Genomic DNA, 71015 nt, shown 5'->3' on the forward strand with positions numbered 1-71015 from the left:
GTGGGGAGCAATCAGGCAGACTGGGCCACAGGAAACTTTTGGGGATGCTCTCTGGGCTGGGCCCACCGGGTGCTCTCGTCTCCCTGGGTGGATATGTGTGGGGTAACCGTGGCTGGGGCCTCCACTCTGGGGTCGCCCAGGAGACAGGGGCAGCGTGTGAAAAGGCGGGCTTGATGGCAGGGGAAGATGGGGTGGGGGGGAATGTGAGTCCCCAGTCCAGGCCCCAGGCCTGCTACCAATGCTTGATTGCTACCAATGCCGCCTCACCCCCAAAAAGCGAACAAACGTGAAAGAGAGAAACAAAAATTTATTCTTAAATGAACACGTCTCTCATTCCAGGCCGGCTCCTGGAGCTCGGGCAGCGTGTGTGACGGTGGGCACGCATGTGGGCTTGGGCTCCCCGACAGGGGGAGAAGAAGGGGGAGGGGAAGCGGGGGGTCTCGGGGCGGGTGGGGAGGGGAGGCGCAGTGGGGGGAGGGTGCTGGCTTCATGCTGCTGCTGGTTTGATTTATCCCTAATGAGTTCTCAGCACATGGCTGCTCCCGGCTCACTCCTGGGGCCGGCACGGCCTCCCGCGGGCCCCAGCCCGCCCGACTCCAGAGCAGCCGCCGCGCGCTCAGAAAAGAGCCAATTTCCACACTGCACAGTCCGCTTCACCCAAGGGGAAATCACATTTTCCCGGGAGAGCCGCAGGCAGCGCTTCACTCCACAGCCTGGCCGGCTGCCACGGGGCACAGATGCGAGGAGCTGGGCCCCCACCGCCCCCTACCCAAAGCCCCACTTCCCGCCGCCCTGCCCCAAATCTCTCCGCAGCTGGGTCTTAACCTTTGCTGCCTCGAAAGAGTAGGAGAAAGGATGTTGTCCAGGGGAGGAGGCTGACCGGGAGGGGACTCGCCAGGGACGGCCTTGCCTGCCTCCTCCAGCTTCGTTCAGGACGCCAGGCACCTGGTTCTGTTTGAGGGGCTTAGAGATGTGGAGGTGTGTGTGTCGTGCGAGCAGGGAGCGGTGGGGATGGGTGTCTGCCAGCAGGAGATGACGACCTCCAGCATCGGTGTCCCCCAAAGAGCCAGAGGAAGAGAAGAAAATAATGAGAAGAGCAAGAAGCCAAAAGGGAAGGGGATGGAGAGAGGAAGGACAGGTGTTTCTGGGCTTTTCCTGAGCACAATGCAGGACCTCTAGGCCCTTCCTGAACATTCACGTCCCCCTTCACGGGCCCACCCCCTGGAGACAGCAAGGTCTCTCAAACGGTGGCGCGAGGAATAATTGCTTTGGACTCAGCAGAGGAGGGACTGGAATGAAAAACTAAAAGAGGTGGAAAAGGAAGGAGAAACAGGTGAGAAGGAGAGGGAAGAGGCGGCCTTTGTGGGACGGTGCTCTCCCCAGAAACACCTCAGCTCAGCCTGGTGAGTGGGTGGCACACAAACTGGGGGGGGGGGCGTGGGGGGGTACAGAGGAACAATCAGACCCCTTCAGATGGAAATGCTTTATGACTCTAAAGGTTGGAGAGGGGCTGCTAAGGGGTTGCCCTAGGGGAGGGGAGGCTTAGGGCTCAGGACCAACCCAGCACTCCTCGGCCCAGCCCCAGTGCTCCTTCTCTACCTACAGGCTGACCTCTGGGCCTTTCATCCAGGACTATTCGCCAAGTTGGGAGTGTGTGGCAGTGACCCAGTGGCCACGTGACTCTGTCCCCCACCAAAGTGGTGATGGGCGATTGAGGTCTCTGCAGAAGCCTGGCCACCTCCAGATATTCGAGGCCTTAGATCAGGGGTCAGGCTGTGGTCCCATCTCCTCTGAATGACCTTGAAAAAGTCAGCTCTTGCTCTCGGTTTCCCCAAGTGCAACACGGGGCCAATGTTCCGAATCAGAGAGAAAAACGGATGCCACTGAGCTTGATAAACCAAGAAACGAAGCCGATGTGAAGGGTTATTATAACTTCTGAGGAGGAGGGAGGGCAGGGAGGACAGTTAAGTAGGGAGTGAAGGAGGGCCGGGGAGGGAGCCCCAATCCCCAATGGCCCCCCTACTCCTGAAGCTCAGGCCCACAGACCAGGGGCCTCGAGGTCTCCAGCCCCCTCCTTCTGCATCCACCCCCAGAGACAAGGACATCAGGAGTCGCCGAAGGAAGACTTAGGTCGATAGACGTGGGGAAAGTGTGTATTTCGGAGAGGGCGGCAGGAGGAGGATGAGGGCAGGTGGGAGAGAAGAAACCTCAGCAAGCTTCTCAACTTCTCTGGCCTCCCACTGCCCCATCTGTGGACTGTGGCCAGTATCGCCTCTCGCCTGAGGTTGTTGCGCGGGTTGCGTGTGTGCCTGGCACATGAAGGGCAGAAAACACATGTTCTTTAGTAACAAGTCATGGCAAGGATATTGGAGAAGTGAGCAGCTGGGAGGGAACCACCCTGGGGGCTGGCCTTGGGGACAGGGCTCCCAGCTGCCCCCTGTCCCCACCCCTGCAGGCCCTGGGGTAGGGGCCAGAGGGTCACAGCAGCTCCAGCCCACCCTAGACAGACGGGTTCTGCCCCACTTGGTGGGCCTGGGGGGGTTGGAGCTGCTCTGTGTCCCAGCAGGAGACCGCCGCTCTGCAGGGGCTGCCTGGTCCAAGCGGACCTCTGTGAGCTCCAGGTCCCCTGGGCCGGCCTGGTCGGTGCTAGGAGGGCGGGGGGACTGGAGGAGGAAGGGTGAGCGGACTGGAACGCTGAGGAGGCCTCTCCACGCAGGCAGTGAAAGGGACTGTTCCAGTGCCCAATGGGGGGGAGTGGGTGAGGCTAGGCCTTTGCCACTTTGTGAATGCCTCAGGCCCAGGCCTCACCCCAAATTTTCCTGCCAACACACACTACTCCCACACGCCCTCAGAGAAACCAGGCCCCTGACGCTGCACCACAGTAAACCAGCCCTGCTTCACACGCAGCCACCCCTGGATGCCTCCCACACTCCCATGTGCCCCCCTCACGTGCCGCCCGGACTTCTCCCAGCACCACCCCCAATGCTGGGGCACCTCAGGTCATCTCTCTCCCCCATACATAGATGACTATTTTCCGAGCTGCTCTGGGCAGTGTCCTGTGATGCTCAGCTCACCTCAGAGAAAGGGAGCTCTGAACCATGGTTGCCTGCATCAAAAGCATGGCCTGAGGCCCTTTGTCATTCAGAGGTTGGAGAGGGCCTGCCAGGAGCACCCAGTGTTTCCAGAGAGGGTTTTGGCTGTGAATACAAAGGTGTGCTCTGCAGGCTCAAAGTGATTCTTGGGTGGTGGATTCATTGTAGCCCCAGCACCAGGTGGGGCTTGTCTCGGGGCATTCAGGAACCCAGAGTTCTGAGACCATGAGGAGACTCGGATTCATTCCTGGTGCCATGCTTGTAGCTAGAGGGAAGTCCTGTTATTGAAAAACGAGCCCCATCTCAGATCCCCTCAGAAGAGATGGGGATCGGTTTTCTCTGTGGAAGGCTCCCCCCATGGCTCCACTCTTCTCAGCCATCCTCAGCGAGCATCCCTGGTCTCTCCTTTGGGAGGACCGGCGAAGTAAGAATACCGTCTCCCAGCCTCTGTCCACTCAGCCTTGAAGTCCCTGGGTGGGGTGAGGAATCCTCTCTTCCATCTGACTCAACCCCAGCTGTTGTCTGCCCAGCAGTCGACATCCACCTGGGCATCCAGCTACAGAGCCCTGCCCCTCGATCCAGTGGGGTCTTACATGGAGCGGGTCCACGCAGACACCAGACAGCCCCTGGTGGGCCAAGAACCCTAATGGGGGCAGAGCCCCTGCAGTCACTATTGTATTTCCCCCCTTGTTCGCTAAACTTTCTTAGCAGGGGGTTGTCCTAAGTCCCTGCAGGCTCCTCACCCCTTCCTGGCCCTGCCACCCCAGGGCCTATTGCTCAGTCTCGCCAAATCTTTAGAACCAAACCAAAGGAAATTAGACCTGCAGTGGCAGCCCCAGAACCTCCCTTGGGTCTAGAACCCTCTGGCATCCTTGACGAGGGCTCTGTGGTATTGGGTGAAAGTGCTGGACTTAAGGTAAGAGGACTTGACTGAATGTACCACTTCCTACCTTGGGCAAGTTACCTCATTTTTGCTGAACCTCAGTTTCCCCATATGTAAAATGGGGCTAATCACAACTTAATTTGTGTGAGGCCCTCCACGCGGCACCCGGCACACAGCAGAGCCCAGTCAATGTCTTCTCCCTTCACACCATGGGGGGAGCTGTGCAGGTGGGCTCCAGTTTGTAGCTCTTCCTGGATCTTTCACCAACCCTCCCGGCTGATTCTCTGGCTTCCTGTTAATAACAACGGCAACGACTGGTGGGGAGTCTACGATTGGCCTGCACCGTGCCACGTACTGATTTTCTCCTCACATTTACTCAGAGTTGGAGAAATCTAAGCTTGGGATAAGTGGTTTGCCCGGCGTCAAACATCTGTTAAGGGCAGAGGGCGAATCTAGGTCGGGCTCCTGGGCAGTAGATGGTCCTTTCAACTCCTGGCCCCAAAGTAAGCTCATTGGCCACTAGGCTCGGAGGTTCTCTGGAGAAAGCCCCACCCCGGGGTGCTTCCTTCCCCAGCCAACCCCAAAGCCTGAAATGAAGAGTAATGGTTTATTGAGTCATGTGGCAATGGTGGGTTGTCTTTAAAAAAAAAGAAAGAAACATCAGGAGAGAAGCCCACATGGCAGGGAGACAATTCACTGAGAAGCCAAAGTCTGGGGGTGGAGAGAGGGAAGCTTGACCCAAACAGAGCTTCATTTACAGTATTTACAGACAGGCCTTGGGGGCAGGAGCTGCAGGGGGCCAGAGAGGGAACCTCCGATGCTGGCTTCAGGGGGCTGCCTCAGGGTCTCTTCGGTTGCTGTGGTCTTGGGCTGCAGGAAGCACACTTGGCTTGGCAGGGGCTGCGGGGAGAGGGAAGCGGGTCTCCAGCAATTCTGCCTTGTTCTGCCTTGGGCAGGGCTGCACTTCACCCCCCAGGAGCCAGGGACCCTTCGGAATGTCTGTCTCAAGCTGTAATAGGCTGGGCTGGCTGACGGCAGCTGCCAAAGGGGTGATCCATGGCAGGAGAACCGGAGGTGTGCTCCTACATGCACAGCAGCAGGCAAAAGGAAGGGCCGTCGACCACTAGGTGGAGCTTCTGGTTGACTCGACCCAGCCCTCAGCCCATGGCCAAGAGGGAGATGCAGAAAGAGCCAAGGAAGCTTGAGTCCAGAAGGTGGCCAACCAGAGCCTCAGCTCTGGGGCAGGTGGGAGGTGACTCTCAGGGTGGCTGTGGGGTGGAGGCTCCGCACCCGGCTGTGGCTCATGAGCTGGACGGAAGTGCGTACAGCCATGACTGCTAGAGTGTGTTGATGACAGAGCCACAAAGGCGCCTTGGTGCGTCCCTAAGCCCATCGAGGGACCCATGTGTCGTCCCTCTCAAGCTCCTCGGCTGTTCCTTCTTCTCGCCACATTTCTCCTCCAATTTTGTCTCTTTCGGAATGGGACGGTTCCCTCTCCCTGGGACTCCTGCCCCTCATTAAGGAGTCTTGGAGGACAGTTTGGCCTTCTCCAAAGTCATCCTGTCTTTCACGGTTCATTAAATCAACCACACAGGGAGTGAGCCGCAATGCTGGACTTGTGGTTATTTTTCACGTAATAAATAAAGATTCCTTTGTGTGACTCTCTGGGGCCTGTCCCAGGCCGAGTCCTCCTGTTGCTCAGTGGCTCCCACTGTCCCCATGGCAACTACAGATGGTCAAAGGCCGTGGCAGTGGTGGGCGGTGCACTTGGCCTTGATGTGGAACTGTAATAATACGGGGAACCTGAACAAGTTAAAAAAAATAACAACAACACTGCTGGTCAGAAGGGGAAATTGCACCATAGCTTTCCCCTGCATCGGCTAACCTTTAAGACAGCACAAGTTAATCATTTATCCCTCTGGCCTATCTGATCATCAAAGATTAACTCCTCTCCGGCCCTATTTCCTCCTTCTCTGGCCTTACCTTTGAGTTTCGGGCCAGAATGAGAACGATTGCTTCTTGCCCCTCCCCCCATCATTGCTTTGACCTTCAACACCCTCGTTTCACGGAGAGGGTAACAGACAGCAGTTACGTCTCGAACCCTGAAGAACCAAGCACATTGGGGGATCACTTCCCCAGTCTTGCCCAAACAGCCCGAGGTCAGAGAATCTTCCTCTTAGGAACTAGGTGCATTAGAATCCTGACTGGTCAAGGAGAACGTGCATTTGAGGGCCTCCACGGGAGGTTCTGTACACCTGCAGGATGGGCAGCCTGGGGAGGCTCCACAGGGAGATGGCCACCGGCACATCTCAGAGCCCTCACCCTTCCTGGCTAAACTGAACAGAAGGGTGTCTTGGAGTTGAACCCATCTGGCAAACAGAGCCCAGGTCAGCTACACTCCCGGTCATTTCTGGAATGCCAGAAGGTCATGGGAGGAGAGGAGGATCTTTGGGAACAGATGGTCCTGCCAGGCCTGCGATGGTGCCCGTGGGGCCAGCCACACTTGCACTACTGCTTCTCTCTGGCTCAGGTTTGCTCTGAGACCCTCAAGTTCATCACTCAAGGAGACTCTGGGAGATTCCTCAAGTTCCCCATTTATGGGGCTTGGTTTCCTGAAAAGCTCCTCTACCCAGCCCAGGCCCCAGGGGGAGAGAGGGTGAAGAGCAGCCCACAGCTCACTCTCTGGACCTCAACCCTGAATCTGTCCACATCACAAGCCAAATATCAGGAACGTGGTAGGACAAAGGATTCCTGTGTAAGGGCTTTGGTGCTGAATCACACGTAGTTGTGAGCCACTTAGAGGTGAATGTGGGCAATAGGACAGCATTCTTTGCAATCAGCAGGCTCCCAGGCAGGAGGGCGGCTGCGTCAGTGTCTGCTGCTGTGGGACTGTAAGCCCCTGAAGGCAGGGAGTCCACTCTAAGACTTTTCTGGAGTCCACTCTTGCCCTCCCAAGGCAAAACAAAGATTTCATAGCCATGGCCTTGGGGAGTAGGAGGAGAATGGTGCAGGGAAGTCTCTCGCTTCTGCCCTCTTCCCCTAAACAACCCGGCACACGGCCTTCCCTCGACCTGGTGGATTGCGAATGACACGTGTCTCCCCAGGCCCTCCGTCTCTCAGACAACTCTTGGCCCAACCTAGGCCCTTACCCCGCCCCACCCAGCAAGGGCCTAGGCTGCCCCACAGCGACTTACTCAGCAAGCTGGAGTTGGGGAAGCGCCAGGCCTCGCTGTAGGAGGAGTAGGGGGTGTGGCTGTAGGCGTTGCCAGAGTATTCACTTCCTGTTGGAGGCAAACAGGTGAGAGGCTGTGAGATGGAGGGCACCAGTGTACAGCTGAGGGTGGAAGAGAAGGTCTGGGGTAGGGGGGAGCCAGGGCAGGGACAGTGGGAGCTCACAACGCCCCTCCATCAACCTTTGGGGGCCCCTCGGCCTGCATCATTTCGGACAGTGCCTTTTTCGCCAGGTACTGGAGGCACTGCCCTGACAAGCTCAGCCCTCACAGGAACCCCAGGAGGTGGATGGCATCATTACGCCCATTTTCCAGATGAAGAAACTGAGGCTTGGGGATCTGCAGAAGCTCACAGAGCCAGAGGGTTTCGTGGGGTTTGGAAGCTGTGCTGTGACTCCAGGGCCCAGCTTCTAACCGCTTCTCCTGCTGCCTGGACCTTCTGCAAAGGGGTCTTTCCAGGAGGGGCCAACAGCCTTTCTGGAAGGGCTATGAGGGAGGTTAGCTGTCATAGAAGGAATCAGGATGTATAAACCTGTTAGCCTCCCCAGGTCTGAGTTTGTAGGGCAGGGTGTGTGTGGTGGGGGGGGAGTGCTGCAGATTAAGGGGAGGAGAGGAGGAAGAGGCCCTGGAGGACACGGACCTCTCGTAGAATCTGTGTCCTGGGACTTGCTCTGAGGAGATTGTTACCCCATCCCAAGTCTGCCACTTCAAGGAAACTCAGTGCGTGAATTTACACAAAATAAATCAAATCACCTCTTCCTGTGAGTGGATTCTTGGCTTTACCAGAGGAATTATTTACCAAAGAATTACTTCAGCATTCCCTTAAATAACAACAAGAAAGCCAAGCCGACCACCACCATTACCACTGGTACTCGGTAGGGAGCTTAGAGTTGGCAGAGCGCCTTCCCACCCACTGAGCCACCTTCTTCTCACAGCCCTCCTACCAACACTCGTCAACACTCGTCAACACCACCAGTTCGCCAGTTCGTAGAAGGGGCAGCTGGAGAGCAGCACGACTGAGCAGTTTGCATCACATCACACTACTGGTGAAGGGCAGAGCAGAACCCGACCTTGAGGCTCTTAACCCTAAATTCCAGATAATGCCTTTATGCACTTATGAGACAATTCTCTCTACAAAGCCAGGTTGCCGCTAACCCTGAGATCCGAAGAATGTCCACACCGCCTTTCAGAAACTCATTTGCCATTGTGAGCTAAGTGCCTTCTGTGGCTCCTGGTCTCCTTCCCAGACTCAGAAAGGGAGGCTTGAAACCGCCTGGCCTTGGAGCTGGCCTGCCTGGAGTCAAATCCCGGCTCCCCACTTCCTAGCTGTGTAACCTTGGACCAGTCACTAAACCTCTCTGAGCATTGGTTTTCTCATCTGTAAAATAGGGCAAATTATTGTCCCTATCTCATGGGGTTTTAGTGAGGATTAAATACACGTTACATGCTTAGCACCATGCTTGGTATATAAAAAGCACTCAAGAAATGCTAGCTTTTATTATTTTCCCATGAAGCAGGTGCTAAAATAAAGCACAATGGAAGCTCAAATCAGTCATTCAACTAGTTTTAAAGGCTGGACTGGGGTCAGTGGGGGCTGCTATCTTGCCAGAGGAGTAGGCATTTGTGCAGGAGGGATGGAAACGAGGAGAAGTAGAAGCTGCAAGTAGACGAAGGCCACTGAATGCGTTCCCTGTGTCGGGAGTCAGCGACTGGCAGCGAGACAGTGAGTTCCTTAGGGCAGGGACCAAGTCTAACACAGATCAGGCACACAAGAAATACATGTTAGGAAAGGAGGGAGGGAGGAAAACAGCAAAGGAAAAAAAAAGAAAGAAAACTAAGAAATGAACTCAGCCAACCATTATTTCACAAATGAAGAAACTGCTCCCCAGAGAAGGAAAGACATTTGCCCAAGGCCACGCGTGCAATCAGTGCCGGCACTAGACCCCCGGCCCCCTAGCTCCTACTCCAGTGCTCTTTCTTATACCCCACAGGGCGAAGTGCCCCTCTTACTGCTGGTGTACCCCACATCTCCCTGGTTTCAGTGCACCCTTGGAGGAGGCCGATTCTATACTGGCTACACAGCAAGGGCCCCTGTGTCTTTATCCCGCCCCACCCAACGCCAACCACTGCCGGCTCTGAAGGACGAAGAAGAGAGGGGGAAACACAATGTGTCTGCCCTCTCATTGTGTCACTTGTTCATGTACTCACTCACTCGTACACTTATTTACTAAACACACACTCACCGAGTACCTATCTGCTTCAGTCACATGGAAGTTGGGGTAGGGGATGGGCTCAGGATGTGGCATACCCCTGGGGGTGGCATCTTCTCACCACCAGATCTGTCAACCCACTGCAGCCATGGCAGACAAAATGTCCCTGCACCCATGAAAGACCAACCCATCCTCTGCTCTGCATCCCTCCCCACTCACCTTTCCAAGGACTTGGCCCTACAATTTATCCCCTCTCTTTTCCGCTTCATCAATCTCTCCCCTTCTAATTCATCACTCCCTTCAGCTGGTGAACATGCTCTGCTATCTTCTCTTTTAAAAATCCTCTTCCTACCCCACATCCCTCTCCAGCTACCAGCCCCTTTCTCTGCTCCATGGTCTCTGCCTTCACCTCCTCATCCCCCTCCAATCAGGCCAATGCTGATCCCCTCAAACCCCCACAACCTCTATCCCGATCATTCCAGTGGTCACTTCTATGTCCTCCACCCCCTCAACCTCTTAGCCCACTTTGATTCAGCTCATCACTCCCTCTATGCCTTTGGGGTCGCCTGATGCCTACTCTCACGGTTTGCTTCCCAACCCACTGGCCTTTCCTACTCACTCTCCTTGCTGGTTCCTTCTCTGCTAGACCTCTAAATGTTGAAGAACCTCAGAACTTGGTTTGTGAGCCTTCTGTGATTTTCCATCACATTCTTGTCTAGTGATCTTGTCTAATCCCTTGGCATTAAATAACAGCTCTGTACAATGGCTGAAATTTATGCCTTAGTCAGGAATCTTTCCTGACTTCAGACATATATCATGTGCCTACTGACTTACTAAACTGGGCATCTAGGAGGCATTTCAGTCCTAATGTGGCCCAACAAGACTCTTGATTCCCGTCTTACCAAGCACTCCACCTCTTCCTCTCCTGGTATCCCACCAATATACTTGCCACCACCATTGTGCAGCTTCCCAAGCCCCAAACCTAGGAGTCATCCTTGTTTCCTCTGTTTTTGAATCTCTACACCTAATTCACCAGCAAGTTTTGTTGGCTCTACCACCACCACCACACACACACACACAAAAATATATATATATACACATACATATATATATATATATATAATATATATATAAAATATATCCTGTGTCTCTTTTCTCCTCTTTCACTGCCACCTCAGCCCAAGCCACTGTCATCTCTTGTGTGAATTACTACTACTCCCTAACTGGTCTCTGTGCTTCCTCTCTCACTGTCTATAACCATTTCCCAGCAGCCTAAGTAGTCTTAAAATTTGACCCAGCCACTACCAACATCTCCTCATTTTGTAGTGCTTTCCCTGCTCACCCAGTATTTTTGGATATACTCACCTTCTTTGTGTGTGCCATCATGCTAAATTAGTTCCTGCCTTGGGGCCTTTGCACTTGCTGTTCTTTTGGGCTGGGGATGGTCTGCTCCAGTTTATCACTTGGCTGACCACTTTGAACATCTTCTTAGAGAGGCCTCCCCTGATCATTCAATCTAAAGTAGTTATCTCCTCTCCCTGTGGCTCTTTATTACATCATCCCATTTTATTGTCTTCCTAGCACTTATCACTGTCTGAAATTACCCCGTTGATTCATTTGTTGACGTATTTACTGTACTTTTTTTCCACCGTTAGGTTTTTTTTTTTTTCTTTGTGAGGAACATCAGCTCTGAGCTAACATCCATGCCAATCCTCCTCTTTTTGCTGAGGAAGACTGGCTCTGCGCTAACATCTATTGCCAATCCTCCTCCTTTTTTCCCCCAACGTCCCAGTAGATAGTTGTATGTCATAGTTGCACAACCTTCTAGTTGCTGTATGTGGGCCGCTGCCTCAGCATGGCCGGAGAAGCGGTGCGTCAGTGCGCACCCGGGATCCGAACCCCAGGCCGCCAGTAGCGGAGCGCGCGCACTTAACCGCTAAGCCACGGGGCCGGCCCTCCACTGTTAGGTTTTAAGCTCCATGAATAGAGGCACCTGTCTTGTTCATTGCTGGATCTCCAGCATCCCACAGAGTAGATTTTCAACCAATATTTTGTTACATGAAAAAGTAGTGAATGGATGGAAAGATGCAAGGATGGATGAAAGGGTGAATGTTGGAAGGATGGATGTATGGAAGGATGGATGGATGAATAGATGGATAGATAGAAGGATGGATGGATGGCTGATGGATGATGAAAGGAAGAAAGGATGGATGGAAGGAGGGATGGATGGAAGGATGAACAACGGAAGAATGGAAGGATGGAAGGATGGGTGAGAAGATGCATGGATGTATTGAAAAATGTATGTAAAGATGAATGAATGGAAAGATGGATAGACGGATGGATGGATCCATCTATCTGGAGCTGTCAGTTCAGCTCCAGAACTGGTGCTAGGGTCATTAACTGTGTTAACGGGACAGGAACAACAACAAAGATTAGAAGGCAAAACAGAAGATGAATGGACAAGAGAAATCTGTGTCCTGCTCCTGCTCCTCTGTCGCTCTCCCATAGCTTGTGTCTATTTCTGGTACAGTGGGAGGCAGTGTGGAGTAGTAGAAAGAGGCCTAGATTTGAAATCCAAAGACCTGTGTTTGAACAATTTGGCCGGTTGGTATGGTTATGACCCTGAGAACACCACTATGCTTTTCTATGCTTGTTTCCTTATCTATGTGAAACCAGCATAAAACCAGCCTCCCAGTCTTATGGTGAGGATTAAATGAGAAATAAAGTTATATCTATGAATGGCCAGGTACACAGAAGTACATAATAACTGATTGCTTTCTTCCTTCCACAGTTGACTAAAGAATGTTATTGGCATGCCTTGCTTTAAGCATTTACCATGTGCCTAGTACACAGTAGTTTCTCAATGAAGGTATATTGATTTTAATGGAAGGAGTCCTCATTCAGTCAACTGGGAGATTGAGGACACTGGTAAGAGATGGACAAATAATTTTTCTACAAAACAAATTCCTTAAGAATTCAGTTGCGCCATTGAGTTCCTAGGAACCAGCTGACACATTTAAATAGGACTGCATTTTCTGAAAACTGATTTGCATGTAACTTATTGGGAGCTGATCTTCCTTGCAAGGCAAGGCCCCTCCCTTTTGCAATTCACTTGCAGTGGATACTGTAGTTATGCTATTTTTTTCTTTTTTCCACAACATCCATTCAGGATGAGGTCTTGCTGGAAATAACCTGGGGGCCTTTGATGAGAGGCCCAAGCCTTCCAGCTACCTCACAGGCCAGACTCTGGGCCCCAGGAACCCGTTGCCCTGGGCCTGCCCCCGGGGAATGATTCATAATTAAGAGAAAAGCCCTGTGCTTTACACTTCTTCCTCCTCCTCTAAGCAGGCGGCAGGGGAAGGTGGAGAGGTTGGAAGGGGGATGGGGGGAGCCAACTGGAGCCTGGGATTTTGATTGAGAGGCCCCATTATCCACACTCTTAAAAAAATAACCGAATCTTTTCCTTTTTTATCTTGACCAATCTCATTTCACGCTCCAGAAGAGGAAGGGAGGGAGGGAGGGAGTTTGGGGCCAGGAGGGAGAGAGGAGTCAGTATTCTGTATTTTCAACGCTGCATTAAGCACATCGCCACGGTAACCAGGCAGCAACAAGTGCCAGCTCAGCAGGTTCCCAGGAAGCACAGAGCCTCCTCACCCCCCTCTCTTCACCCTCCCTTCCTTCTGCCCAGGAAAGCCCAGCCCACCTGCCTCAGCACAGGACACCCAGAATGGGTGGCTGGCAGAGAACAACCTCTGCCAGGGAGGGAAGGAAGGAGGCCTGGGTGAATGCGCTAAGTCCCTGGGGTCAGAGCCAGGGAGGCTGACCCAGGGCTGGCATGGGGGTTACAGATGCCCTGATTCAGAGGCTCTTCCAGAAGCTCCAGGTCCTCAGGCCTCCCTGGGCAGTGGAAATAGCTCAATTCTACCCTATCCATCCTTGAGTCCTTCCTAGAGGAAAAAAGTGAGACTTGCCCAAAGAAATTCTCATCGTCCTCCTCACTTGTCCAGACCTAGACACTCCGGGTCACCACTGGGTGAAGATCACGTTGGTAGAAAAAGAAACCCAAACGACTGGCAGTCAGAATTCCAGGACGGTCCAAATGATGATGGAGAAATACTCCCAGAGCCATCTCACACTCTAAAGTACCTTTGGAGTACCTAGAACATTGGTCTTGGCCACACAGGGTCGACTGAGTGTGGGGTGCGAAGGAGGATCTATTTCAACCATCTTCATCATCCTCATCACCAACACCACTCATATTCAGATTTCACGGAAAGGTTAAACGAAGATTCACCAGAGTTAAATAACTGGGAGACCACAGGTTGCTAAAGGGCCAGGCTTATGTTGAACTCACAGTGTTCTGCTTGCCCCTAGCATGCTCTCCATCAAGCCTCTCCAAATCAGTGGAAGAAGTGGTAAAGCTTGGATTTGAACACCGGTGTGTCTCAGCCCCTCCCTTATCATCATGGTGGGTAATGTGGGAGCATCTGGGAAGAAGGAGGCTGAGCTGGGGCGAGCTAAGGAGCCAGGACCGCACTGAAGTCTTTTCTCCAGGCATTTACAAGAAGACGCATCCTTCAATGCCCTTTGGGAAGTCTATGCATGGGACACACCCTACCTCTTGTCCCCTCCTGCTGCACCTTTGGCCAACACTTCCTCTTTGCAATGCTCCCCCTCCTGCCCAACCCCTCCCCTTACCTGCCACCATGCCTGCGATGGCAGAAGAGGCATAACTGCCCTGTCCACTGGTGGGGATGTGGGGTGGGTATCCGGGCAGCGTGGGCCCCACCATCTCTCGCCCTGGAAAAATACAGCAAGCAGTCATCACTTGGGCCATAGTGGGCTCCCGTACTTACTGTCTTGCTCCCCTGAGGCTCAGCAAGTCTTCCCTCATGCCATGCCCACTCTTTCCAAAGCCATTCTCCAAACCCACTTCCTCCCTCCTCTGTGCCCAAATTCTTCTCTCTGTCTGGCCTTCTACAGGACACAGGCTCCCCCATGCAGGGAGCACTTGTTATTGCAGTCCTGTATTGTTCTTCAATGATTTTATTTACATGAATCTTATTAATCCATAAGTATGTCATAATACTGGAGGGAGGCTGGGGGCTATGTCTTCTGAGTCTTCCTTATGCCCCAGGGCATCCAGCATAGCAGTGGGCACAGCTGGCCTAAATAAATACATTAGAAGCCACTGGATCCAAAGCTCACATCCCTTTCAGCCCCAGGTCTGAGGAGAACCATGAACAAGGCTCTACAAAGGGACAGCATAAGTGTGGCCTGTTGGCCCATCACTATTCTTTTTTGGACCTGTGGCAGACATTGCTAATCAATCACTGCACTCTTTTCCACTGAGCCAGAGAAGGGGTACCCACTCCTCAACCTGGCCTTCCAGGTGGATACAACCTATCAGAGCTGGACAGGACACGAAACTTACTGGCTATCTCTGACCTAGAAAGGAGACGTGGGCGGAGAGATACTTAGCATTTACACAGGACCATGAACCACACATCTGTCAATTCCATCCCCGAAAAGAACCATTTTCAGCAAAATAGACACCCATCTCTCTTTGTTTATCTACAATTTGTGGGTAATACTCTTGCCTTGGTAACACTGAGGCAGCTCAGTGAAGTCCCAATTTCCCTGGCTCCACCTCTTCTCTACATCAGTAAGTTAAACCTTCCCATTTTGGAGACCCCGCCTAACCTGGCGAGTTTCTCTCCATCTACACCACGTGCCAACAACCACATCTTTCACCCAGGCCCCATCTTCCACTGCCCCTGGGTCCCGCAGGCCCAGATCAGACTCTCCCTCACCCAAGGATTCTTGGCAAGGTGATAATACATCCTAATTTGCCCAGGTCTGCCCCAGTTATGACCACCGGGGCAGATCTAGTGTATTTATTAACAATGCCTACTTCACTCTCAAAATGGCCCCGTTCGAATGATGAATTATTTGGTCGTCATAGTTCTTGGTGAGGTTTACAGGGTTTCTATTGGCATTTGGGGTGGATGATTCTTTGGGAGGGGCTGTCTTGTGTATCACAGGATATTCAGCAGCATCCCTGGCCTCTACCCACGAGATACCGGTAGCAGTTCCCACTCAGTGTGACAAACCAAGAATGTCTCCAGATGTTGCCAGATGTTCCCAGTGGGCAGAATCACCCCTGGCTGAGAAACACTGCGTTAGATCATGACGACTCTATGCAAATGCCTCTGCCTCTTCCACACTGGAGGCTGCTTTTCCTCCCAGAACTTAAGTGGCCCCCTGTGAGCCCCTGGCAACCAACTTACCAAGTCCATGCCCTCTACATCACTGCTTGTCCAACTTTCCTCCCATCAGTCCCCCTGAGGTCCTTCATAATTCAGGGCGTGCCTAGTAATGATGGAAGGGAAGATATGTCCCATGGAACCCTATAAGTTGTCAATACCACAGTGACTAACTCCTTCCTACTTCTCTTTCTGGAGATTCTCTGAAGACAATTCATTCATTCAACAAACACTTATTGAGTAACCACGATGTTCTAGGCACTTTTCTGAGCACATGGGGAACAGCAGCAAGCAAGAATGCTAAATTTGCAAGGCAAGGCACTAAGTCAAGACGGGGCATGGGCTGGGACGGGCATTTGGAGCCAAGCCTAAGGGGTCAACAAACAAGAGCAAGCCTCCTGGACGTGTGCCCTTCCTCTGGAGGGAAGGGTCTAGGAATCAGAGGACCTGGGTCCTTATCCTGCTGCTATTGCTAATTTTCTGAGTGCCCTTAGAACAGCCGCCCATGTGCCCCAAGCCTCAGTTTATTCACATGCAAAACGGGAAAAAAAAAAGAAGAGCAGCCTTATGTACCTAATTACTATCACTATGATGTTATCAACGTAATTCAAAGCCAGAGTTTCATGCTACAGGTGTACATTGATTAGTGCAATGGACACATTCTATAAAGTTACATGTCGAGGGAATCCTTATAGAATAAATCCTATTTGAAGTGGGCGATCAGTGTTCGTTATTTAAAACTGTGAAGGTTTCGGTAAAAATGAACACACCTCCTAATTTGTTTTAGTACAATGTCCAGCTGTGGTTGGTGCTGGACCAGAGTGGAACCCACTGGAATTCTACAGGTGGGTTCAGTTCACTTAACCCAGGGTCTGAACAAATGAGGGGTTAGAAATGCAGGTGAGAAAGGGCATTTTAGTATATTTAGAAGTAGAGGGAGAAGGATGCAGAGGATATACCAAGGTCAAATCAGATCTTTCTTCGAAGAAGAAGACGGCCATAGGATCGGCTTTCAGACTCAGCCCCCTTGGCCCTTGGATGAAGCACCTGGTCAGGTACCGGAGCCCATGAGAGGGCAGGAGGAGTATAGAGGGTGGGCAGGTGGCACGTGTAGGAGAGAGATGGAAGAAGGTGGTGGCTCATTCAGGCCTGATGCCTTCCCCCTTTCCTCTTCCCTGCCTATTTCCTCTTCCCTGAGAGAGAGAGGGAGAGGGAGAGGGAGAGGGAGGGAGGGAGAGAGAGAGAGTGTGTGGGAGAGATAGGGAGGGACAGGGAGAGAGGGAGAGGGGGGAGGGAGGGAGAGAGAGAGAGAGAGGGACGGGGAGAGAGGCAGAGAGGAAGAGAGGGGGAGAGGGAAGAGGGAGACAGGGGGAGAGGGGAAGAGGGGGAGGGAGAGAGGGACAGAGAGAGAGGGAGGGGGAGAGAGGGGGAGAGGGAGAGAGGGGGACAGGGGGAGAGGGGGACAGGGGGAGAGGGGGACAGGGGGAGAGGGGCAGATGGGGAGGGAGAGAGGGACAGAGAGAGAGAGAGGGATGGGGAGAGAGGGGGAGAGGGAGAGAGGGGGAGGGAGGGAGGGAGAGAGAGAGAGAATGGGGGAGGGAGAGGGACAGGAGGGACAGAGAGAGAAGGAAAGAGAGAGAGGGATGGGGAGAGAGGGAGAGAGGGCAAGAGGGGGAGGGAGAGAGAGAGAGAGAGGGAGGAGGAGAGTGGGGGGGGAGAGAGAGAGGGAGGGGGAGAGGGGTAGAGGGGGAGGGAGAGAGGGAGGGGGAGAGGGGTAGAGGGTGAGGGAGAGGGAGAGAGAGAGAGGAATGGGGAGAGAGGGGGAGAGGGAGAGAGGGGGAGGGAGGGAGGGAGAGAGAGGGAAGGAGAGAGAGAGAGAGAGAGAGAGGGACGGTGGGGGGGAGGGGGAGGGGGGAGGGAGGGAGGGAGAGAGAGAGAGGAGAGCTACTACTTGACTGATTGGTAGGGACTTCCTGGTGCACCGTGTTAGAAGGATTCTGAGGCTGCATCTATGTCTACCATGATTGGGGTTGGGGGTGGGGGGGTAAGTTTCGGCTCTTGGCCACCAGGGCTGGCCTAGGTACGCTCCAGGGCTCCTTCCGGCCCTGGAGCCCTGTGGTCCCACACTCCCCTTCCTCCTGCTCTCATCCTGTCCCTTTACATCACCTGACCCAACTGCTTCCTGAGCTTTGCAGCTCCGTGGGCAGAGCACCAGGGCACGTGCTCCTCTTACGCCACGATTTAACTAGCCCCCAAACTGCTCTTAGAAACAGAATTCATCAGCCTCACTCCCCTGTATTCTGAGATTTTAATCTTTGTCTCCCCTTAGCCACCTTATTTTCTCCCAGTGGGGCAGAGGTTTCTGAATCAAATTCTTCAGAACAGCCCTCACCCAGACTAGGGTACCTTCAACTCTCCTATCAGTCTCACAAACTCTTTGCTTCAATTCCTATGTGGTTTCTTCCAAAAAGCCAAGAACTTGTAAATCTTCTTAGAAATGAAACCACAGAAGCCATGAGGTGGAGGCACTCCATCAGGGTCTAACCATGCTCTTTTATTGACTTATTTTTTTTCTTTCTTTATATTTTTTATATTATTTTTTTTGTGTGAGGAAGATCAGCTCTGAGCTAACATCTGATGCCACTCCTCCTCTTTTTGCCAAGGAAGATTGGCCCTGGGCTAACATCCGTGCCCATCTTACTCTACTATATATGGGATGCCGCCACAGCATGGCTTGACAAGCGGTGCGTCGGTGTGTGCCCAGGATCCGAACCTGCGAACCCCGGGACGCCACAGCGGGGCATACGCACTTAACCGCTATGCCACCAGGCTGGCCCCTTGACTTACTTATTTTTAAGGCTCTTCACCATAAGTTTATCTTTGGTTTGTAATTCCGTCTCCTCTGCATTCAAATATTCTTCCAAAATAGCCCTAATTTTAAAAAGTTGACATAGGCGTGGGTCCACGTTAACTGGCTGTGAAGTGGGGTTCTATAAGAAAACAGTAGCACCCCATAAATATTGGTAAATATTCTAAGTATTGGTAGAGACCAGGATCAGAACACCATGACTTGGAGGAATTCAGAGGGTAGAGGTGATTTCAGACAATTTTATTTGTCCCTTTGATGTCTGCCCTCTATGCGACCCCTTTTCAATTCCTTATCTTGTTCCGATAGCAAGGAGAATTTATGGCAATCCAGAAATCTCTTTGGCAGGACTAAATATAATTTTGCACAAAAGGATGGAGGCGGGTAACAGACCCTTTGATGATAAGCTCCCAACTCGAAGCTTTCTCATCAGCTGAGCTGGAGTCAGCCCTGGAACAGCCAGGACAAGGGCAGCCTGGATATTGCTCTTGGCCAGTGTGTTGGGACCCCAGACTGGGGCATCTGAAGGGAACTGGGAGGAATATTAGGGGCAATCCCACTGCTCCTCAAACCCTGAGGTTCTTCTTTCTTGGCGGATTAAGGGGAAGCTGAGACCCAGGACAGTCACCCTGGAACTTGCTCTGTCAGAGGGGCTGGGCTGGGAGACTCAGTGAAGCAGACAAAGACGATGCAGGAAATGGCAGGGAGGGTCCTTAGGAAGCCACTCAGAGGAGGAGAGCCAGGGGGTTGCTGTAGGTGAGGGCTGAGCTGATTATGGAATGACAACTCACCTGGTCCTCCCTCCTCTCCTCTGTCTGTGGCATGACCTGGCAGTAATTTAGTCTTGGCTTCCTTTCCTTTCCTTCAAACTCACCTCTTCCTCCCTTGAATAGGTTTCCAGCCTCCCATACTCTTGAGATTGCTCCCCTCCTCACCTTCCTTCTCCCTGCTGTGTCCTCCCAGCCCGCTCACCATCACTCAGCCACACGGTAGGTATTTAGGTCCAGAGGCTCGACCAGAGGCTAAAGGTGGACAGTCTTTAAGGAGCTCAGGCCAGCACCCTGGGCTCAGCATGGACACCAGCCATCACAGGCCTGAGCCACAGGGCTGGCCCAGCTCTGTGAACCGCAGCCCTGACTTATTTCCTGCTCTTAGCACCCTGCCTGCCCCCAGCCCCTCCAAGCCTGGGTACTGCTTGCTCTTCCCAGAGCTCCTGCCTCTGTGCTGCATCTCCAACCCCCTGGCTGGGCCCTGTGGTCAGCCATCGGCCTTCACGGGGGTCACACCCTGCACTTCAGCATCAGCTGGACCTGGCTCAGGGGCCACCTGCCTGAAGGACATGCTGATGCTGCGTATTTGCTGCCTGCTGCCTGCATAACCACTGGGTATCTGCTGCCGCTGCTTTGCCCCACGGGGTGGATGACCTCCCGCTTCCGCACCTGGTCTGGAGGGTGGGTAGGTCCGCTAAACTAAGAGCTGATAGAAGTTGGAAGTGTCACCCATGATTTGATTGCACGTTGACAGGGGCGCTTGAAGCCCTACAAGGGCGACGGGGAGGGGAGAAAGTGTGGGGACTTTGGGGCAGGGAGTTTGCCCTGGGCTGTTCCACCTACACTTCATGACACCAGCCAGGGCTGTGCTCTGACACTTCTGCTTCCCACTGCCATCTGTCCTTCCCTCTCCACTCAGCTGGCCCTGTCAAGCCTCTCCGTGGCTCACACAGAAAGTGAAGAGTTCCCCATCATCACACGTTTCACACACACCCTCATCCCTTACCTGCCTAGTGCCACCCTCCTGGCCCTGCCTGCCTTCACATGAGACAGGCAGGCCTGCCCAATGACTGGGCCAGGCCTCCCCCAGTGGAGGTGGGCCTCTTCTGCTCTCCCTCCCCTCCCCTCTCCCATGCCATTGTCTCTGGCTGACATCACTCCACTCAGCTCACAGATTTTTCTCCTTTAATCATTTTGGTCAAAACAAATGACCCATCTCCACTGACTTCACCCTCTTTTGAAATTCCGAACTCTTGAGTCAACATTTTCTTCTTTGCTTCAGACCCTTAAACACTGCCTCTCTGCCCACACACTAGGCTTCCTTTATTAACCCTTTACCCCTGCAGTCACCCCTTCCAAGATGACCTCCCACAGTAGATGCAGGGATGCACAGAGAAAAAAAATCCTAGGTGCCCGACAGACAGAAAACGTAGAGTCAGTTATAAGAAAGGTTTGATAAACTTGAATAAGATGACCTTGTGGTCCCTCTGGGCAGGTAGAGGTCTTCTTCTGGTGCAGTGGTTTTCAAGTCAAAGGGCTTTCGTGGGCAGAGGCCCTACTTCAAACAGAGCAGCTCTTCATTTTTCTGGTTTGGATACCTGGTTTCCGTAAAGCTTTCATTTCAAGTCAGTGTTGCGATGCCCAACAAGCTTGAAAACCAGTGGTCCAGAAGGGCTGGCCCAATCTGGCTTCCTCCATGGGTCCTGGCTTAATGCCTTGGGCCCACATGTAAAATAGTCTCATCTCTGCGGAAGCCCTTCTGACATGGGAAGACTGTTATGGGTCTCTGCCCCACCCCCCCTCACTCCACCTCAGGCCTTCTCCTGCCCAAGCCAGACACCCTCAACTCTTTCAGCTGCTGCTCAGGGGGCTGAAATGTCTTTCTGCCAAACAGCCCCAGCTCTGCCAAGATCTGACCCACAGTGTGCACACAGGCGGAGCCAGGAAGTACACCCTGCCAAGAACCATAGGCCTGTGCAGACCTTGGCCAGGCCCTTCTCCAGGGGCCTCTTTCCCATCAGTAAGGAATCATAAGGTGAGATTTAGTCTAGATGCCCCCAAGGCACTTCCAGCTTTAAATGTCTTGAGGCCGATGAGGTTCCTGATGGAGGTCCCCCTGGTCCCCCATCTCTCAGGTTGGTGAGTCACTCTGCTTGAGTGTCCTCCAAGGGTGATGCTGTTAAGCTGCTACAAGGAGAGCTACACTATGGAGACCCAACTGGGACTGACCCTCTGTCTTCTTTAGAACTTGGCTCAAAAAGCCAAGGCCTCTCTCTCTCCAAAGTTTTCTTTTTTCCCTTCTTTTTTATTTTTTACCCAGACCAAGGGTTCACTGCTTTACAGGGCCTGGCTCCTGGCCTTAGGGTTCCTGTTTTCCATGGGGCCTTGGGGCCAGGTGCTGGAAGTCTGCTAGGCACCCCACTTCTGGGCACCCCTAGAGTGCCTGCCGCTCCCACGACCTGACTTGCCTGCATGGAGAATCGCATCTTGGCACCTCCCAAAGCTGCCAGAGGAATAAGGGAATAGGGTGATGGTGAACAGGGCTGGGGACCAGAGAGTGGGCTGGATCCAAACCAGGGGACTGGCGGCCGGCCCTGAGGAACCCCCCTCCCGCCCCCGCGATAGCTGCAGGGCCCGGGACCTCCCTGTCGTACCTGAGAGGAGGGCCTGGCCCGTGAACTGCCCGTACACGGAGGCAGCATGGGGAAAGGCATTGAAGGGCGGGACCGAGGCACCGGCTGGGACCCCGGAGCCGACTTGCTGCAGATCCAAAAAGGCGGAGCTAGATAAAGAGGAAGGGGTGGAGCTAGAACTGGACACCTCGGGGGTTTCCTGCTTTATGGCGAAGGGTGAATGAGGATCTGCCGGAGGGAGGGAGACAACAAGGAGAGAGGGGTGTGAGATGATGGGGTGGGAACATGCACAAACCAAGCCATGAGATGCGGGGAGGGTGCGGGCAGGGCGCTGGGGCAGGCAGGCCAGGCTCCTCTCTGAGTCTGGGGCGGGGGGCGGTACGCGGGGGCCCTCAGGTTGAGTGAGGAGGGGAGAGAGAAGCTCGACCTCCCTGCCGTGCCTCTACTAGTGTGGATGGAGGGCTGTGTGTGCCGCGGGGGTGCGGGAGCAGGCGGAGGAGGGCTGAGCATAGAAGGAAGGACCCTCTTGACCCACCTTGAGGCCCAGCCAGCAGAGCCCACCTCTCCTCTCCAGGCCCAGGGCCCTAACATCTTCCTCCTCATGGCCAGCCACACTCTGCCCTCCAGCCCACCCTCCAGCTGGGCCACTTGGCCCAGGAGATTCTGGGCATCGTACCTGCCACCACGGGGTAGGTCTGGTGAGTAGAGAGGTTGCGCCCCAAGGGTGTATTGGAAGGAGTCAGGGTGGCTTTCCCGTCGTCCAGGGCGCTGTTGAGCAAGGGCAGCGGGTACAGGCCCTGGAGAACAAAGAGAAGTCAGTGCACAGAGAGGCCCCGTGGCCCATCGTAGGACTTCGCAGCCCAGTCTTCCCAGGAAACATTCCCTTCCTTTTTGTCCCCTTCTTCCTGCTCATTCTTGACTCCGCCTAGCGTGTTTAATTGGTTCTTATTCTCCAACTCACAGCCCTACTGTTCTTCTCCCAATCTCCAGACTCAGAGCTTCCCCTTCTGCAGCCCTGGAATGCAATGCTGGCTGGTGGTGTGCGAGCCAGCCACCGGATGGAGCGTCTCCTTCCAAGGACCACACCCTGGCTGGACGGCTGTTCTCCTCACACCGTTTGGGCCCACAGAGAACAGGATGCAAGGCTGGAGCAGTCAGCCCTCAGGACTGATCAGAGTGCTTCACTCCATTCCAGAAACTTCGCACACTCCCATGTGGGGCAGAGCCAGGATTCAAACCCCAGGGTCTGGCTCCAGTGCCCATGCTCTCAACCACTGCCCTAACTGGATAACATCGTGACCACTTCGTACATTTGCAAAGAGTGCCCATTAGCGCTTTGCCTGTGTCATCCTGATCCATTGCCCCCAACAGCCCTGTGACGTGGGTGAGCAATATTATGTCTGTTTTACCTTTGGAGAGCCTGTAGCCCAGAGAGATATATGTGCCAGGTGTGTATAAAGCAGGGCCTAAACCCAGGGCATCTGATCCTGACCCAGGTGTTCTCTCCTTCAATAAAATGGCAGACATGGTACCTCATCAGAACAGGTGGGTTTCTTCCCGCTCTTGCTCATATCCAGACAAATATAAATGTGCAGGCTCAGCTTGAAGATGATAGTTGGAGTTAATTTTGTTTGAAAAACTATCACGTATCTGGGAGTCTTCTTCGTTAAGACCCCATTTAGACTCCACCCTGCCTCCCCTGACATGAGCACAGCTGTCTCCTAAGGTGCTCCCTTCAAAAAGACCTTGTTCAGTTAAAGGCTAGCGTACACTTCCCCTCACCATGACTCCCTTCCACCAGGGGATGGGACAGCACACACGAGCACACACCTGTTCCCCACACGTGGGTCACAATGCACTATGTGAAACAGTGTGCAAAACTGAACTCAAGGAATGCTCCGTGGTAACATAACAGCTCTGCTAAAGGCAATCTTTTTTCAATGATTTCCACTGAGCCGGCTTCTCCAAGGAGCCACGGCACTTTCCAGTTGCATGCCGGGCACTTTTGGAAGCTGCAGTCAATTCTGGAGGCCACCAGGGCACCATTACTGTGCAGCAGCAATTACTGACTAAATGGTGCTCTGGTTCCATGCCTTCTGGGGGGCCCGATTCGAGGTAGGGTGGAGTGGCTTGGAGCCTGGCTTAATGAAATTGAACAAAATACCTAATTTCTAGAAAGAGTAAGAAAAGTTTAAGATGCCTTATGGATGTGTTGATTTAATACCAAATATCTACTCAAAATCTTACGGCTTTCTCAAATCCAGGCAAATCAGTGAACAAAAACCCCCACACCTATATAGTCAGACATTTTGGTGATGTTGCACTGAATGGCTTAAACCTCCCAGTGACGATTGGATTTTTTACTGGGATTGAACTTGAATTGGAGTGTAGAGTGGCAAAATGCTTTAGAACTTGAGTGAGTTTGAACCCTGGTTCTGCAATGACCAACCAAGTGGCTTTAGTCTCCGTGACCTCTCTGCGCCTTGATTTGCTCACCTGTGTAACAGGGGTAATAGAACCTGCTTCACAAGGCTGATGTAAGGATTAAGTGAGATTTTATATATGTGTATTAAGTGCTTAGCACAGAATGCCTGGTGACAACACATGCTCAGTAAATAGTTATCATGGGTATTATTATTTTAGAATTATATGAAGGATCACAAGCTGCCAAGTTCTTGGTCTCTGTCATCATAATATTCACATTCTGTTGAGCTGCTTCGTGGTACACTTGTAAAACAGAGGGACAGGACCTGCTCAGACCCCTCACTACGGCTGGCAGTGAAATAGCAGCCAGAAACGAGGCCATGTGACGTTTCTGTTGCACGCTTTTCCCCATGTTGATTTTAAGGATAGATGGGCTATGTCTTCTCTGCGTCCTGACGTCAGGCGTGAGGACCTGTGCTTCTCTCTCGGCTCTGAAGGCCAGAGGGGCTTCCCGTGCCCATGTGAGAGAACACAGAGTGTTCCTTTGGCAGCACTGTCAGAGTCACCAAGGGCGGGCACAGACATGAGGAGCTCCCACACAGGCTGGGTTCTCCCTGCCCCTCACCACCAAGCCAGGGAGGCAGTGACAGACTGAGGGAGGGAATGAATCTCCATGGGCACTGCTGAGCCTCAGTCTCCTCGTCTGAGGAGGGGTTGGAGCAGTTCCATAGTTGTCCACTCTTTGAATGAGAGCTCACAAAACTCCATATCTAAGACAGGTAACACTGGGCCAGTCTGAATGAAGCCAGGGCCGGCAGGCCTGAGCTCAACTGTTTGCTTCCCCAAGCCCTCTTCACCCTCCCTGACCTTGGGTCGTCTTCACACAAAGGGAAAGACTGGCCTCGGTGGTCCCCGCGGTCCCTCTAGCTCTAAGGCCTTCTCCTTCCACGGTTTCCCATGTACGTATTCCAGCTTGCCACAGGGTCTCAGGATCTCCTTGTAATCAAGCAGGGTCCCTTGGGGGGCTCAGGAATAGAGCCAGGAAACGGCGCTACGACCCAGCCGGTGCCCAGGGTCTCAGTGGCAGGCTTTCTTTGCTCTACCAGGACTCTTTGCACACTGGGTTGTGCAGGCTCCTCACACAGTGGGCTCCCTGCAGGCCCACTGCTGCGGCCTCATTTCCCTCCCGGAGCCATGTGCTGACTCTCGGATGAGCACCCAGGTCCTCTCCCCAAGTCTGCTGACGGCCAGCTTTCTCTGCACCCCTCGTGGTTGCCACAGCCCAGGCTGATAAAATCGCTGACGCAGGTTGCCTGCCCAGCTGCGGTGCTGGCACGGGCCCAGCAGCCCAGCCGGTCACTGGCAACAGTTCAGCTGATTATTGGCATCGTCATCGTTGTCCTACCCAGATCTTAAAGGTGTACAGGCTTGCCTCAGTCCTGGATCAAATGACAGCGTGAGCAAAGAGGGACAAGCAGACACCACCCTAAAGAAGCTCCTCAGCTGGTTGACCCAGTGGGGTGAAGGGGAGGAAGACTCTGTGACTGTTGACAGATAAAAATGACCCAGGTCAGCAGTCCTGGTAGTTCTGTGAGGGTCGTGGAGTCTTTGTTGGGAGACCCCTGACATCTCTGCCAGCTTTTCACAGAAGCCAACCCAATATAAACCATTGCACCTGTCCTGAGCACTGGAAATAAAAATTCTCTTGTAGCTTGCAATTTATTATTCTGGATTTCTCAACTCATTCACTCAATATACCTTTATTGAGTACCTATTCTAAGAGGTGCACAATGTTAGGTACTGGAGATAAGAAAGATGCTGCCCTGTCCTTAAGAAATCCGCTGTGTCTTTACGTCTCTGTCCACTAGATGATTACGATACATCGTAAGAAGTTATCAGGAGCGGCATGTTGGACATGCAGAAGCACAGAAGAGAGAGAGATGAAGCATGTCTGAGGGCTGGGGAAGGATTCAGGGACAAGGCGATGCTTGAGCTGAGTCATGATGGCTGAGTGGTATTTTTCCAGGCAGAGTAGTGGGAGGAAAGGCATTCTTCGAGGAGGGCACACAGTGTGCCAGGGCAGAGAGGTGTGAGCGAGGGTGGCATGCTCGGGAGTGTGAGTAATGCGGGTTCGTGGAGTGCACAGGCGTGAATGGCTGGAGGTGGGGCTAGAGGTGCTGGTTGAGGTCATGGTGTACAGGCCTCGAGCTGCAGCTTTCGAGTTGGGTGACCTGACCCCGTGATCTGGGGGAGCCACTGACAGCAGGAGGATGGCACGACCTGATTGTGTTGCTCTCCCTGAAAGAGCTAAGCACAGAGGTTGTGGGTGAGTCAAGGCAAGCGGGCTGAGAAGAGAAGGAGGAAGACGCCAGCATCTGGGGAAGTAAAGCGTGTGTTGGGCTGCATGAAGCCCGTGCCCTGAGCCCACCGAAGCAATTTCTAGTAGCTTTGGTGGCAGGACTGCAGGCTGATTAGGCCCCTTCCAGAGACCATGCCTTGCTCAGGCCCCTGCTAGCCCACAGCCCTCTTCTCACCTGCTCGCCTTTGGTGTGGCTGGGGGAGGTGTAGGCCTCCGGGTAGTGCTGCCTCTCGAATGGGCACTCGAGTGGCTCGAGGTGGTGCTGGCTGAAGGCGTCGGTGCGAAGGTGCTTGCGGGGCCCGCTGCTGCTGCTCTGGGAGTCGATGCTCAGCCGGCAGCTGTCCTGGTCACCTGGTGTCCCCAGGCAGGGAGAAAGCTTTCAGGGGACCCAACCCCCATCACCATCCCCCAGGCCAGAGTAGAGGAGCTGCGGAGGGAGGGAAAGGACCAGCCTCCGGGCCTTGGGCAGTGGCCAATTTAGAGACAGGCTATGTGCTGCAGGCGAGGAGTTGCCGAGCGCTTGTAAAGTCCTGGGCCATAAAGGGGCCTTCTGTTCTCATCAGAGTCGGAGCAAACTGCCCTCCTGTACCCCCCAACCTACCCTCTGGTGCCCCCAACACTCACTGTCATCCATTTTCCTCTTGCTGTCGCTGCCAGGCTGAGCAATCCCCAGGAGCCCATTGATGGAGTAGGTGGAGCCCAGAGAATCCGACTGGGGTGACTCTGGGGGTGTTACGGCTGAGCTGGGGACTGCAGTTGGGGTGAGAGGGAGAGGGTCAGGAGGTGGGAGTGACACCCCCTCAGAGCCTCTGCTGCCACCACGCAGGAGTCAGGGGGCCCGCTGGTGGGAGGGCTTCTTGGAATCAAGGCTGCCTGACGTGTTTCCACCCCTAAGTATTTCAGTGAATCTTCCCTGGGAACCCAGCAAGGCTTTGTCCCAGTGGAAGTCCACACGTACGGTTGTGTCTGTGTGGGTGTGTTTGCGTGTGACTCTGTATGTGCAGATGAGAATGTGTGTGCAAGGGGTGAGTGTGCCTGCAGGTCCCTCAGCACTCACTCAGCGTGTGTCCCGGGCTCAGGGACTTGGTGGCCACACAGCTGTCCATGGGGAGGTTGAATGGTTGCTGCACTTTGGTCCGGATGATTCTGTAAGGAAGACAAGAAAGGCCGTTGGAGAGAAGGAAACAGGGCTCGTGGTTCCTCCAGATCCAGTTGCCTTTTTGAGATCCCACTTGGGTGTCTAAAAGGAACTCAAACTCCACCTGTCCACCATCAACCCGTGATCTTCCTCCTAACACCTGGTCCTTCCCAGTGTGCCCATTTCATGGCTGGTACTATTGGGCACTCGAGGCAGAAATGCAGGTGGGGCTTAACACCTGCCTCCCTCCCTGCTCTATCAAACACATCATCAGGTTCGTGGATTTGACCTTGTGAACCTCTCGAGCACGGATCCCTCTCTGCATCTCACTGCCAGCATCTTAGTACGTGCCACCACCAACTGTCCCTCCAGGGTCACTCACTGGCCCTATCTGCTCTTGACCCTTTCTAATCTATTCTCCCAATTGCAGCCAGAATGGACTTTCTGAAATGCAAGTCAGCCTCCTGCTTAAAATCTGCCAAGGGCTTCCCAATGCTCAAAGGTCAGAGGCAAGAATATGTAACATGGCAGCTGGCCCCTGAAGGGCAGCCTTTGCTGACATCTCCACCTCAGCCTATCTCATGCTCCCCTTCTGTCTATCTACTGGCTTCCTTTTAGCTTTTTGTATAATTCCAGTTAGCCACAGGGCCTTTGCATGTGCTGTCTCAGAGGTCTTTTTGCTCCCCTTTTCATCTAGTTAACTCTCATTCATTGTTTCTTACTCAGGGGCACCTTTTCGTAACCTCCCTAAACCAAGTCACCCTATGCTAGCTCACATACCCTCATGTTCCTCTCCTTAGCAGGACTTAGAGCTGCATTTTTACAATTGTTGGTGTGGCCACTTGGTTAGTACTTGATAAATGTCTGTCTTCCCACTAGACTGTAGGCTCCACAAGGACAAGGACTGCGTGTCTCCAGGGCCTACCACGTAATGAGTGAATTAGGTATGTACGAATGAATGAATGAGTGAATGAGTAATTGATTGATTGAGGTAGTGAGTGAATCATTGAATGACTAAACCAATGTGTGAACGCTTGAATGAGGGCCAGGTTAGCGTTATGGCTCAGGAAAGGATCAATTCAAGAAGCAGCTCCTTTTATCGAATGAAAGAGGATGTGGTGAGTGAGGAAGGAAACTGCAGAAAGTGCAACCGTGTTGGGGGTGGGGATGCCTCATAGCAGTGAGGAGGTGGGAGGTGTGACGTCTGCCTGTGCCCAGGGTGCTTCCTGCCCGATTCTTCAGCATGAGGCCCCTTCCTGAGCTCTGCTCCACCAGGCCACGCCCTTCTTCAGGTCTCTGTCTTGATTTCCCCAAAGCCCAGGTGCCCCAGCCCCCCGCTGCTGTCTCTCTCACCTGTTGATGGAGCTGACGCTGGGCACCGTGTCATTGTCACAGACGCCCTCAGCCAGGAGCCGGTCTCGGATCTCCCAGGCAAACATGGTAGGGTTCTGTCTCTTGTAGTCTCCAATCTTCTCCACCACCTTGGGGGTGGCCACCTTGGGCTTGGAGCCCCCTATCACTCCAGGTCGGATGCTGCCAGTCTCGTAGTACCTACTCCAATAGAGAACCCCAAAGAATTACCCAGTAAGCAGGTGGGATCTCTGCGCAGGGACTTAGCCAGACACTCTCGTTCCCCTCTGGGGCTTCTGGGGAGTGGCCTGGAGCTAGAACCTGCCCCCAAGGCTGACCTCAAAGTCTTGCTGTTCCCAGCACTGCCTGTTTCCCTTGCATGGGTAGGTTTATGCTGCTGCCAAACCAGAATCCTCTGCTAAAGACCTTGCCCCAGGATGCCTGGCTTTTCTCTTTCTGGTCCCTCTGGCCAGTCTCCTGTGTCTGAGCACCTGCAGGAGCCATCTTCTGGGACACGAAAGATTTCTCTCCTAAGAAAGGAAATTTTCACGTGTGTGCATTGTGTGAATTACAGAATCACAGTTGCCACTCTGTACAGCTTTTTCTCCGTCCAGCTTCTCTTGGCGAAAGCATGACTCACTGTTCTCCTTGGCTATCCTGGTTTTACCCCTTCCCAGGAAGCCAGCTGGGATCATTGGGCCCTCTGCCCTGCCTTGCTGGTTCATCTTTGCTCCCCATACCCCACCCAAAACCCCAGCCACTGGTATTCTACCAGGTTACATGGTTCAGGTTGAAGCTGCTCCTCATGGACTCTGGAATCCCAGCCCAGTCTGCTCCCTGGCCATGACCAGCCCCTTAAGCTGAGCCTACTCTCCCGGGGTCTCCGGTCCTCCTCTCCCTCTACCCCTAAGTAGCAGCTTTGGCAGATCAGTGAACTAGGTCAGGACAGCCTCCCCTCCTTGTGGTGGAAACTCTCTGGTCTCTTCTGCCGTGAAATAAAATCTGACTCTTTAAAGCTCCGTTTGTCTGTCACAACCCTCCAGGGCTGGTCTTCTCTCTGGGACACAGCCCATCTCGGGAACCCCTCTCCTGACCCCAGCCAGGACCACACTGTTCCCTGACAACTTCATCAGGAAGCTAGGGCTTTCCATGTTCGGTTACATTCAGGGCCCTTTGCCTCTTTGGACCACAACTCTTGAATCCACTTACGGGTTGGGCAAAGGAGACGGGCACACAGAGCTGATGCAAAGCCCAGAATCTCCCGGCACAGGGACATTTATGATGGGAGTGGCTCTTCAGACTAGATTATGTGGCTCCATCAGCCTAGAAACAGGGCTTTGCCGCTCCTGGTCCCTCCTGAACCTTTGGGTCAGTGGTTCTCAACTCTGGCTGCAGAAAATTAGAATCACTTGAGGGGGCCTGAACACTATCCCCAAACTTGGGCCCATTCCCCTAAAGTTATGCGTTAATTGGTGTGGGCTGGGGCCTAGACATCGATTTTTTTTTAATTAAGTTTCCCCAGGTGACCCTAATGTACAGCCAGGGCCATGAACCTCTGCTTTGGGGTTAGTGTTCATAAGTGTCGCCTGGTCATCCCATAAAAATCATAGCATCCAGGCCTGGCTCCCAGAGAGGCTGATGCTGTAGGTCTGGACTGGGGCCTAGGGATCTGCATTTCATCAACAACCCCTGCTTCTGTTGTGGGTGGTCTGGGAGTTACGGTTTGAGAAGCACAAACTCAGACATCCTAGTGCAGGGATTAGACCTCGGGAGCCACTTCTGATCACATGTCCCCTCCTGAGTGGCTCCATTTCCCTTGGTCTCAGCAGGGGGAGGACTGTCGAGGAGGTTTCTTGTGCTTTAGGAGCAGAGAAGGCTGTAGAAAATGAGAGATGGGGTGAAGGAGAAAAAGACGAGGGGAGAAATGAAAGGAAAAAGAAATGGACAAGGAAGGAAGAAAGGAAGGAAGGAAGGGTTGGAAAACCGCAGGAGAGCAGCAGATGGGGAGGCCTAGAAGCACCACCGCCCTGTTCTGGTCCTGAGACCAAAGGTAGACATAGGGAGTGGACTGAGTCCCTGGCAGGGAGGGTGGCTGCGAGGTGGGCCACAGAAGGCAAGGCCTGCGGGGCTGGTGGTGTGTGGTGAATTTCGTGCTTACCTGCCGAGGATCTTGCTGACACAGCCATGGCTGACTCGGAGCTGGCGGGAGATGTCGCAGGGCCTCACACCCTGGTGGGCCAGGTCCACGATGCGTTGACGCACCACTTCCGGCAGCGGTCTGCCGTTCACAAAGGCCCCGCCCAGCTGGTTCAGCCCTCCGTGGCCTAAGAAGACAGTGGGCCCAGGGACAGTTGTCAGGTCGGTCCAGGTGGGGCAGTCGGGGGGGAATTAGCCCATGGGTGTGGGTGCTGTATGTGTGAGAGATCGTGAACTCCCGCGGTCAAGCCCTCTGGAGCTCCCTGCACCCACCCTTGCTTCCCGCCTCCCAGGAAGGCTAGCTCCAATCAGGGAGGGTGATGCCACAGAGGGGCACAGCATGATCTGGGGGCCTTCTGGGCCTGCTCGGTCTCCTCTCAGACCCTCAGCCCTTCGCTCCAACCGACAACCCCACCGTTTTCTTCCCTCTCTCTGAAAAGTGTACACAGAGTTGAAGATTCAGGGTCTTCCTACTCTAATACTGAGCTGTGCGGCCTTGGGGAGAATCCCCTCTCCTCTCTGGGTCTTCTTGCCTCATCTATAAAATGAGGGCAGAGGACTAAATCAGTGATCTTTAAGTGTCTTTTTCTCCTTCTTTTTAACCTCAGAACCAGATTTTTAAGCACAGTCACACTGAGAAACACAAACACAAAAGAATAAAAGCAGAGCTTCTCTGGTTAAGCTGGGGCAGAGGGGTCCGAGCCCTGCCTGTGGGCTCCCAGCCTGAGTGACCACCGCGGTTACTTTTCTCTAATGGCCAGAGCACCATCAGGAGCCCTACGAGCCCTGGCGGAGACCTCACCAGCACCTGTTCCCAGGGGTTCCGGGACTGACACGTCAGCTGCAGGCAGCTGTGCAGAACGTGGACATGCCGTGGACGTGTGCCATGTTTCCTTAGCTGCCCTCCTGACTTGGCCTTGTGCACTGGCCCAGCCTGGGTTTCATTCTGAGCCCATCCACTTCTTTAAACACACGTTTATTGAGTGCCTACCATGTGCCAGGCACTGTACCAGGCCCCTCGAATGCCGAGGGGAAAAAGGCAGATGTGATCCCTGCTCTTGCCTCACGGGGTTTGTCAGAGTGAGGACCCAGACCAGCCAACAGCCAATGACCGTACCATGTGACCACTGCTGTGACTGAGGACATGCAGGGGGCAATGGGAACCACTGGAGGGGACCACACCCGGGCTCAGGACAGCAGAAGGGTCCCTGGAGAAGTCTAAGCTGAGACTGAAGATAAAGAGGTGTTAGCTGAATGAAGGAGAGAAGGGAGAAAACTGTTCTAGGCAGTGTAAGAGCACGTGCAAAGGCTCAGAGGTGAGAAGGTGCTTGTCTGTTAGATTTACCAACATACTCAACCTGCTAAAATCCCTAGATCCAGGCGGGCTAATTTCAGGACTGAGAGTCCCATTTTGCCAAGGAGAAGGCTGGGGCTTGGAGCGTTTTAGTGGCTTGACGTATATGACTTTAATGACTCAGCTGATATGAGGAGGACCCAGGATCTAACCAAGGATTAGGCTCCCAGCAGTGCTGCTTCCCGAGGTGAGCCCTAATCTACGGCCAGAACCGACCCTGGAAGCTTGGCATCAGCCCTGCACTCCTGCGCTGAAGGTGCCATGTTCGGGCCTGAAGGACATCGTTTCGCAGCAGGGTCATAACTTGGTGGTCTGGCTGGGATGGTAGAGCCCTGGGGATGTAGAGTCAGGGGGTGCGGGAAGGCGAGGAGGAAAAGCCAATGCCAGCCCTCTGTGTGCGCCCGTTAAGGACTATTTACGGCCGAGGGTGGAAAGTGCCTCTGCCCGGCACGCAGTGCCCATTACCGCCCACTGACTTGGCACATTCAGAACCGCCTTGCTATGTCTCCTCAAGGGCCCCAGCTGTCTTCAGCAGAACAGTCAATTTCTCTTAAAAAAAAAAAAAAAAAAAGAGGCTATAAGCCTCTGGCCAGGGCACTAAATCAGGAGGAAAAACCCTCTGGCCAAACACCCAGCAGGAGGGATGCAATGATCCATCTTCCTGGTGGAGGCAATTGGGTGAACTTGGGCACAACTTCCACCCGTCCTGTTCTAGGCAACTTGTCCTAGCGCATGATTTTCCACCAAGGCTGGAAAGACATCCCAGATGGCCAGCGAAGGGCCCGTGCCCACTCCTGAGCCCATTCTGCTGGCTTCTCACTGGCCACAGGCCTTCCCTGGAGAATGGCCTTAGCTGCTTGACCCTCCCTCCTTCCTTGTTGCCTCTCAGCTCTTTTGGGTCCAGACACTGAACACGAGGGGGCGCCAGGCAGCCACCCAAACACAGACAAGACCCGGAGCAGTTCAGCTTTGTCCCCATTTTCTAGAACTTAAGCTGCCACGTCAACCACCGAGACTTAGGTGTTTGTGCTAGGACCTCTATGTCCAGACATTAGGTTTCTTACAGGTGGGGTTCTCCACCCTTGAAAAGGAGGATTGAAAAAACCAAACATCATTTTTGGGTGGCATGAATTGGGTATTGTGCCTTAAAAAAAAAATCTACCCTCTTTCTCCATTGTAGCTGTGTGGGCTATTGTCCTAAATCTTCCTGAAGGGCTGATCAGGATCCTTAGAAACCCAAACCCTTGGGAACCCTCCTGAAAGGTTATTTACTAGACCCGCCAGCATTGGTGTGAAAGAAAAGATGTCTTTGTACCTCTGGCCCCTAAACCGTGAATTCTCCTGTGCATTATTTTATTTTACTGTCTTCTTAGTGACTTTGTGTTACTGTGCAAAGAGCATTGGGCCAGATTCCTGCCTTGACTCTGCCTGTTTTTAATTTTCTCATTTGAGAAAGTTGGTTTTTTTTTTCCCAACCTGTGTTGTCATCCGTTGAATGCAGCTAGACAAAACTTCTCGCTGCATCTGCTGTGACCTCTAACAACTGCTACAAGAAGATGGGAGTGAGGATGGAGAAGTATTTGGTTAGCTGAAAATCTTGATATAAGTGTCAAGTTTTTCTAATTGTTAACGTTCGCATGGTTGAATGTTATGGCCCAAGCTTGGCCCTAGGACTGGGGCAGTGGTTCCCAAACTTGAGCGTGTGTCAGAATCACTTGGGGGGCTTTTTAAGACATAGAATCACTGCAGGGGCCAGCCCTGTGGTGTAGTGGTTAAGTTCGGCATGCTTTGCTTTGGTGGCCCAGGTTCTCAGGTTCAGATCCCAGGTGCAGACATATACCACACGTCAGCCATGCTGTGGTGGTGACCCACATATAAAGTGGAGGAAGATTGGCACAGATGTTAGCTCAGGGCTAATGTTCCTCAAGCAAAAAAAAAGAGGAGGATTGGCAACAGATGTTAGCTCAGGGTGACTCTTCCTCAACAGCAACAACAACAAAAAAACAAAGCACAGACTGCTGAGCCCAGTACCCTGAGTGTCTGAATCAGTGGGTCTGGGATGGAGCCAAGAATTTGTGTTTCTGAGAGTTTCCAGATGGTGCTGATGCTGCTAGTCTGGGGCCGCACATTGAGAACCACTGGTTTAGGCTGGGCAACAGCTGGTAAAGAAAATTTAAGAGAATAACTAACTACTTGTACATTTCCCACCCCAGCCCTACCTTCTTCTAAGAATAATAATTCTTATCATTTGTATATTACAGTTTTCATTTCTTTTTCTCTCAACACATATGTACCAAGTACTTACCATGAATCAGGTACAAAGCACTGAGGACACCACCTTGAGCAAGACAAGACACCTGGCCCTCAAGGAACTGAAAATCTTTGAGGTGATGCAGTCAGACAAATTGGGAATTACCATGTTGAGGGAGAAATTTCTTGAAAGAGGTAAGTCCAGATGCTAGGAGAGCCCATAAGTGGTCAGAGGGAAGTTGCAGGGAGGAATGACTTGGAGGTAACCAGGTAAAGAAGTTTCCACAGGAAAAAAACCCATGTACAAGGTCTTAAGAAATTGAAAGACATTTACTGTGGCTGTAGGACAGGCAGGAAAGAGAGTTTGGAAAGAGCCTGCTGGCTGCAGATGGAGATGGCCCCTATGGATTGAGGTTTGGAGCTGAGTCCCTGTAATGGAAGGACTTTTGTCCTTCCTGTGTCCGGTGTGGGGGAGTGGACTCCTTTGGGTGAGTCACCACCAAATGCCCAGAGGTGGGTGCAGCCTTCCTTCCTGCACTGGGCGGGGGGTGGTGGGGAAGTGGCGCTGGGCCGCCCACTGTGCTGACCACCTTTCCATGTGGCTACGGCTGGGGTGGGCTTTGAGGCCGGAAGCCAGAGATGAGTGGGAGCCCCTGGTTGGGCCAGGGTGAAGGTGGGAACCAGGAAGAGGCTTGAAGCTTCCTAAGCAAAGGCCCTTTGTATGGTCTGGAGGGTCTTGGGCGGGGAGTGGTGGGTGTGGAGGAGGAAGACAAGACTGCTTGGCTGGAAGAAAGCAGGTTCTGAGCATGAAGGTAGGTCCTCAGACAGGGGAACACCAACTTTCCAGGGACCAGAGAGTACTTATTCTTCAGTAAGGGGATTTGGAGCTCTGCAAGGGTCTAGGTGAAGCCTGCTGTCCAGAAATGTATACTTCCGAAAAGTGACCATTTGGGAAGGTGTTAGGACTTTCTTTGGTAATTTCTTCACCCCTTACAGGGCTCTGAGGAGTAGGGATGGTAGAAGGAAAAGAGAGGGGCTCATTGCCCAAAACTCTTGATACATGCACCGATACCCAAACCCTTAAGATGTGGGGATAATTTTCCTGTGCCCCAGAGTCCTTTGCACAAGTCGCTGTTGTAGCACTGACTGCATTGAACAGTAACTTTATCTGTTTAGATTCCTTTATGAGTTCTTCTCAAGGGCAGGGGCCCTGTCTTTGTCTACCTAGCACCTGCCACAAAAGTTTAATTAATGCTTCAGTAAATTCATGTGACAGAAAAATGCTTTACCAAGGTGAGGGGCTGTTGTGATGGTTGTTGAGTGGACTCCCCACCGTGGGACCAAGTCCCATACTAGGATACTTGACTCTTTTACCTTCTGCCTGATTTCCCATTCCTCTGCCCAGTCCTAGAGTGACAATGGTTCAATGTGTTGTTCTGTGAAAATTTCCATTTAACTCCCTGGACATTTTTGCTTTAGCCCCAAAGAGTGTCAAGGTGAGAGTCTGAGCCTTGGCCGGACTACCGTGGGAGGTGGAGTGGCTGATTTGGGATGGCCTTTAAATCATGCTGTGCCTACTCCCCCTCCACAAAGGAATGGCCTTGCCAGTGCTAACCAGTCTCTGACATTCTCAGCCTGGTGGTGTTGTCTTCCCCAGCACGCTCACTTGCAGGTCTGTGATCTCCCACTGTAACCTCCCAGCTGCTCCCCTTGGCTTGGTGCCTTTCTGGAATAAAGCCCAGGGCCTTTGCCTCAAACCACTCTAAAGAAAATGTTCCACACCATGGAAACTCAGTGTTCCAACCCCTTGTTCCACCTTCCACCCCAAGTCTGCACATTGGATCGCTCCAGCATCCATGAGGTTATGGGTTATCTGGGCACATTAGACCCTTGGACGAGGACAAAGGGGCTGGCATGCTGAGAAGCAGCATTCTGCATCTGGCTTGACTCCCAACTTGCTGTGTGATCTGGGATCTCTGTGCCTTACACTTCTCCTCCGAAGGGGAACTGGAGAAGAGAGACGGCATCTAGGGGAAGCTGATGCTTATACTCCTCATTCGTTTCTCGTTGACCCCTCATGCTTCTACCTGGTCAGGAACCCTACTCCATAAATTACCCTCCCATTTCTTTTACATTATTTACCTCCCCCTTTCTATCAGCTCCTTCCCCTGGACCTAAAAACACAATTAAATCCATCTATGCTGCTTCCCCAGCCCCTGCCCTCAAAAAAAAAAAAAAAAAAAACCAAAAAGGGGGAAAAAAAAAACCCAAAAACCAAAACCAAAAATGCCCCAAAACCAAAAAACCTCCCCTTGACTATGAAACTTTTTCTTCTATTGTTTTCAATCCAATTTCTCAAAAAGTAGTCCTGTGTGCTGTTTCTATTTTTGTCATTTCCTCCCTTGCTATTCAGTGGTCCCCTCACTATATGCCTCATTTGAGTGTGTGCTCAAAGCCTGGGTACTGGATGGATGTGGGTGGTGAAGGATGCTGTGTCCTTCCTCTTGAAGAAGTTTCCATGGCAATGCTGTCTCCTGATTCCTTATACCTTCAGATACGATTGCTGTTTCTCTTTAATGGGATTCTCTTCTCTCATTTGTCCCACTGTATCTATTTTTTTTCAGACTTCTCTCAAATCCCAGTGCTGTGCTCACTCTACATGTTCATCCTTGGTGATCCCGCCCACTCTTATTGTTTTACCTGCTACCCATGCACGGATGGCATTGTGGGCATCCTAGCTTTCCCCAGCCCAGATCTTTCCTCACACATTTATATTCAACTTCCCATCAGAAATCTCCTCTTCGTCCATAAAGAGGCTCCTCTTCTCATGTTGTCTTGGTTGGTAATGACACCAGCTGCCATGCAAGCATAGAGCCTGCCTCCTAGCGGCATCTCATGCCACCTTCCACCACACTCTCTGCACCGCACCCTCATTGGCCTTCTGTATGACCTTAGAGCTATCGGTGTATCCTCCTGCCTCGAGGTGTCTGCATGTGCAGTTCCCTCTGCCTGGAACTCTTGTCTTCTCCTCTTATCTAGATAACTCCTTCTCATACTGTATAGTTCAGCATAAGGTCACTTCCTCCAAGTGGCTTTGATTTATCCTACAGAGTAGGTTAGATATTCTCAGCATCCTTTGCCTTTCTTGCAGGGCATTCATTCAAATTTTAATTTTACATTTATTTGCATGATTATATGTATGAGTAGTCACTGTCTTCTCCCACCAGACTGAAAGCTCCATGAGGGCAGGACCATGTCTTTTTTGTTCATTATTAAATTATATTAGGTGCTCAATAAATATATGCCACATGAATTAACTCATGGCCTTTAGCTTCTTTCATTCTCCCCATATGGATTACTCACCAAACCATGGCATTTTTACCTCCTAAATGTTTACCTAACCAGGACCTTCCTAACCATCTTGGCATTCAAACATCCTTGTGTTCATTTATGCATTCGATGTATATTTATTGAGCAACTACCATGTACCAAACACTTTATTAGAACTGATTACACAGAATTGATCTCTGCCCTCATGCAGCTTCCAGTCTAGGGCTAAGTAGGTATTTAAAAAGTAGACACACACATGAATGTATAATTATTGCTTGAATAAGTGCTAAGAAGGACACGTAGGGTGTGGTATTAAAGAATAATGAGCTGGAGGGTGAGAGATGGAATTAGTTCCAGCTGACCAGAGAAAATCTCCATGAGGTATAATCTGAGATGAAGGTGAGTAGGGGTTAACTAGTTGCCTGGATGTTCTGGTCTCTGCATCCACCATTGCACATGCGACCCTTTGCCGGGGAGCAACACATCCAAAACTCAAGTCTCACCATGTCCCTCCCATGTTGAAGAAACCTTCCAGGGCACGGCACCATCTCCTACATAACGAGATCCAAGCTACTACATCTGGAGGACAATGTCCCCGTAAGCTGACCCTGGCTTACCTCTGCAGCCTCATTTCCTACCTCTCTAAGCCTTGAATCTGATGACCCAGCCACACGGAATTGCTTGCTGTTCTTTCGTAGCATCTGAACCCTCCTCTGTGTCCTTGATCATGCTGTCCTCCCTTTCCTTACCATCTCCCGATGGATCCATACTCATACCTTGAGTCAGTTCAGGAAGCTACCTCCTACAGGAAGGTAAGACTCCTACAGGAAGTCTTCTCTGCCTTTCCTGCCTGCTGTCTCTGGTCCTTTCTTTTAAACACGCTAGGGCATAATTTCTACCACTACATGTAGCAGAATATAAGCATCTATTTATACTGCCTGTGTCCTGCTGCATAGATTGTGTGCCCCTTGAGGGATGGCATGGCTTCTTCATCTCTGAAATCCTAATATCTAGTAGTATAATGCTTGGTGCACAGTAGGTACCCAATAAATGCTGGTTGAATTAATTATTGGAAGGAAGGAATGAGCGAAGGAAAGAAGAAGGAATGAAAGGAGGAAAGGGAGGGATGGAGAGAGGGAGGGAAGGAGGAAAGAAAGCAAGTCCAAAACAAGCTTAGTGAAGCCCACACATTCTTTGCCTTAAGCAGAATTCTGTTTTCCAAAGATGTATACTCTTAGACACGAATTGTTTAAAAAAAGAGGTCCAGATATCACAGCTCAGGAAAAGAGAAGGTTGCCCTCCTTCTGCGGGAGCTGTGGGATGAATGCAGAGGCCTTCCTGTGGCTTCTACATCAAACCTTTGAGGTCAACATTAAATGCGTTAGCACTTGTCGGGCTCACCCTTTGTGAGGAGCGTACACTTCACATACTGCCTCGTTGGTTCTGCAGGAGCATTCTGTGAGATGAACACCTCTGTTGCCATTTTACACCCATGAGGAAACTGTCACCAACGTGGGTCTTCAGTTCTGAGTCGAGAAGCCTTTTCCTTCTAACTCTGGCCGTAGAGGCTCTATAGAGAATGATGAGGGGTGACCTATACAGACCGGCCCTCATGAGGTTGATGGCTCTGGTGGGGAGATTTCAATGTGCAAAGTGGGAAAAACTACGAGAGACACCTCATGGGTGGTTTAGTAGCAAAAGCTACCCCTCCTGCAGACATGGACATCTCCGACTCAGAGGCTCACTTGAGGAGAAGTTTCTGACTCACAGCTGCTGGGCAGCGCTGCCCCTTTATGTCTGCCGGTGTCCGGTCAATGAAAGAGAAACTGTTTCCCCAGTTCTCACAGCCAAGGAGCTCAGCACTGTGTTGTGCATTCAAGACCAAGGACACAACCAAGACAGTCCTGGAATCCTGTTTCCTCAGACCTCCTCCGGCATTATGTAGCCTATCAGTCAGGGTCCAGTCAGAAAACAGAGATCAGTTCCTAGGTATTTCAGCAGAGGGGCTTTAACGTAGGGACTTGCTTATCTGGGTGTTGGAGGGCTGTCAGAGCATGAAGAAGCACTGAGGTCACCCTGAGATGGTAGCTGCAGGAAGAAGCCACTACTCCTAGGGCTGGGGGAAGCAAAAGGAAGAGGTCGGAGTTATCCGAACCTTGATGCTTGGAGGAGGGGCCCATGGAGCTGGGGCTTGGGCCTCTGAGGTGATGGTACCTTTTGGCGGCTGCTGGTACATCTGAGGGGCACACGAAGCTGGTTCTGGGGTAGCTGGAATCTGGATCAGCTGCTGCTGCTGAGGCAATGCTGACAGGAACCCCTGTGACAGGAAGCCCCTCTACCATTGTCCAGCCTTCTCCTACCTGCCTATCAGTCCCTCACAGAAGCCAAACTGATCAGCAGCTTTTGAATCTGTCCTCTCGCCCTGATGAATGGGGGAGGCTGGTTGATTCATTTATTTTCATCCACTGAGGTTGTATAGGGTAGAGGTTAGGAAAACAGGCTCGAGAGACAGGCTACCTGTATTCAAACCCCTGCTCCACCTCTGACTGACCTTGGCATGAACTTCACCTCCCTCCGCCTCTTCTCCTAAGTATGTTGTGTGATCTATGTATGTATAGCACTCAGTAGGCGCTCCACAAACATTCCCTGCTACTACCTCGACTATTACGCTTCCGTGCCAGGCACTGCTCCAGCCTCTGGGATAAAGAGGGATCAAGACAGATGGGTCTCCGCCCTCTTGGAGTTTACAGTTTTATAGGAATGGTTTCAATATAAGAACTTATTTCTCAGCAAGTGACAAAGCTCTCCCACCCCATCGACCCTTCTTCTTGCCTGTATCATTTTCTGCTCTTGCTGTTCCAAAATCCTTAGTGATGAGCAGAGGGCAGGGTTCTGGAATGCCCTGAGGAGGAGGAAATAATCCCAGCACCTTCTTTCTCCTCCTGCAGCCCCTGTCTAGCTGGTTATTCATTGATTCCTGGGCCTGTTCTTGTTGACTAGTTCTCCTGGTCCGAGGGGCTCTGTCTCTCTTGTTGGGCCTCCACGCATTTTAATGCAGCCCAAGAGGCCCCCAGGTTGTGAGGCCATGAGGACCACTCCAGCTCCCAGCCTTCTACACTCTGAAGTCCTGGCAGATCTGAGGGTTCCCCAGAGGCCCCTGGAACAATAGGGTAAGAAGTTTGGCTTCCTTGGATGCTCTTGCTTTAGATCAGCCCAGAGGGTGGGAGAGGTTAGCACTATTCTTCCATCCCCAACAGGGAGAGAGGGCTGGTAGGGCGGAGGGAGGGAGACAAAGAGTGGATAAAGAGGTTTCCTCTGGATTAGCCTCTAGCTGGGAAAGAACCAAACTTGGCTGGTATTTTACTAATGTTGGATTTAAAAGAAGAAGGAAGAGGGGAAAGAGGAAGGGAGCAAGGGCTATTTGCAGTGTTCAAAACCCCTTCCCCGTGAGTCAATGCTTGGGAATGATACTGAGAGCTGGCATGGGCATGGTGGGAGGTACTTATTCTTGAGCCAGGCTGAGCCCTCTAAATGCATCTTTTCATTTAGTTCTCATGTCAGTCCTTGGAGGTCGGTATCCTGTTATCCCCATTTTACACATGAGGAGATGAGGAGCCGAGACTGTATGTGACTTCCCGAGGGCTGTGTCATTACGAAGGGCAGAACTGGACTCAAGTGCCGGCTCCTAGACGCTGCTCAGTCGCTGTCCGCCGGGCACCGCCCCTGGCAGCACGTGGTTATTCCAGGGCAGCCAGACCCTTCCCTAAGAGTGAAGGTGTCTTCAGGTCACCTGCCAAGCATGGGTACTTTCCAAAACCCACTCCAAAAGCCTCTCCATGTTTTCATTTTGTTAGGGCTTAATTTTTCCTTCTCTATGCTTTTCTTTAGTCAGAGAAGGAACCTAATTCTATTATGTTTCCCCCAACTCTTCTGTGTTGGTTTATTCTCCTGCACTCTATTTCCATCCATCCCCACCCGCTGTCTGTCAGTCTTTCCTGCTCCGGGTTTTTATTCCTCTGTCCTCAGTCTCTTCCAGTGACCTTACTTTCTCTTAACTCCATCCTTCGCTGATTGCCCCTACTCCCCTCCTTCTCATCTCCTCTCAGCCCCTTCCTTGCCCCAGTCCCCTCCATTCCCAGCAAAGATGGCAGACCCTCCGGCCACCTCTCCCCTACCCCTTCACCCTGAGTTTCCCTTCTCTCTCCCTCCCCTCTGGCTCCTCCGGTCATCCCCCCTCCCTGCGTTGTCTTGATTGCCTGCATGACTGCTCAGGTTCTTTATCCCATCTTCCCCTCAAAGGCATTCGCAGCTCGGCTGTTATTCTTGTATTAGCATTGAACCCATTAAAGCTAATTTGTTTGCCCTAATCTCCATTTATTTTTCCCTAGTTGATATTAGATTTCCCTTTCTATCGCTCCAGCATGATTTTCTCTTTGTCTTCCTAATGGTCTACCCCCCTCTCTCTTCCTCTATTAATCTGGTTGGCTTCACTGTGTGGTTTCAAGGCCTTTCTCTGCCTCACCCAGCCCTTAGATTAACCCTGTCACCTCCCTCCCAGGAAGGGCCCCAGTGCGCGGATTTCCAGGGATGGAGCTGCTGCAAATGTCAATAGACTTCTAAGCTCCGGAAGAAAAGTCCTGCTGGACACGAGGCCCTGCCTTGTCCTGAAGCCAGCCTGGATGCCTCGGGAACAGAGGGGCTAGAGAGCTGGAGGCAAGTGGGAAAATACGGGCTGTTCTGAGTCCTGAAGGGTCACCAAGCCCAACGGTTCCCTGGCTAGATGCCCCTCTGGGGCTGTCTCAAAGATTTCTGGAGGCCCCTGCAAGCTTTCTCAGATCTATAAATTATATCAGTAGGCCAAACAGTGATGGGCCACTTATTCCCTGTGACTAAGATTGGGCACCATGTCTCCTCCATCCCTGTTTCTCAAACTGGAGACACACTCCCTCCTCTTTCTGAAGAGGTGAAGCCTTCCCCTCTGTGGATGCAGCTTTGGAGGTGACTAGTCTTCACCCCATACTCTGGCCTTCATGTTCCCAAGGACAGAAGGCTTCCCAGACCAGCTCTCAGGAACTTTCACTATCCCTCACCTTCTCTCCCAGTGACCCCCCCCCCACCCACAGCCTTCCAACTGAGTCTCATTATTGGCCTTTCTTGGGGCCAATGCTCTGCCTTCCCCCTAGATACCTAGCTCCTTGAGGGCAGGTGAAGTGTCCTCTCTGACAGTATAAGCTTGCCTTGCTGGAAGGAGAGCAGTGCTTTCCTCCTTGGCCACATAGCTCCCACCCTAGCTGCACACTAGCATCACCTGGGGCGTTCAGAAACTTCCCACCTCCAGTCAGCTCAACCAGAATCTCTTGGCATGGTGTCCTCGAATCCGTACATTATTTTAAAAAAGCTCCTCTGGCGATTGTCCAGAGTTTATATCTACTCCGTAGATGGTCAATAAATATTTATTGAAAGCATTAATTAATTGATTAAACATGAACTTCTGGTTGGAGGCTGCACATAGAACTTCCCAGTGCTCGCTAAAGGCTTCCTAGAGGTCATTCTCCTCAACTCCTTTCCCCTGAGCTTCCTAGGTGCCTCCAGACTCCTGGCATTACACAGCCGGGCTGCAGCAGAAAGCACAGGGCCTCTGCATCTGGGAGAGAGTGGAGGTGTGTGAGGCAGGTACACCGCCACCCATGAACGTGCGCTCAGAAGCCCAGCGTCCACACAAGTCACTGTGCTGTACCTTCAACTCCCTCTGGGGTCAGAGGCCTGTGGATATTAATGTTGCTTTTTAAAAAATGGGTCTATATTAAAGCAATTTTCAGTTCATTAGATTTCAATTCAATGAGGACACACTCTATGTCTAATAATATTCCAGGTCCTGTGTATGTGGGGAGATGGTTTCTGAGCAGAAGACACAGTCCTTGCCCTTGAGAAACTTACAAGTTAATAACCCCTGACATGTTATAGAACCTTCAGGTTTCTAAATCCATTCACAAGTACTATCTCCTTCAATTCTCTCTACAACCTTGTGGAATACCTAGGGTGTGTGCACGTGTGTGTGTGTGTGTGTGTGTGTGTGTGTGTGTGCGTGTGGTGGGGATGAGAGTGGATCCTAAATAATCCATGTGCCAATGACATATGTTATAACGTACTGCTAGGTTCTATAGCTCAAAATTATAACCTTATAAATGTGGGTTTTGTGGACACTGATTTAAAAATTACCCAGATATGAGTAGAGGAGGAAATCTAGAGGCGTCCAGAAGGGCCCCTGGTGGGGAAGGGAAAACATGGCGGGGGAGAGGGGGAGAAGGGGAAGAAGGTAGAGAGCGGGGAGGACAGGAAGGAAACGGCAGCTGAAGGTGGGCTAACTGTGGTGACCAAGAGGCCCAGGCATGAGGACATGGCGAGTAACAGTGAAATCACATGAACAGAGAAGAGGGAACGTTGCCTCACCCAGAGGGTTGAAGTCAATGCCCTTTAAGATTCTCTCCAACTGAGATTCTATGCCTCTGAGATCTTAACTAAGATAAGAGGTGTTTGACTAGCTCATTAAGGAGGTGGCTGGAAAGGGTGGGCTTTGGCCTGAACTTGAGACACAGTTAGAAAGGTGTGTGTGCGTGTCTGTGTCTGTAGGTGTGTGTGCATGTCAGTGCCTATCTGTGTGTGTGTGACTGTGCATGTGCGTGTGAGGTGCAGAACCCTCAGGGCTGGGGACAGAGAGGGAGGGCAGAAGGGGGGCCTGGCCGTCGTGAGGAGCGAAACAGGTAGGAACAAATGAATAAGAACCACTTTTTTGAGCCCGACACATGGAGCAAAATCTGTGACAAAACTGCGTATCTACGGTTTCCACACCTGACAACAGCTGGTTCCCCAGAACCTGGCGCCGTAGCAAAATGGATTACACACTCTAAAAGCCGCACTTGCTGCTGCATAAGGAAACTGGAGGGGACAGAGGGGGACAGACGCAGCCTGCAGGTTGTGTTTTCAGGGGAGGAAAGATGAGGTGCCAGGAACTGGAAGACCTGGGTTCTGCCCACTCTGTGACCTTGTCTGTCTGTGCCTCCATTTTCTCCTCTAGCTTGAAATGAGGAGACAATCTTTACTGTCCTCCGAGTCCTCATACTGACAACTCTGGGACTGCCCTGAGGCCTGGGAACAGAGGCCCGAGACCCTCAGAAGGGTGTGCAGAGAGAGCTCTGTGGGGGGACCTTGTATGACTTCCCTTGAGGCCACCCGTAAGAAGATGAGGGAAAGCGCATACAATGGGCCCCATGGGCTGCTGCATGACCTGCTCCATGGTGGAGTGAGAGGCTCTGGCTCACAGACTATAGAGGTGGACTGTAGAGTGCCAGAGCCGTGGGGCAATTCTGAGAGTGTCCCTGGCCAGGAAGGGGAGGCAACCTGTCTAATGTCACAGATTCACTTCATGGCAGAGCCAGGACAAAACTCACATTTTCTGATCTAAGAAGTCCCTGTTCATTCCACATCCCAGGAGGCTCACTGGGATCTTAGCACCATCTTGGCTGGGGCCATCTTGGCAGACCATGAAGGAAGAAGATGGTGGGGACTGGGCAGAATGTGCTCTGAACCAGGGCATGCCCTGAAAGATTTTCAGTCCTTTCATCAGCTTGTGTTCTTGTCATTTTTATTTTCTTATGTGGTGAACCCAGACGTGAGGCTCTTTTCTGTGGGTTCTGTGTTTCAGGAGCAGAGTCTCCTCCTCTGTGGGAGGACTGGGGTGGTCATGACAGGAAAGGCTGTAGAGAATGCATGTTGATTTCTCCTCCTCTCTCTGTCAGTCCCAAACCAGGGCTTCTATAGCTGGTGTCAGTCGGACCCAAAGCAGCTGAGAGTTGAGTCAGGGCTGGGTGGGGGGCTGAGCTAGACCAAGAACATGCAACACTCAGATTGTCGTGGGTTGAATTGTATCCCACAAAACTCACATGTTGAAGTCCTAGCCCCCAGTACCTCAGAATGTGAACTTATTTGGAAATAGAGTCTCTGCAGATGATCAGCTTAAGGTGAGGTCATCAGGGTGGGCTCTAATCCTTATAAAAGGACATACCGTGTCATTATAAAAAGGGGAAATTTGGTCACAGAGAGAGACACAGGGAGAATGCCATGTAATGATTGGAGTTATGCTGCCACAAGCCAAGGAACACCAAAAATGGCCAGCATACCACCAGAAGCTGGTGGAGAAGCATGGAAAACAGATTCTCCCTCATAGCCGCCAGAAGGAACCAACCCAGCCAACACCTTGATCTCAGACTTCTAGCCTCCAGCACTGTGAGACAATCCATTTCTGTTGTTTAAGGTCCCAGTTTGTGGTAGTTTGTTATGGCAGCCCTAGCAAACTAATGTACAGATCAACAGTCCCTAACTCTGAATTGGACACAGCAGGCTCAGAGAAGCCCACTCGGGCTTCTCTCCTGGGATATCTGTCTGTCCTTCCAGCTTCCCATCCAAGTGACTTTTCAGTATAAGGCAGGCTCAGTCAGTTGGGCAGAGAGCAAACACTTTCTAACGCGGGACTCTCTTTAAGTACACCTACTTCTCCTGACATCGCTATCCTCCCTACGGAGCCCCCATCCTGGTCTCCATTCCTGATCTTTCCGTCCTGTGGCAAATTCTTATTTAATGCAAGAGCATCAACATAACAGCACAGCAAAGCCTCCATGTAGGTGTCCAGCACTCTTGCCCAGCCAGGCTGGGTTTCCCCCGAGTCCACCAGGACTTCCAGGCTTCTCCTTCTTTCAAGAACTTTCTGGATCCAGTCTAAAGGTTGGTATGAATGCACCTAACATTTGCGGAGCCCTTTCAAAGTGCTGTCAGGTAAGTGATTCTTAAGTTTAATTCAATTCAACAAATATCAATCGGGCCTTGGTTGCATCCGGAATAGGTTTTCACAACAACCCCTTGAGGGAGGTGGGGCTGGCACTTTAAGCCCATTTCATAGATGAAAACACCATCTTGGAAGGTTAAATGGCTTGTGCATAGCCAATTAGGAGCAGACTTGAGACTGCAACTGAGTCTGATCCACTCCTGCCCAGAGCCAGACAGCAAATCTCTGGGAGGAGGGGGTGCTGGGCAGGGGAGAGGGCTGTCTCCCCAGTGGGCTGTCATGAGAGACTCCATGCAAGAAAGACCTCTGGTTGGGCCTCAAGGTGGGCTGGTGGACCTCTGGTGGCCTCTAGATCTGTGGTTCCCAAATGCTGATCTATAGCAGAATCACTGGGAGCTTGTGAAGAAGACAGATTCCAGGGCCCCATGTTTGCTAACAGAGCCCCAAGAACTTCTTATGCTAGACTAGAGATCATACTTGACAAACATTTGTACAAAGCAAATTAAAAAAGGGTTCTTTCATTTACCAAATATTGATTAAGCACCTAGTATATAACTATTATGTGCCAGATATCGTTTGGGGAGTTTTATTCCCAACCTGCAGAATCTTGTAACCGCTAGTCCTCCAGATGGGCTCCAAATCTGACCAACCACCCTGCCAGGCTGACACCCAGCATCCACCAGGAAGACCCCCTGTTGGGTTAGACTCGCCCAGGCCTGGCAGAATTTGCTACCTCCAGTGGTCACTGCTGCCCAGCCTCGCTACCCTGCATCTGATCCCAGGCCAGCAAGATGCCCCCAGGACTAGAGAAGTGTCCCCGCGGGGCAGCTTGGGCCTCAACGGCTACATCAGATTCCCTAAAAGCCTGCATTCCTTGTTTCCTCAGTCCCACAGTGGCCACTTATTATAAAGAAAATAGAGGCATAATTACAGCAATATCATGTGAAAGGCTCAAGTGTGCTTCATGTCGGGAAAACTTCATTTACAAAACTCAAAGGTACAAGTTAGGTCAACTGGAAAAACAATAAAACATGTTATTGGAGAATTATGTGGAGACTACCGTCGTGGACATTTGTGGAGCCCTCACTGCATATAGGACTTTGTGGAAAGTGCTGGGGATGGAGAGAGAACTAATAGTTCTTACTCCTGCCTAGCTCAGAGGCAGGACCTCCATGTCAGAAGATAAGCGACATTTGTTGGTAACGGGTATGAGTGCCAAGTGAGGGAAATAGAGTAGGTGCAGTGGGAAGTCAGATGGAATGGTCACCAAAGGTGAGGGTATCAGAGAGGGTCTCGTTAAGGAGGTGGGACTTAAGCAGAGCTTTGTCAAAGGGGTGGGAGTGGGGATGGTGTTCCAGGCAGCCACCATTGAAAGGGCAAAGGCACATAGGTGGGAACGTACACCGTGTGTTTTGGAAACAAAGACTAATTGGCTGGAACACGGGTTTGAATACGGAAATAGTGGGAAGTAGAGTCAGAGAGGTGGGATGGAATCTTCTTGGGTTGTATACCAGCAGTTTGCCCGCAAATGCCTGTTAATGATTGGATTAAAAGGAAGTACAAGTAAGACTCTACGATTATTTTGGAAAATCACCAGGCTAGGATTTTCTGGAACCGGGCTGGGAAAGGACAGAAATCAGAACATTCTGATCATGTCAATCATCTAGCCATCACAGATCATTGCCAAGCTGTTCCACTCAATAAACACACCACAAAGCCCAAACAGGACAAAGTAGGTATGTGGCTCTGGCAACAGAGCTAAAAGGAATATGAAAATCGACGACAATGGAAGTGTGAAGTCAAGCCAGGAGAGGATGGAAGTTTCATGCACAGGTGAATAAAATGCCCCTAAATGTGTACATTGAGTGCACTTGACCCAGGCTTCCTGATGGCAGGTTTAGAATTAACACCTTAGCCTTCTCCTGTCAAAGCACCCACAGTTCATCTGAACCCCACCCATCTTTCCATTGCTGTCCCTTCACCCGGACCTGACTCTGGTCCCTGGAACCTGCACACACTCTTAGGACTCCATATTCCTGCTCCTGCTGGTCCCTCCTTAGAGTCCCCCAGTAGAATTCTGCCCTTCCCACCCCCAGTCAACTGCAGCTCAGTGCACATCCTTCTCCCACTAGTTCAGCGTTTTGTGTCTATCTGCACTGAAGCCTCTCCTTTCTCTCTTCTTGTGGATAAAAGTCCAGTTTGCTTTCCTTGCTCTCTAGAACATCAGCACAAAGGCAGAGGCATGGTCCTCGAGTTCTGCAATCCCAAAGCCTAAATCTGTACGTGCCATACTGAAGAGCTCGGTAGATATTTACTTATTGAAGTGAATATTAGAGTAATAGTGCCCTTTGAAATAATTTGGAGTTAGAACTCAAGGCTTGTGTGGCCAGGGGACGTATGATTTGGTGAGAGCACGTCATAAGAACTATGAGTAATTGAGCATTGGGAGGGGGAAGGTATGGAGAGAGACTAGCGCAGGGCACTGCCAGGCAAGTGAAGGGACGCCAGAGAATCAGAGTCAGAGAGTGAAGGGACACCAGACACTTCATTAGGAGCTGGAGTAAAACCTGAGGTGATCCAGGCACAGGGTCCAGACTGAGAACCCACTAAGGAGAGAAATACGCCAGGAGGAGAGGAGACAGGTTCATCACAGGACTGTAGGGGGCTGGGAATAGAAGCATCTCTGGAGACTGGACCAAGGGGTCTGTGTACCCAAGAAGGAGAAAAAGAAATCATAACTTCAATGGGTGGTGTTATGGGCTAAATATTCATATGTTGAAGTCCTAACCCCCAAGGTGATGGTATTTGGAGGTGGGGCCTTTGGGAAGTAATTAGGGTTAGAAAAGGTCATGAGGGCGGGGCCCCCATGATGGGACTAGTGCCCTTGTAAGAAAAGGAAGAGTTGCCAGCTCTCTCTCTCTCTCTCCAGGCACACGCACTGAGGAAAGGCCAGGTGAGGATATGGCAGGAAGGCAGCCGTCTGCAAGCCAAGAAGAGAGCCCTAACCAGACCTGGCCATGCTGGCACCCTGATCTCGGACTTCCAGCCTCCAGAATAGTGGAAACAAGTGTCTGTTGTTTCAGCCACCCAGTCTGCAGCATTTTGTTATAACAGCCCGAGCTGACTAAAACAGGTAGTTGGGATGGAAACTTTAGGGGTGACAGGATCTTCAGAGAAATCTCAAGGAGAGGTGTCATGGCTCCAGGTTTGCACCAGGGAAGCTGAGAAGGAGACAAAGAGGCGACTTTCACCAGCTGTGATGAGCGAGTGGATGCATGCCCAGGGGAGTGAGTCACAGGAGACCCGGATCTAGCCCACCTTTTCTGTGTATGTTCTTGCAACGCCACAAAGCAACTGGGTTCCTTAAATGACCAATACACACGTGCTATATCATGTGCCTGAAAGGGAGGGTCTTTTTTTGGAAAAGTAAAGATGAGAGGAGGGCGTGCAGGGACTCGGCTCCTTTCTTTGGATGGTGGCAATGTCAATTGTTGTGATGGAAATGCTGGGGATGCCTTCTGACACGGGCACGTGGATCTCATTGTTTCACAGAATTGGGGCGCTGTGGCCACTATGTGGACACCAGGCAACTCCAGTCTTACGTCAACACCAGCTATTCTGACACTTGTCAGGAGATGGGCCACCTGGGAGGTCACACACGGTGTTCTGCCAAGAACACCAGAAAACAGTAAGCTCGACATAACAAAAATTAGAATGTGCCCCTAAATCAGATCCTAGGTCCTAAGGAAAATATGAGGGAGTGGCCATTAAAGAGAAAAAATTACACCCTTAACTCGAAGATATTTTATCCACAAATGTACTTTTTCCTACCACTATTGCTCAGTTTCGTTATATCAATGAGCTCCTCTGCCCACTCTGCAGGGAAACACTGTTTGAGAATCACTGATTTATGAAAGTTATACAAATATTTGTTGATCAAATGTATGAAATATTCATGATGACACCATATTGTTTGTAATAACCAGTTCATGCGGCTGCTGTAACAAGCAAGGCACTGTGCATCCATGCGAGTGCCTTCACGTTTCCCCTGCAGGTTTTAGTGAACAGAGGCATGCCTGTTCATAAGGGGCTTAGGGGCAGAGCTGCCCGGGAATTCTGAGCAAGGGCAGAAGGTTAGAGAGGATATTCTCATGGTCTGAGCAGAGGAGCCCGCCAGTGATGGCCCTTAGCCACTTGCCTTCAGCATTGTCATCCTCCGGGGACCAAGAGGCCAGATTCTAGAATAGGCAAGTCCTGCTGCTGTTGCCCATCCCGTTGGCAACTCTGTCTCCACCTGGGAAGAGTCACCATGAACTCCAGAGACTGAGCGTTGCTAGCGGCTCTGATACTGGTCAGACGAGTGACCTGTGCAAATGACTGACTGTCTCCGGGTCTCATCTGCAAACAAGGTCTCTGCAGGGCCCCAGGGCCACAAATGTCCCATAACTTAAATGAGGGGCCAGGGAGGGGGTCTGGACACCAGAGTTCTTCTGCTCAGACCTCAAACCATAGGTTGCAAGAAGAGTGAGGTCACAGGTCAGTGGCCTCATGCCTAAACTGACCAGAGTTGATCCACAACACAGAGTGGATTCCGCGGATGTCCTGGACCTCATTTTCCCTACCGCGTCCATTATCGGTGTCTTCTCAGCAACTGCGGACTCAACGGGGACTCATCAATTGCACCTGTAATTTCATGGCATGTCTCTCGGGGTCTCTAAGAGCAAGGGCTTCTTTGGCCTCCCTTTTTTATCACCCACAGACCTACCTACGACAGTGTTCTGCACACACATGTACTTTGTAAAGGCTTCTTCCTAGTGTGCTTGCATGTGTGAGAGGGTGAGTATTGCATCTATGTATGTATGTGTATGTGCGTGAGTACGTCACACATGTGTGTGAGTGTGGGTGTAACTGGGCGTGTGGGTGCGTGTGTCACATAGGGGACTAGGGCCAGGACGGCCAGGCATCCCAGGTACCAAATTTAAGGAAGTGCTCACTCTCAGGGCTGACCCCGCCCTTGCATGAGACCAAGAGTGAGAGCCGCCTTGAATTTTGTACCCTGGGTGACTCTAGTCCCAGCCTTGGCTGTGTGTATGTGTGTGACTGCATATGTGTGTGTCTCTGTACATTTGTGTGTATGCGAGTGTGTATGTGGTGTACATGTGTGCATACGTGTGAGTGTGTGTTCGTGTAGGTATGTGCATTTGCGTGTCTGTGTATATTGGCAGCTCTCACTGGGCTTCATTGGCCCCGTCAGCAGGTGTGGGGGCCCCTTCTTCTCCTTCCCCCTGGGTCAGTGCTCACTCAGAACAGGCCACAGCCAGTGCTCCCTGGGCTTGGGGCAGGCCTCACTCTACCTGAGCCACGCTCTGAAAGGCAGCACGGTGTCACGGAGAGATCCCTAGTTAAAAGTGCAGAGCCCCTGCTCTGCCACAAAGCCTGTGGGGTCTAGGGCGAGGCACACCTCTCTGGGTCTCAGTTTCCTCGTCTGTAAAGTGTGGCAGCAGGGCCTCATCTGTGAGTCCCTTCTGGCTTTGAACAACTCTGGGTCTAGGTAGACTATCTGGTGTGACAAAACCTACGAAGCTCCTGTGATGTATGAGGTGTACATCCTCCTGGAAGTTCACGTAGCTCAAGTCTAGAAGGTAAGAACCACAGAGAGAAATATCCCTACACAAAGTAGACTGCAAAATATGCCATAAAAGTAAAGTGCTGGGGGCCTTGGGGAGTTGGGGAGACAGAGAGCAATCTCGGAAGGCTTTAGGGGGCGGTGGCATTTGAGCTGGGTTGGCCCAGGATAGCTGGGATGTGAGGAGCATATGACTAAGAGGAGGTCCCTCGTCCTCACAGCAGCCCGCTGAGGAGGGAACCCTGAGTCCACTTGATTGTGAGGCAAGGGGCTCTTGATCACACAGGTGTAAGTGGTTGAACGAGGATTCAAAACCAGGTGTGTCTGACCCCCAAGGCCCAGCCTCTTAAGCGCTCCCTTTTGTCCGCCATCCAGGGGGAAAGACAGGCTCCCTGGCCTCAAGACGGGCACCATCTACGTGGGGCAGATAGACGGACACATGCAAAACGGTCTGCAAACTATAGAAGGCTGTGCACAATTGTGTCTACACTGCAGTACAGAGAGTGACTTCCAGGGAGGTGGGGAGGGAGAGTGGCGTGGGCAGGGGCACGATGTGCTCCTGGCCTCAGGTTTCCTGGGAAGATGGACACCTTCCAGCCAGCAGGACCCAGCCAGGCCCCGAGGACAGCAAGTGTGAGAAAGCAATCGGCACAACAACTGTGTTGCCACCAGCGGGACTCTTGAGAGCTGGTCCCACCCCGAAAGGGTGAGCCCGAGGCCAGGGGCAGGCCTCTCCCAGGTAGGGGCACCTATCCGGACAGCTCTGTGGCCAACAGGAGAGGGGGACGTGGAGGGCATGGGATTTTCCTGGTGTGGGGTGCTGTCATATGGTCACAGAATATGGGGTCTGGAAGGATCCAAGCCTTGTCACACTGTCAAGGAGACAGGGGAAGTCCTGCACAGTATGCAAATCTCTGAAGGCACCGAGATCAGGCATCGGAGGTGTTCAGCGAGTGTTTTGATTTGGCAGAAGTGGGCACGTTTGCAAGGCATTTGCACCTACAGCTCTGCAACATTTTGCCAGGAGCTGGCCAGCCGCCCCTTTCTGGAGCCCCAGTGTAGACCCTCATGGAGACGGCTGATCCTACACAGCCTCACATGCTGCCTTTCTGGAACAATGAGTGCTCCAGGGATCGACCAGACTCAAGAAGGCCAGATGAGGTTTATCCGTTATCAGCGACGAGGTGGCTGAGCCGGGGTGGCTGTTCGAGATAAAAGACCTTCTGTGCTCCCAACAACTGGCTTGTTAGTTTTCAGTCCTTGTCCCGCCACTGAGTTGTTTGTCTGATTATTTCTCCTTCTGGTGCTGGGGGTCTGTCCCCTTGAAAGGGAATCACGAGACTCCAGCTCCCTGCCCCGAGAAGGTGCCTCTCACCTCCATCATTTACCCCGACTACCTGAGCAGCGAATGCCGCCATCACTGGTGTGGTCCCCTGCACACGGCGGCCAGCACTCCATGAGGGCTTGTTAAATTGAGTTACACCGCTGACCCCCAGATTCCAGCTGGCTCCTAGCTTGACTCCAGCACCTCTCCTGCCCGACACCCTCCTTCCCAGGCTCTTTCTCCTCCTCGTTCCCACCTTGAAGTCACAGCCAGATGCCCAAGGATGTGTCAGGAGGTTGCCCCACTCCTGCCACTTCTGTTTGGACTCAAGAACAATCTCAGTGTTAGAGTGAAGGAGCAACCAGAGCTGGAGTCAGTGATTTGTGCTCAGCTAATCAGAGACTTTTAAATGTCAACCAGGGTTTGCTATCATGCCAAAGCTGGATTATTGTTACACAAGGTAGGAAAATATAAGGTGGGAGCGGGGAGGGAGAGAGAAGACAGATTAGTGGGTTTTAATTTTTTTTAAATAAATGTATGATTCTGTGTCAGTCAAGAACCAGTACCCAGGGCTGGCCCAGTAGTGTAGTGCTGAAGTTCGTGCACGCCGGTTTGGCAGCCTGGGGTTCGTAGGTTCGGATTCCCAGGACGGACCCACACACCGCTTACCAAGCCGTGCTGTGGCAGGCGTCTCACATAAAATTAAGGAAGATGGGCACAGATGTTAGCCCAGGGCCAATCTTCCTCAGCAAAAAGAGGAGGATTGGCAACAGATGTTAGCTCAGGGCTGATCTTCCTCACAAGAAAAAAAAAAAAAGGACAAGTACCCAAGACATGTCTTTCTGTGGTCCTGTCTTAGCTACACACAGCGCACAGCTGCACACCCACTTTAGCTCATCTTTCCTCTAAGACCAATTCTGCTAAAACCCTAGAATGTTCTGGATTCCAACATAAAGTCCATGGACAGCCCGCTCTATCAGAAGCCTAGTGCTTCCCCCATCACTGGGTGTTCTGGTAAAATGAAATAAGATCCTTTTCCAGAGTGGGCTGCGGTAGCAGCTGGTCATGGCCACAGGGGTCTCAGTCAGCACTTCCCAGGTATCCTTTCACTTAATCCAACACCCCCAGGCAGCAGACCTATTATTTTGTCCATGTGGAATATTAAAAGGTCTGTCCTAAATGTTAACTGGAACAAAGTTTTGATGATGTATTTCAAGTCACTCATGGAGAGTTTCACAGGAAATACTAGGACAAGGTAATGTTTGGGCACCTGCCCAGGAGAATTTTTGGAGCCTCTCCTCCCTGGTGACCACTGTATGGAGCAGGAAAAAATTTCTTGCGTAGCTGCTACGAGCCAGGTGAGGCTTCTGGTTTCACTTTCATTACTTCCTGGAAGCCCTGCAACATTCCTATATTTTATACAGATGAGGAAATTCAAGCCCAGAGAGGCAACCGACTTGCCTAAGGTCACACAGGGAGAAGGCAGCAAGATCTGGGTCAAGGGCAAGACCTCCAAGGCATAGTCCCCTCCTGCTGCCTGCAGAGATGGGGAGGCTGCCACACGGCCCTGGCTTCACAGGGACTTCAAAGCTTCCTCGCCCTCTTGACACCTCACAGTCTCTGAGTTTATCCTAGGAATAAATTCTGCTGTCCTCCTTGAGAAGCTGAGGGATCAAAAATGCAACACACACAGAGGCCCTGGGTGTGTGCAAACACGCAGTTCATATGATGGCAGCAGATTAAGCTGTTTTCTCTCTTAGACATGTCACCCAACCAGCTCCCTGACCTCTCTGCTGTGCTGGCCTGACAGCGACCATATGTCCCGGTGGACTAATTAGCACTAACTACTCAGGTCACTCCAAGGCCACTTAGGAGAATAAGTGCAAAAGACGAAAACTGATGAGCATTGTGGCTGAAGACAGGAGAGGAAAGAAAAGAGTTAAAACAAGGAGGGAAGAAATGTTTTTTCTTTCTCAGTCTCTCTCACTGCTTAAACCGAAGACGGGTTTTCATCCAAGAAATGCAACCAGACCAGGAACTGGGCAGCTACCCTCCACACCAAAAAGTCGAAAACATTATAATTAAACCCTTTTCCAGCTAATGTTACAAGCTGAACCTTGGCAGAGGCTCCGAAGGAGCAGATGACTTGTTTTTGAACCCCTGAGTGAGAGGGACCCTGAGAAAGCAGCAGAGGGAATGAACCTAAATTTAGGGAAATGAGATCCAGCGCCTCAAGTGCTTACCATTTCCTGCCCATGGACGGGGCACCCAGCAATGGCCCCTAATTTTGTGGGTGGGTCTTCCCAGTAACTCTGAAGCTGTTTCCATCGCACTCACTAACTCAGTCTCTGAAATGGACACAGGCAGGGAGGCCACTGTGGTTTGGAGATGCCAAGTTCCTTGGAAGTTCCTTGCTGGCCTACAATTTATTGAGGTGCCCGAAAATAGCTGCTCTTTTTTGGTTCAGGTGGAAACATGGCAGCCTTGCGGGAATGTGTTCAAAGAAAGCCCCTTCTCCCTGCCTTTCCTAGTGGCTGGTCATCTTCTTCCTCTTTATAGCGACCTTTAGGAGGAACATCCAGATACGGACCACTTCTCTCATTCTGCAGATAGGAAGACTGAGAACTGTCCTGAAAAGGGACCTGTTTTAGTTGAGCTGGAGAGTTAGGGGTACTGATGAGGAAAACAAGCTGACAGGTTGATAGTCCTGCCTGTGGCTCCCAGTACAGGCCTTTGTGCCTTCTCACCAAGGATTCTGGCAGGAGTTCCCAATGGAGTTGCAGGTGTGAGCTATCTATGCTACAAGTTTTGATGAGCTAGACTTGGGGGAAGGAGGCAGTGGAAAGGGGAGCTGGAGTCAGATCAACTTCCCTGAGCATCGGTTCCCTTTTCTTCTGTAAAAACGTTAATAACAGTATCTGCCTGGTGGAGTCCTGAGAATTAAATGAAATGATGGATGTGCCCTCTCCCAGTAGAATATCGTACCAATAACAACTCTTGGAGATAATATCTACAGCTTCCATTTACTGAGGGCTCCCTAAGTGCCAAGGTATGTTCCGCTCTCTGAGTATTGGTTCTCTTTCTTTGGCTATAAAAGCAGCATCGGCAGAGCTGCGGGGCTGTGGGGATGGCCGTGCTGAGCCTTAGCGATATTTGGCGTCTTCTATGGCATTCAGGGCTACAGGAGGATCCTCAAGAATAAACTCAGAAACAGGACCCAAATATCCCTGGGGGCCTCCTGAACGTCCCTCCCCTTAATCTTGGACATGCCTCAGTAAGGAGACAATGGTTTCTACCCAGGCCCATTCCTGGGGAAGAAGCCCCAGTCAAGGTAAAGCCCATACTCAGTGACATGAACTGTGGGTTAGAAGAGAAAACTTCCTGTGAAGGTTTTTCTGGCCCATGGCCCATGTAAGAGACATTTCCTCATCATGTTCCCACCTGAGCTGAGGGAGGGATCTGGAGGGGCTTTCAGGAACCCAAACAGGCTTGTCAGCCCTAACTCTGGACCTGAGGAAACGATTATGAACCCTCAAAGATCTATGTAACAGTGCCATGACCACAGGTACATAAGGAAGGGTGGACGCCTCTGCCCACCCCATCTGATCCAGAGACTCCATCCCAGGGTCACTGACCGTGGACTGGATGAACTGGGATTGGCATGGGAGAGTAGAGTTTTCAGGAACCAGAAGATGCGTAGATTGTTGTTCTCTATACTCCTTCCCCCAAAGAGAAACATCTAGGACCTCTGTTGGAAGTAGTCATTGCACACATTTCCTAGGCAGAATGCCTTTGAGTTCCCTCTCCAAAAACACCTGGGCTAACTAAGGTGTTTCAGTCTGAACCCAGAAAGAATCACTCCTCCAAAACCTCTGAGAGTGGGGGTGTATTCTCCCCTTTTTAGAGGGTGTTTTACATCCTCAATTTCTATCTCTGAAGGGAGTAGGGGTTGGTGGGGCCGGTGACTCAGCCTTTTCTCAAGTCTCCACGAAAACAAAAGCAAGCTGCAGTCTAGAATGGGGGCTCATTCCTCTGCTCTCTCCTTTTAAAATCATCTTTTTTTCTTAAACAAAATCGTTTCTTTTATCTTTCGGCTCCTTGTGTACTCAGAACCACAGAGCTCAAAGCTTTCTCAGAGCAGCAGAGAACTCGGCACCTCTTGGATTGATAAGTAGAGCAGCTTTAAAATGCTTAGAACTGAAGACAGACCAACTGTGGCGAGAGAAAGTAAACACATCCATGCGCCAGTCAACCCTAGCAAGCTCCTCGCTGAGATTACAAACTGCAGTTCCTGCCTGAGCTGGCGAGGATGCTGCAGCAGGCTGGGGGAGAAGGGGCCAGAGCCACAAAGCAGCCACCTCTGCCTCAGTCACTTGTGCCCCAGAGGAAAAGGGTCACCTGGGAGTCCTCTCAGGACCTGGGTTGGATGTGCCTAAGCGTAGCAGACTCTGCCAATGTGTCCCCATTGGTTTCACACTTGGAAATGTCCCAAGAGGGGACTGGCTTCATTCTTCTGATCTAAAGGGGGCTCCTCTCTCTTACCCCTGTGTTCTTTGTGTGCAGGTGAAATTCGCTGGTGAGAGAATTGGGGGTTTTCACAAAATAGAACGTGAGCACTACATAATTTGATACGAATATTTGAGGAACTTTTCCTACGGAAAATATATACTTTAAACACTCCTCCCCAAACACACATACATAAATTGTTTTTATGAGAACCAATTAATAAATGCTAATTCATTCAGGCATATCTCCACTAAATTACTGTTTCATTTAATTGCAGGGGAATTTTCCATTACTAAACTCTCCCTTGCTGATTTTTTTTTTTGCATTATTTATATATTTTTTCAATTTCACTAATAGTGAGGTTGGTATGCGATATTATCTGCTGTTTGTACGTCTTAAATTTCTTTTTTCATTTAAAGTGTTTCCTCATTCTTGCAGCACCACGTAATCTGGGAGGAACATCATTAAAAGGAGACAAGATTTTAGACATAAATGATTGAAAAAGGGACCAGCTGAAATTAACCTGACAGGAGCGCATCTTGTCTGATGGGGCTTCTCTCGTTTCAGGCGTTCAGGAGTGTGCTCGAGTGTGTCTCCACTTTGGGCTAATGTGGGAATGTTTTCCTATGTCAGTGAGTCACAAGTCTATCTATGAAAAGATTGTGGGTACACAACTAGGGATGAAGATCACAGAGGCTTTAACAATAAAAATAAACGACACTCAAATCTCTTTATAAGCCCCAGAGCACAATGTGTATTTTCTTGCTTCCTTTTCGTGGACACCAAATCCAGACTTTGACACCTAGACAGCCAAGATCCAGAACAGCCGGCTTCCTAAGATCCTGCCTTTTTTATGCACAGAAAAGTGAGGGGTTTCTGGTGCTAGTTAGGGGTTGCTTAGGGGCTGTGGTAGAGACTGTGTTCAAAAGGATGTGTCTTGAAGTAGAATTTCGATTTTCTTATATTGAATGGCAAAGGTTCCATGCACCTGGCTACCTTCCTTTCTGAAATAAGTTCTTTCATTTTTATTTTCTCCAGCCAGCCACCTTCTCCCTCTCTCTCCTCCCCCTCCCCCATTGCCTCCTTTCAGAGTCTTTCTTTTTCTCTTTATTCTTTCCCTTTCTTCCCTTTCAAAGTAAAATATTCTGGAGGATGTGAATGATTAAACTGTTTACTCTGAGGTTTAGGTATGAAAAGGCATGTCACCCGCAAGTAAAGTTTCACCTTTATACCCAGCTCTATCAATAATTACAGAAGAAGGATGACCGTTAGTAAATCTTTCTTACAATTAGCTCTTACAAAAATGATGCCATTTATTCTGAGCATACTGAATTCTATTGATCTTACTTTTTACAGAAATTAATTACAAAGCAGAGGAAACTACCCCAAAATGAAGTCAGCATATAAAGGGATTATGAGTATATCCACGGGAAAATGTATACCCATTAAACATGTTCCACATAAAAATTAGAGATTTGAAGCTATAAAAAGAAAGTTTTGACATATTATTACAATAGTAGGTGCTCTCCTTTGAACCAAAATATCTCTTAATAGTTAAAATTCCATGAGATTGATTTTTGTGTTTTCCTTCACTTCCTTTGTCCTCCTCAGCAAAATTAGGCAGAGTCCTTTTGGGTATAGACGGATAAAATTAATTAACTTTCCTTCCACCCCAAAAAAATCCCAAATAAATGCTTCCAATAGACATCAAAAAAGTGTCAATTAGAAATAATTACTTCTTATCAATCAGGGGGGCAATTAAAGTGACAAAGCTTGAAAAGATACTTATCTTAAAACTAATTCACAAGGTAGCTAAATTATCTCCTAATTAACTTGCATTGATGAGAGTGGGAGGATGGACCATCTTGAAACAAAGATGAATTGAGGAACCCCAATACCTCTTTATGTTCCTCCGGACTGTGTCCCATACCGAGAACACCTTATTTTCAACCCCGGCAAGAAACCTGGGAAGAAAACAGATCCTTCCCAAATGCATTTGGCGCCCTTTCCTCCTTTCTAAAACCAGGAGGAGGGAAGGGGGCTTTACATCTCAGATCTAGGAAGCTAGAAGCATGTTCCTCCTTGATCTTAAGCCTCATTTTACCTCTTGAATAACCTATTTTCAGGAGCTGGGGGAGAGGATTTCGGCAAGTTATTGCACATAACTTTTAATGACAATCTGCTTCCTTTCACTGAACTCTCTTTCTCACTGATTCAGTATTATTTACCTTTTAATATTTATGTGGTGTTTATCATTTCTCATGCATCTTTGAGTATTTTTTAAAAATGTTCTGTTTTAGAGAATCTTTGTTCCCTGATGCTACAAAATTCCCAGCGGATTTTACGGAAGGTTCAGCCCATTGCTGACTAGTGCACATTAGAATAATTCCTTATTCGCTCTCGATATCCCTTCAGAATAAAGTTGTAGGAAAAAAAAATTAAGATCTCTCTGCAAAGCCAGATCAGCCGAGAGCGAGCCGAGGGTGGGCTGCGGCGGCCCGGGCGGCAGAGGCCGCGCAAGAAACTTTTCTCGATTGTGTCGTGTTGTTAGAAACGGTGCACTCGGCCTCGCTCCAGCGAAAAGCCCCCACGCCGCCTATGCCCCGGGATTCTGCTCCAGAGAAAACTTAAATGGGTGCTTTCCAGGCAAAGCCGAACTCGCAAATGGAAGTGCCTGGGGGAGAGAGAAGCTGCTAAAACCTAAAGGAGAAATGGGCTTACAAAAACAGGAGGGTCAGCTTATGATTGTACCTCTAAATACAGGCAACAGCGTCAAATAAATTGATCAGAAAGTCAGGGGGTCTCTCCTTCAGGTGTGCCGAGAGAGGAATTAGAAAAACAGGGGATAGCCTTGAACCGTATGAGCCGTGTTTTAGGCAATTTTCTTCTGTTTTATTAACATTAAATTAGACTAAAGGAGAAAGTCTCACTCTCCCTCACTCTCAGGGAGGGGATAGAAGAAACCCCTCGGTGTCCCCTAGACAGAAAAATACTTCTGCCCCTGGCCCTGCCGGGGCGCGGACGGCTCCCACTCCAAACCCAAGGGCGTTTCGCATCTGAACTAATGGGAAAGCAGCGTCTCATCATCTGGGCCTGTTGCTGATTAAAAATAAAGTAAAATCGTGTCTTTTTTTCTTCCTTCTTTTATTCCCATTTATTTTAATGAGCGCTTCTAGCATGAAAATAAGTAGCGAAAACAAAATCAAGCCAACGCGAGGGACCGTGACATCGTCTTATTTCTCGAGCAGCGAAGAGGGAAAGGTCTAGCACGGTAAATTCGAGGTCCGAGAGCACCTACTCCTACCATCGCCAGAAAGGTCAGGGGAAGGTCGGGGGAGGGGTTGGAGGGGAAAGACCGAACCGGGGAACGGAGCGGAAGCGTCCGAAACCAGCCTGGCGTGGGATCGGGCACCAGACACTGCGCGCTCGGCCCCAGAGATCGTCCTAATCCCGAGGCGGGGCCGACGTCCGTTATTGAACTCCAGGCTGGCTAAAGACTAAGGGGCTAAAACCTGGTCCTGGCCTCAGAAAGTGGTTAAGGAGCTTGCGTGGCGCCCGAGCGCAGCTGGGTAAGGGGTGCCAGGCAGTACCCCGCCGCTTCCAGGAAGGGCCGCGAGGTCCCTACTCCGCGCCCCTAAAGAGGCCCCGCGCCCGCAGAGGGCAGCCGGGACGGCTGAGGCCCCTCTCACACAGGGGAACCGGGTGGGGAGGGAGCCTACTGCTGACTGTGTCTCTGGTCCTGGGGTTAATCGGAATGAGAGACCTTCCAGGGCCCCGGGGTTTTCCCCGCACCACTCACAGTGGCGCCTCGTCCCCCCCAGACCCGAGGCTGCGCGGCGCAGCTCGGACCCCCGGCGCTCTGGGCTAAATTGAGATCTCAGCCGCGCGCCGCGCCCGATCCGACCCTCCTTATTATAACAAATGTCCCATTTGCCGAGCGGGACTTCATATTCGCCGAGAATTCATCTGAAATATTGATTTCCTCTCACTTCGCCTGCCCAAATCGATAGCGCTGCGCCCTGGCCCCATAAATCGCCTTCCCCGCAGCCGGCCCAGCTCCATCCATCACCGCGGACCGGGCCGCGTCCCTGCCCGCTGTCCACACTTGCTGTGCGCCAGGACGGTCATGCCCACCGCGCCGACCGGCCCCGACCCTAGGGCTCCTTCCCAGCACAGACCACTCGGCATGGGCCGGGAAGTGGGGGAGAGCGGGAGCCGTAGCCACGGACTCCGAGCGCTTTTGAAGGCCCTGGCCCCGGGCGCCCCGGGGAGGGGGTTCCGCCCCGCGGGCAGCTCAGTCCTCGCAGGCTGGACGCCCAGGGCGCCGCTCCCCGCCTGCCCAGTGCTCGGCCAGGAAGAGTCCGAGAGCACCTGAGTGCACTCACGGTTCCCAGGCCCCGGACCACGGGCTCCTTTCCCGTTGGGTTGAGAGGTGCGCGGGGCTCACGATCCTGCCGGCAGAGCCACTGGCAAGAGCCGCGCGCACCCGGGGACGAGGGCTTAGAGGTCGAGGGCAGGGGAGCTGCAAGTCCAGCACCGGCGCGGTCCAGGGCCTGAGAGCGCGCAGGATGCCCACTCCAATGGGCCATGCAAGACGTGGGGTAGGGCGCGAAGGACACCCCTTTGACCCCCACGGAGAGCTCCTCACCGCTCCGTGTGGTCCGCAGATACCAAGGCCTGAGGAGGGCGGCTCTGCCGGGCCGAGGGGGACCTCAGGGCCCGATAGCGGCGAGGCAGCCGCAGTGGAGAGCCAGGCCCGAGGCGCCCCTAGCTGCGTCCCCACGCAGGTGGGTCCCGCGAGCCCGGAGCGTAGGCTCCCCAGCCCCACCGACCCGAGCGCACGCACGGACGCACGGCGACGCGGGGGCTCGGGGGTCCTGGCCACGCCGCGTCCTTACCGGATCTGATGGAGTTGTGAGGCATCGCCGGGGAGTCGCTCGCAGCCCGCCAAGGACTCAGGGCTTTCTCACGCAGGTCCCTGCCGCGCCCGCCGCCACGTCGCTGCCCTGCACAGACCCAGGGGAAGGGGCATAAGATTCCATGTCCGCTGCCTTAGACCTCCTCCCCAGGCCCTATCCCTTAGGCTTTCGTCGCGTGGCAGAAGGCGGACGATTTTTAGGCGAAGCGTGGCCAATCTCAGCCTGGCCTAACTAACGCATGCCTGTCCGGAGGACCCGGGATTGGGGGTCCGCCGAGGAAGCCCCAAACTCCAGCCCGAGTGCCCTCTTCCTCTGCCGCCCCAGCCTTACCCAGCTTTCACTTGGGAGGGAAAAGGCTACCAGGCTTCCTGGGACCCTCTCCCTTCTCGAATCACCCTTCTCTCGCAGTCAGCTTTGAGCCAACCCCTGGGCAGCATACCTGGCCGGCTGGCCGCAGGCCCTCACCGCCTGGGTCCGCCCGCGAGGGTGCCCTGGGCCCCGCGTCGCTCCTCGTTCGGAAGTTTGTTCCCATCCACCCGGCATCGCCGACCGGTTTTATCCCGCCAGGGCCCTGAGAGATGGGTCTGGAGAGGCTCGCAGGCCGCGGATTGGCTGGCTAGGTGCAGGGGGGTGCGGGAAGGGGAGGATTTTGCAAGGGGGACATGGCTGAGTGGACTCAGGAGTTAGAAACATTCGCTGGAGCTTCTGTTTCCAGCGGAGGAAGGAGAGGGAGACAGCTGAGCCCTAACTCAGCAGGCCTGGAAATATTCGAGGAGTGGGAGATGGAGGCCTCGGGCCTGAGGATGAGGGTCTCTGGGTCCTCCTGGCGTCACTGACCACCAGAAGTGAGAGATGTGCTCACCCTGTGACACCCTGTGTCCCTCCTCTCACTCCTGGTCTGCTCATGAGGAAGCAGATTTTCTTTCACAGTAGGGAACTTTTGTTTTTATGCCTGGTTTTCAGGTAGAAGCTTGCTCACAGGACTGGAGGCAGGATGGTCCCATCTTCTCACCACTGATGAGTACCTCTTCCAAGGCAGAACCCTGCACTGCCCCTGAACCCATGCCCTCCAAAGCACCCAGACAGGATCCACACCCTCACATTATTAGGTTAATGAAAATGATCACACAACCTATTCCTAAGGGACCCTGCTCTCCTCCCAAACATGCAGCCATCAGCCCTCTTTCTTGTTCCTCGAGGATTTTGAACTTGGGAGATCAGTTCAAAGGACCAGCAGTGAGGGCCTAGATGTCACCTTAACATGGAAGGATGTTAGGAAAGGACAGGACTGAGCTGACCTCTAGCCTTGTCTGCAAGAATCAGCAGCCTCAGGGAGGCAGGGGCCTGGGTGTGGAGGAGAAGGGGTCTCTTGGGTGGAAATGAGAAGCCCTTAGTGATGGCAAAAGCTGCCCCCCACCTTCCTCACAGGTATTCTCTTCTGTTGGGGAAGGAGGGTACAGGGAAGGTTGTGTGTGCAAACAGATGTCCCAGAGCACCTGCAGGCCAGTGGGGCAAGGCCTGAATGGTCCCCCAATCTCAGGCCAGACATCTGGACTCAGGATCACAGCTGAGGGACAGCCATGCTCCCTGGTTTGAAGGTAGAGTGGCCAGAGGTGCAGCGTGAGAGGGAAAGGAAGGGCCAGAGGAAACGGAATTATTTGGGGTGTGTGTGTGTGTGTGAATACACACATTTTTTCTTAATTAAAATAAGTTTTATCTTTCAGGTTAATCCCTCCTCCCACCCAGACTTTCTTGTTTCTCAATTTAGCAGAAATTATTTTGTGAAAAGAAAGAGAAAAGAATATGTATGTCCCTAAATGGATCCTCCACATTTGTAAATGTCTCTAGATGAAAACAGTAAGTGCTTTATTGTTTTAAATATTTCTCCAAAATTGTTATTAAAAATTGCTCTGTGGTTTCCAAATGTCCAGATACTCCACTTCTCTGGTCATAGCCCCTGGAGAGAGAAGATAGAAGGGTGTTGAGATGGAAGTAGATCCCACCAACCCCACAGGCCAGTTCGCAGCTCTGGCCCCTGCCCTGCTGCTGTAGGGGAGCCATGGAGTGTGATGGCCAGGGTGGGCGGAGACTCTGTCTACCCAGGCTCCCCTCCCACCAGGGAAACAGTGCTCCAGAGTGAGCCTGAAAGCCCTCATCCAAACGGGTCTGCAAACCTCCGAGGGTCTGCCCAAGCCGAGGGCCTGGGAGGTACCGATAACCATGGAAATGGATCCATTCTCCATGCATCCGTTCTCACCAATGCTTTTCTCCCACTCAACAAAACAAGGCCCCCTCCTGCCTCCCCATTTTTAGCAAAAGTTCTCAAAGGACAAAAATGACAAGCTGTCAACACTGTCCTGTCCCATTTGTGAGCTCATTTTTTAAAAATTCCTTTTAATATGAAGGCTTATGTTCAAAAGACACACCCACACACCTTGAAAGCACCCATTCCCCAGCCTGCAGGTGACACAGCAGATGGCCAGGCCTCCTCAGAGAAGTTCTAGAGCCAACAAGCCAACAAGCAGTGAGCCCCACCGCCTCGTGGCCTGGCCCTGCCTTCTAATTACAGTGGGAAATCAGGCCTGGACTCCTCGCTACTTACCTAATTCTCTTCAACAAAGACCAAGAAAATGGTTATTAACCAGTACCCCAACTCTTTGGGATCAGTCTCCTCCTTTGCAAAATGAAGAGGGTGAAGTACATATATATTTAATGCCTTTTATCACAGGTTTTTCTCCATTTGAAAATCCATGATTCCTTTAGTTAAGCATGAAAATCTCAAGCCTTCCTTTGATGTGACTTAAAATTTCAAAATGAATTTAGCCTCGTGACTAAGAGACTCAGATCAATGGGAAATTTAGAACACACTTTTAAAAATCAGCACCTTTTCCTCCAGCCCTTCTTCTCAGATTCGATGCCCATGATGCTTTCATGCCGATTATCAACCGGCAACCTGTGGTTTAGACCCAGTTACCATTTTTTTTAACTCAGTGTTTTTCCAAGAAAATTTAATTAGTTGCCAATGTGAAAAAAAAAATAGAGAAGAGAGAGTAACTGTGCTTGCCTTTAAAATTTGACAGCTCTGGTCACAGATCTGAGTGTCCCTTTGTGGAAATGGATATTCTTGCAGGTTTAACATTCAAAGAATTTAATACACATCCCAGTTAGCTGCCTAACTCCAGCGAGTATTTTGTGATTTTTAAATTCTAAGTTGCTTCTGAGTTTTCAAAAGATGGTCTTTCTTTCCAGGATTCAGCTGAAATCCACTGAGCTGGTGGAGGGTTTATCAGGGACAAGACTGAGGGCATTCCCTAGATGTGGGATTTTTTTTTTTTTTTTTTTTGTGAGGAGATCAGCCCTGAGCTAACATCCGCCAATCCTCTTCTTTTTTTTTGCTGAGGAAGACGGTCCTGGGCTAACATCGGTGCCCATCTTCCTCCACTTTATATGGGACGCCACCACAGCATGGCTTAGCAAGCAGTGCGTCGGTGCGCGCCCGGGATCCGAACCAGCGAACTCCGGGCCGCCGCAGCAGAGCATGCGCGCTTAACCGCTTGCGCCACCGGGCCGGCCCCCCCCCCCCCCCCCCCGGATGTGGGATTTTTGATGCTAAAACTGAACCGTCCTGGGCAAACCAAGATGATTTTTGGTCATCCTAGCTGATAGAGTTGGGAAGGAGGGTGGTGTGGGGTCTTTCATAAGCAGCTCAGAGTTTAATTGCACAGGCGGAGTCCCACCGCCTTCTGGCTCAGGCTACTCGGCCCCTTTAACTACAGCGCGGTCTCTGGGCCTCTCTCCCTCACGCCCATGCAGCCCATGTACCGCAGGAGAGGCAGCCCGGGACCACCGCCTCCCCTTCCACCTGAAGTCTCAGAGATTTCTCTGTGCAGAGCGCCCAGAGGCCAGCCTCGGGGGAAGATCCCTGCCCACAGCAACCCTCCTTGCTCCCTGCCGTGCCACCTTCCCCTACATGGTAAACAACTCCTGGGACTGCAGTGCATCCTTTGGGAAGGAAATAGCAGCTCCCTACTTTGAGTTAGAAGGTGAGGGTTCCAGCCCTCATTATGTGAAATGGGACCATTTCCTTTCTCTGAGCCTCAGTTTCCTCTTCTGTAGTATTGTGGGTGCAGGTGGGAAGTGGGGAGGGGAAGGCCCACCTCATAGCTTTGTTGTGAGGATGAACAGAATTATGTATGTGAAAGCCCTTTGAAAACTACAGCTCTGTACAAAAGTTAATTATTATTAGACAACAAAGGCAGGGCAATACTTCCAAGAAGAGTGGAGTTAAAACTCCTCTAAAATTCTGCTGTAGAAGTCAATTCCTTTAATCCTTTGTCAAAAGCACTGTGAGGTTTTCAAACAGCCATCTGAGCCCCTGGATGATGGACAGGTGAGCTGTTGGACAGGAAAGGGCCGTGAGCATGCGCTGTGGGTGTAAGGTGGGTGTGGGGGCCACTGTGGGGGCAGGGGTGTCTGTGAGGGGAGCGAGAAAGAGGGGAGCACAGCCAATGGCAGAAGGGGAGGGCCAGCGCCAGGGCAGAGCTTCCAGCCTCGCTGCCTTCACAGTTTGGCAGAGGGCAGAACTGCTCAGGACATCAGCAGTTTTCGCTCCACCCTGCCCGCTCACAGACTTCCTCAACAGTGCCTCAGCCACACGGGCTTTCTGCCCTGTCCCCATACCTCAGGAAATGGCCAACAGCCTGCCCCGAGGCCTCCTGGTGGCTGTTCCAGAGAATCAATCATTAATTACCTGGTGCTCCTCCCTCCTCTCCCAGGCTTTCAAAACACAGAAATAGAAATTCAGGTCCTGGCAGGTGAAAGGAAATGGCCGCTGGTTGTGGAAAGCACTTTGGAAAAAGCCACTGGTGGCATTTATCCAGTTGGTTTTGGGTTGGAGATGTGTCCCGGGCACATGTCTCTCCACAGCCCCTTGGTGGCTGCTGCCTCCCGTGCCAGGAGGAGACCGAGTGTTTCCAGGGTTGAGTGGGAAACTGCCTTACTGGAGAAGCAGAGAGGAAGGTGACAGAAGGAAGGGAAAGGAACACTGTATAGAGGGGAAAATACAGGTCTGTTTTTTCCCTTCTTCTATTTTTAGCGGTTTTTAAAAAGTTTCAAATAATGAGCTAGGCGTTTTTGCAACCCATTTTGCAGATGAGAAAACTGGACTCCAGGAACGGTAAGGAACATGTCCAAATTACTCAGCTGGCAGGTGGATGACTCAGTGTTCAAATAAGCATTAGTGACCCAGGCCTTACCTTAAGTGTTGAAAATCCTGCTCACCCCAGCCTAGTTCCTCCCACTCTCTAGCACCTACCCCCCTTCCCGTCAGGAAGGAAGGTTCTGGAACCCAGGGAGTGGCCAGGGTGAGGTCAGACCCTGAAGGCCAGAAAACTTTCCTGCCACAGGAGAGAAGAGCAGCTCACTCAGCAGGAATGCCCTCCCCTTGGCCAGGGCCCTGCGGTCCAGTCCAGAACAGCAGGATTCAGGACACAAGAATCCTCTCAGGCCAATGCCAGGGCACCGGAGTGGGCTGTCTTCCTGACAGCTGTTCTTGGGGAGGCACCAAGGAAAAATCCCAGGGCTCTTCATCAGACTCAGGGCTGGCTTTGTTCTCCGCAGCCTTGGAATGCCAGAGGTTCCTGCTGTTTGCACAAACCACAGAACAGAGCATGGCCTCCCCTAACCCTTGGCAGTGCCCAGGGCCCTGATGAAAGGACCAGAGACCCTGGTGGCTGGGGAGGGGCAGAGGGAGCGGAGTTGAGGGATAGAGAAGATTCAGGAGATCTAACCTTCTGCCCCCAGCCTTCACTGCCTGCCCCCTGGAAGGCTTCCAGTGCTCTGAGCAAAGCAATGCTGGGTGCCTTGCCTCACTTTGGGCCTCAGCCTGCCCCAAGACTCTCCTCCCAGTTGGCCCTCTTGTATTATGCTGCAGACTGTGCAGCCCCTGCCTTCCATGCATTTGGAGGAGCAGCCCTGAGGGTTTAGGGAGTTGAACGGCCATTTTTGTCTCCATGCTCCAGTGCCCCAGCGATATGGCCATCCTTACTGTCCTATGGCCCGCATACTAAGATGGACTCACCATCACCTTGAGGGAATGCTAAGCGTGGCGTTTCCTTCCAATAACAACAGCTCCCTCTGCTATTATTGACTAAGCATTACTAAATGCTAGGAACAGTTGAGTGCCTTACGTATAACCCCCTTTATTTTCCACAGCACCCAATGAAGCCCAGCTAGAGGCAACTGGGGCATAGACGTAGCTCTGGGTCACCATGTTGCTGAGTGGTAGAGCCAGGATCTGAATTCAGGCTCATATAAAACAAGAGTCAGCATTCTCTCCACTACCCTATGGGGTGTTTCCAGGGCATGGACAGCCGTAATAACTCCAAGACAGCCATTGAAACAAACTAGAAAATAAACTAGAAAAAGAGTCTTGTTTGTCAGTTTCAGGGGCCACCAGTGGCCTGTTGGGAAGAAGCTTGACCCCTGGTAACGAGACTTACACATCCTAGGCCCTCAGAGAGGCCAGGTAAATGAAAGAATTCAAGAAATCAAAGGGTAAAGTCACAGCGAGTTCCACTTCTCCGTAACGAATTCTCGTGCACTTGGCAAAGTGCACACACAGAACACATTTGTGGCAAGAATGAGTGAATCGTCCACTTATACATTTTCCTTTTTCTTTTTTTCAAGCTTTATTGAGGTATAATTGACAAATAAAATTGTAAGATATTTAAGGTGTACATCGTGGTGTTTTGATAAATGCATACATTGTGAAAGGATTCCCGCCAGCTAGTTAATTAACACCTCCATCACTTCCCACATTTATCTTTTTTTTTTTTTTGGTGTGAACACTTAAGTTCTACTCTCTTAGCAAATTTCAATTATATAATACAATGTCATCAATTATAGTCACCATGTTTTACATTAGGTTCTCAGACCTTAAACCTATACGTTTTTCCAAACTTTATTTTAAAACTTTCCGTTTTTAGGCATATCATCTTTGTGTCCTAAGGCATATCATCTTTTATTTGCCCTAAACTCCTCTCCTTTGAACCTCATGAAGTGTGCTGTGGCCCTGATCATTTCTGTTTGCTTCATCCACAGTCCCTGTCACTTTACAGACTTTGATCCCATCTGCTCTGAGACTTCATTTTTCCAAGTAGAATCACTTCCCTCAGGCTCACTCGAGAGGAGAAGAGTCCAGAATTCTGGAAAAGGGTCTTTTCCCACTTGAATCCTGGCACCCGCCCTTCCACAGTGCAGAGACTGTGTTGGAGTGATAACTGCCAGGCTGGGAATCTGGCAGCCAACGTTGGAATCCTGGCACATTCCTGAATTGGCTGTTTGACCTTGGCCGATCACCCAACTTCTCTGAGCCAGTTTCTGGGCATGAAAGGTGAGACTAATAATGGTCCTTCTCTTGTATTATATTGTGATGATTAAGTCAGACAAA

General features: G+C 51.5%; 1 protein-coding gene across 1 annotated transcript; it reads right to left on the reverse strand.

Moving 5' to 3' along the window:
• Positions 1–4131: 4131 nt before the first annotated feature.
• PAX8 (paired box 8) lies at positions 4132–31603 on the reverse strand (the record flags this gene model as incomplete). The annotated part of the gene is made up of 10 exons (XM_058534652.1): positions 4132–5778; positions 7170–7256; positions 14114–14215; positions 21972–22178; positions 22627–22747; positions 26909–27084; positions 27358–27483; positions 27791–27879; positions 29225–29422; positions 31380–31603. Coding segments are annotated over 10 exons (1407 nt in total), but the record flags the coding sequence as incomplete, so codon positions are not given.
• Positions 31604–71015: the final 39412 nt, after the last annotated feature.

Source organism: Diceros bicornis, chromosome 40 (assembly GCF_020826845.1).
Source record: "Diceros bicornis minor isolate mBicDic1 chromosome 40, mDicBic1.mat.cur, whole genome shotgun sequence".
NCBI classification, from domain to species: Eukaryota; Metazoa; Chordata; class Mammalia; order Perissodactyla; family Rhinocerotidae; genus Diceros; species Diceros bicornis.